General features: G+C 40.9%; 1 protein-coding gene across 1 annotated transcript; it reads right to left on the reverse strand.

Annotated features, from left to right (window-relative positions):
* Positions 1–3,653: 3,653 nt before the first annotated feature.
* Positions 3,654–36,847, reverse strand: fdx1b (ferredoxin 1b). Its single transcript, XM_072595262.1, has 4 exons — positions 36,630–36,847; positions 28,797–28,921; positions 27,411–27,540; positions 3,654–6,174 (listed from the first exon to the last, which is right to left on the reverse strand). Exons 1-4 carry the CDS (start codon positions 36,794–36,796, stop codon positions 6,072–6,074), a joined length of 525 nt encoding a protein of 174 aa, XP_072451363.1. The 5' UTR covers positions 36,797–36,847; the 3' UTR covers positions 3,654–6,071.
* Positions 36,848–54,214: the final 17,367 nt, after the last annotated feature.

The following is a 54,214-nucleotide window of genomic DNA, read 5'->3' on the forward strand; positions in this document are numbered from 1 at the left end:
ATTGTTTACTGTAGTGATTGGCTCAAATATATTGATTAAATGGTAGGAATTTGGAAACAATGATGGAAGTTTGAAATTTAGTATCCTGAGATGAAGAGTTATAGACTTACATCAGAGAAGAATTGTATGAAGTGACTGGTGTGTAAAGATGAAGAAATATCTGTATATGATTCTGAACATTGAAGAGGTTGAGTTTCCAGGAGATAAATAGGTTCACATTTAACGTTAATACAACACAGCACAGGAACAGGCCTTCTGGCCCACCAAGCCTGAGGCTATTCCTAAACCTTAATTAGAATCACTGTTTATTACCCATGCATGGTATCTATCAACTTGTTCACCTCATGTTCATGTATCTAACAAGATAAGCCACAACTTTTGCTAACGTGCCTGCTTCCATCACTTCTACTGGCAGTACATTCCAGGCACCCACCAGCCTCTGTGTGAAACATTTCCCTGCACTTCTCCCTTAAACTTTCCCCCTCTCACCTTGAACCTGTGGCCTCTTGTAGTTGACCTGTCCACCTTGGGAAAAAGCCTCTGTCTACCAAATCCACCCCATCTATGCCTCTCATAATTTTGTAGACCTCTATAAGGTTGCCCCTCAGCCTCCGTCTAATCAGTGAAAACAATCTGAATTTATCTAGCTTCTCCTCATAAATAAAACCCTCCAGACCAGGCAACATGCTGATAAACCTTCCTTCCACCCTCCCCAAAGGATTTACATCCTTCTGGTCATGTGGTGACCAGAACTGCATGCAATATTCCAAATGTGGTCGAACTAAAGTTTCACATTCTGCAAAATCCATTTTGAACAGGACAGTATATTGCTCAGTTTATAGAATAGAATGTACAATAAGTTGCAAATTAAAAGTTTTACTATTCATACAATGTAGTACATGGAAATCGGTTGCTTATTCACTGAAAAAGCGGCATTTAATTGTCCATCTTTGTTTATGTAAGTTCATAAACTCATCAAAGCTCCATCAATGGAGGAGATAAGTTTACGTTTACATGTATTAGACCATTTCTTACGTTTCTGTAAATTCTTCAGCAAAATCTTTGCTTTCCAGTTATTATCTGACCCTTAGCAGTTTTGTCTTCTTGGTGTTGTAGAACTTGCAAGACAAAACCAAACATTTGTAGTATTTCTGGAACTGCATGATGAGGCCTCGAAATAAAGTTAGTTGCCACCAAATGGGTGAGGGACGGCCAGTTCAGGAAGCTGATGGGACTGCATCTAAATCTGTAGTGACTAGGCAAAGAGCTGGTAAACAAGCAAAAGACAGGAAATGGCTGTCATGAGAGAGAGACTGATTTGAAAGATATATTTCCTTTGTTTGCTGAAAGCTGAGGTCACACAATAGTTGAACAAAGTTGCTTCTTCATAATTTGTCAAAGCTATCTTTCTAAGCCACAATCCTACCCACAAAGACCCACATTGTGTACCATCACTCAACCATCTGCCTCCACCTGTCCTCCCCATCCTCAGTTCACACCTCTCTGGTGTTGTAAAAAGTAACAATACCATGATAATCTTTCCTGAGCAGCTCTTGGCTACAGATAATGGTAATGCTGCTCCCTGCTGGTTACTCAGAATAAAAGAGTGTCTGTAATCCATAGATGCAGAGTACTAGCATAATTTGTATTACAGTGCTACAGATAATATTTCAGGCTTAAGATGTTTCCAAAGGTTAAAAAGTGATACATTTTGCATTTGTCTCAACTTCTGATGACTAACGGTTACATTATAAAGGATCAAAAAGTAAACCAGAACAGCAAACATCTGATTCTCACTCACTCTCACACACACACACACACACACACACACACAAAAGTTTGTGGGGTGAATGTTTACTTGCAGAATTACATTTTATTTTGCTCAAAAACTGCTTAGATCCATGTAAGATTCTGTAAATCTCTTTTTAAAATTAGAATCAGTCTGACCACTGGGGCACAAACACCCTCACACAGGACACCTCATACCTTCAATGCATTATCTGGGCCAACATGACACCTATTGTTAAAGTTCACTTGAGAAGGTAACGTTTAAAAAGTTCTGGGATTTATATATGAAAGAACTGAAACCAACATGGTCATCCTGAAAAATGAGAGACTTCAACAAATCAGGTCTTTTTTAATATATAACTTCAGTTACATCATACTGTAAACTTTTGCTATAAATTCTGTGTCCCACGATCTTATACTCCACAACCACCTGATGAAGGAGCAGTGCTCCAAAAGCTAGTGCTTCCAAATAAACCTGTTGGACTATGACCTGGTGTTGCGTGAATTTTAGCCTGATTCATTATATGCTTGCCCGACAAGGGTCTGACACTGGATTAACAAACTAAACTTCTGAGACCTTTGATACACTTGCCTTGGTTCAGTTATTTATTACATGTAAACAACTGTCACTAACTTCAATGCTGATGCACAACCAAAGCTCTGTCAATAATATTTAGAAGTGCTAAGTCTGAGGAAGGAGGGGTTTATGGATGGAGGAATCATTGGAAATTGGGGGCAGAAATTATCTAGGAAGACACCCCTTGCAGGGGAGGTTGGCACGTAAACTGGTGGCATTAACTTGATATTGCTGTATTTCGGTGACTGGAAGTCCAGCATCTTCCATCTGCCAACTGGCAAGATTATCAACTCAGTTCCAAATTCCAGACAGGTGAAGATATTAATTTGAGAGTGGGTGGCCTATGCTTATAGAAGTGCAACATAGGCATGCGACCCAAAGAGAAATGAACAGAATTGGAGATTTGAGGTGTAACCCAAGGCCTGAGAGAATTCAATGTTGAAAAATAAACAATTGATTTTCCCAAAGGGCTTCCATTCTCAGATTAATTTTCTGTGCACCCCTTCTTTTGGAATATTTGTACATATTCAAGCCTCAATACCTCAAAATAGTGTGCCAAGTGTAATTTCCAGGGTGGCCTTGGATTTGTAAGATAAAGAGAAAGGGGGAAGAGTTCCTGACAATCCATGTTTTTCCCAATATTTTAATTTCACTCCCATCCTCAGGCAAGGCACACAATATTTCTGTCTTTGTCCAATCCAGGTAATATGGGACCCATTGGGTTTCTATGTATTCAATAGATGTACAGGACAGTGGTGACATTTTTCATCTGCTATATCGGTAGAAGTAAATGCAGTTATAACCATGAGGAAATGGTTAGTGTGCCAAAACATTGTTACAGTATTATTAGGCAAATAAAGCAACAATTGATGAGTCATAGCCAAACCACAAAATTTGGATGATTAAAGCTGTGTAATTGTGATAGGGCTTGGCCAGCCTCAGGTCAATAATTTCTGATACCTAATTGTTTAGCTTGGAGTAGACTTTGGCTGCAGATGGACTCTTCTGGATACAGACACATTATCTTCATTTGCCACCCCAAATGAATCTGAACCCATCTTGACTGGAAAACCTGTGCCTGTGTGTCCGTATGAGGATTCAGACACTGTGAAGAAACAGACTGTTATTGTGTTGTAGGCACAACAGATGCAATAAAGAGGATACTGCTCAAAGTTTTGATTAAAGTTTTGATTTCATTCACCTTTTCACTGCTGACTACAAAATCCATGATTTGGAGATGCCGGTGTTGGACTGGGGTATACAAAGTTAAAAACCACACAACACCAGGTTAAAGTCCAACAGGTTTAATTGGAAGCACACTAGCTTTTGGAGCGTCGCTCCTTCATCAGATGGCAGTCAAAATCCAAGTCAGTGTATTTTACTGCTGTTATTTTTGGGATAGAATTTAGTCATGCCACCAGGAGAACTCCCCTCATTTTCTAATAGCATCAGAATTTTTTTTTAATGTTCAGTTGAGCAGGCAGACAAAGCCAGAGGTTAACATCTACATTTTCCAGTGCCAGATTATGTGGTAAATCTCTGGAGTGGCAGTGCACATGACTAGAAGTTGGCATGTTTATACAACTGTGCTAAAATAGGGACAATTTAAGTAACTGACTTTAGCATGTGTTCCAGGAGAATTCCTACATTAAACTTACATCTAAATGCAGACACATTTCAAAAGAAGGTTTTGCATTCCCATGCCCTTGCTAATAAAGGGAATAACATACAACCCAGAGGCTCTAGGGACAATTTCCAATCAATGTTAAGTTTTAGAGTCATAGAATCATACAGCACCGAAACAGACCCTTCCGTACAACTCATTTTCACCGATCAGACAACCCGATGTGACCTACTCCTATTTGCAAGCACTTGGCCCAAAACACTCTCAACTCTTCCTATTCACAACACATCCAGATGCCATTTAAATGTTGTAATTGTACCCGCCTCCACTACTTCCTCTGACAGCTTGTTCAATACACACACCATCCTCTGTGTGAAAAAGTTACCCTTCAGGTCCTTTTTAAATCTTACCCCTCTCACCTTAAATCTAATGCCCTCTAGTTTTGGACTCTCCCACCCTAGGAAAAGACCTTGGCTATTCACCTTATCCATGCCCCTCATGATTTTACAAACCTCTGTAAGATCACCCCTCAGTCTCCGATGTTCCAGAGAAAGAAGACCCAGCCTATTCAACATCTTTCCCATAACTCAAACCCTTCTGTCTCAGCAACATCTTTGTAAATCTTTTCTGCACCCTCTCAAGTTTAACAACATCCTTCCTCTAGAAGGGCAAACAGAATTGTATGCAGTATTCTAAAAGTGTCCTCACTAATGTCCTGTACAGCTGCAACATTACTTCCCAATTCCAATGTTCTGAGCAATGAAGACAAGCATGCAGTTAGCTGACTCTCTTGCATCCTAACTGAATGCCAGTATTATGGGTAAGATCAGTAAACCAGTGAGGAGAAAGGTCAGCTTTCCTGATGATCTCATGACCACTGATTATTTCACATAACTTCAAATAAAGGGCTTTTTTGTTTGATTTGGAGAGTGTCCAAATGTTTGTCCTACAACCTTGATGTCTGAGAACAAAATGTACTAAATCATAGGAGTGAGAAAGAACCAAAACATCATGAGTTTGAAATCACATCTTATGTAAGTGAGGGAAAGTGAGAAATGCAGAAACACAACAGTGGCTGTCACTAGAGACATGAATTATCAAACAATCTCCAATGACATTTATAACTGCCTCCAGTTGAATGACTCATGTCTATAAAGTACAGAGCTACAAAATGATAATATCTTCTCAGTGCTAATAACAGTGCAATGACTTAGACATTAACATTTCACCTCTGCGATCTGGACATGGTGACATTTGATGTTTCCCTTGAAACATGGCTGTAAAATGAGATTTGGCTATCTCAGACCAAATTATGGAATAGCTCCTAATTTGTCACTTATGTGACAACTTATTTTCCAAGAAGACAATGAAAGCGCTATGGGACAGAAGTGGGGATGGAGCTGCATAGTGAGTGGGAGGCAAGGGTTCAAGGTCATTTGGGACCAAATAACCTTCACTGTTGCATTGGGTGCCAAGCATATTGAAGGAAAGAACCCCAAGGGTTTTGTCAGCTTATTTATACATTAGGTATTACAGTTATGCATTTTCACAGTTGTACATGTATATATGTATATGATACCAGTTTTAGTGTATAGTATTCAGTATTATTGCCTGTTAAATTGTAAGAGCCCCAGATTGAATCTTGAGCCTGCAAAGCAAACATCCTTCCTGGTGGATTGCTGCATAGGATTTTTCTTCTTCAATTATGGCTCGGGTACTATTTAACTTCAGCTACATGACTTACAGATGATTGGTGTTACTTCTGGGTGAAGAAATGGATAATGATTCTTTCCCCAAATTACTTCCTGAGCACACAAACCTTTCAAAGAGGAATAGTAAATTTCTCCAACACCAGCAGGCACTTTGCTTATTGGGACTCTGCTTTGTTATAATGCTATTATCAAATCAGTGTAATGTTTATCCATTACAAGTCTCATTCATCAGAAACAGCTTCACTGGCAATACCATGTTGGACTTCACAAGATCTAGTTAAAATAAAAACTTAATATGTTGTGACGTAGTTTTGTCTCTTCTATGAGGGAGTTGTTTCCAAGTTGTGTTGACATTGTAAAATGTGTCATGTCACTGCCCCTTTGATTCTCTGACGTCGGACACTTCCTTTGGTATTTTCACAGTTATTCCATCCAAAGACTTCTTTAGACAAATCTGGCAACCCAGTCGTGACCTGAAAATGACAAATGGCATGACAGTGAGCATTTTATGTTTTTTCAAATTATTGTATTTTATTATTATTTTCCCTTTTCTGAAAGAAAAGAAATATTCATTTTCAAGGTTGACGAGGTTTGAAGAAATTTTATCACCAGCAAAGAATGCAAAAAAAAGATAATTTTACCTAATCCTTCCTTGCTTAGGAAAGTGGAATTGATGCTTGATGTACGGTTAAACTTTCAGTTGGGAAAATCTGGATTTGTTGAGTGTGTGGGCTGATACATGGTGGATGAAGTATAATGTGGATAAATGTGAGGTTATCAACTTTGGTAGCAAGAATCGGAAGATGGATTATTATCTGAACAATGATGCATTGGGAAAGGGGTAGGTGCTACAAGACCATGGTGTCCTTGTACACCAGTTGTTGAAAGTAAGCATGCAGACGAAGCTGTGGAGAAGACAAATGCTATGTTGGCTTTCATAGCGAGAGGAGTTGAGTACGGTAGCAGGGATGTCTTGCTGTAATTGTAGAGCACCTTGGTGAGACTGCACCTGGAGTTTTCTGTGCAGTTTTGGTCTCCTTATCTGTGGAAGGTTGATCTGGCTATGTAGAGAGTGCAACAAAGGTTTACTGACTGATTCAAAAGCAGAAATTGCTGGAGAAACTCAGCAGGTCTGGCAGCATCTGTGGGAAAGAACGCAAAATTAATGATTTAAGTCCAATGATTCTTCAGCACAACTCAGACTGATACTTAGGATGGTGAAACTGGTGTAGGGAGAAAGATGGGATCATTTAGGACTATATTCACTGGCGTTTAGAAGAACAAGGGTGAATCTCATAGAAACCTCTTAAAATTCTAACAGGATTAGACAGGGTAAACGCAGGAAGGATATTCTTGATGACTGGTGAGTCCAGAACCAGGGGTCACAGTCTCAGGATATGTGGTAGCTCATTTAGGACTGAGAGGATGAGAAAATTCTTCACCCAGATTGGTGAAACCTGTGGAATTCTCTGCTCCAGAAGGCTGTGGAGGCCAAGTCATTGGGTGCATTTTGGACACAGATGGATGGGTTCTTGATTAGGAAGGGAATCAAGTGTTACAGGAGGAAGACAGGAGAATGGGGCTGAGAAACATATCAGCCATGATTGAGTAGAGGAGCAGACTTCATGGTCTGAATGGTCTAATTCTGTTTCTACATCTTATGCTTTTCAGGAAGGAGTTAGATATAGTTCTTAGAGCTAAAGGGATAAAAGGGTATGGTGATAAGTCATGAACAAAGTACAACAGTGTTGAATCATCAGCCAAGATTATGGTGAACGGTGGAACAGGTTTGAAGGACCAAATGGCCTCCTCCTGCTCCAATTTTCTACATTTTCTCTATTTATCAGAAGCAAACTTGATCTCAAAATAAAACTAATTTAATCTGAACAATCTCTGGTCTAAAATGCTGAAGGCAACATCTTATTTAAAATAAAAACTTCTGATCTTTATTTGACTGAATGACTTACAAAGTAAATACTCTAGCTGGGCTTATTCTTGAGCTCTCAGAAGCACCCTACATTTTTGGCAGTATTCTCAAATCCAAATCCAACCATTCTTAGACAGCTCAATAATTCTAAGCTGGTTGAAGACAGATGTAGCTTAGAAAAATGAAAATCCAACAAACTCATGTCACATGACCTGTGTTCTGTCGCTTGATGCTTGCATTCTGTTCACTGCCACCAGATGGCAGTTATATTGAGTTTGGCTGTAATGTCCCAACAGTGGATTAACCTTCTAAAATTCACTATCAGGTTTTACATGAACCATTGCCACTTAAATAAAATATTGGCAGCCATCAAAGTGTTGAAACCTAAGCCTTCAGAAGGGAAACAAATGTAGAAAAAACTGATTAAGGTTGCAACAAATATCAAGCACTGTTCATACTTTATATTTGAGGTGAGGTGCTGCATCTTGGAAAGGCAAATCAAGGCAGGACTTATAGACTTAATGGTAAGGTCTTGGGGAGTGTTGCTGAATAAAGAGACCTTGGAGTGCAGGTTCATAGTTCCTTGAAAGTGGAGTCATAGGTAGATAGGATAGTGAAGGAGGTGTTTGGAATGCTTGCCTTTATTGGACAATGCATAGAGTATAGGAGTTGAGAGGTCATATTGCGGCTGTACAGGATATTGGTTAGGCCACTTTTGAAATATTACATGCAATTCTGGTCTCCCTCCTATAAGAAGGATGTTCTGAAACTTGAAAGGGTTCAGAAAAGATTTACGAGAATGTTGCCAGAGTTGGAGGATTTGAGCTATAGGGAGAGGCTGAATAGGCTGGAGCTGTTTACCTTGGAGCATTGGAGGCTGAGAGGTGACCATACAGGGGTTTATAAAATCATAAGGGGCATGGATAGGGTAAATAAGAAAGATCTTTTACCCAGGGTATGGGAGTCCAAACTAGAGGACATAGGTTTAAGGTGTGAGGGGAAAGATTTAAAAGGGCATTTTTTTTCACATGGACGATGGTGCGTGTATGGAATGAGCTGCCAGAGGAAGCGGTGGAGGCTGGTATCATTACAACATTTAAAAGGCATCTGGATGGTTGTGTGAATGGGAAGGTTTAGTGGGATATGGGCCAAATGCTGGTAAATGGGACACCGAAGGTCTGTTTCCATGCCATATATCCCTATGAGTTTATAACTGTAGTGGATGTACTTATTAAATAGGACATTGAGACTGTAACAGGGTTGCACTTTGTTCAACTCAGCTACGCACAAAGCTCATATCTCTGGTTTTTGTGATGCATGTAAATCAAATAGATCTGTTTATGTACAAGATTCTGGCATTTGCTGCTTGACTGAAAGGACATTTCCCAAATTAGTCAGACATTGGCGTTCCCAATGGTACAATGCTGCAGAGATAACTTCAAGGTTCCCTCAACAATCAGTTAAATTTGATAATACTTGACAAGACAAGGGTAAAGTTTGAATTACGAATGATTTTAATGCTGGAGAACTAAGACTTTATATTTCATTCAGTTAGTTACAGCAGTGAATACTCACAATTTTGTTTTAGTAGGAAATAAATATCCTGTTCTGCTTCATCTCAGCCTTGTAGGAGTCACAGACATTGGGGAATTTTAACCTGAAACATTGAGTTGTTTTGAGAGCAGGCATCTGGTTAAAATATCTGAAATGGATAGTCCTTTGAGAAATGTGAGGTGTTACGTTTTGGTGGGGAAAATCAGGACAGGGCTTGTACACTTAATTTTGTTTTAAAAATGGATTCACTTTGTGGGATGTGGGTGCCGCTGGCTGGCCAGCATTTATTGCTGGTCCCTAGTTGCCCTTGAGAAGATGGTGGTGAGCTGCCTTCTTAAACTGCTGCAGTCCACCTGCCCTAGGCTGACCCACAATGCCTTTAGGGAAGGAGTTCCAGGATTTTGACCCAGTGACAGTGAAGGAACGGTGATATATTTCCAAGTTAGGATGGTGAGTGGCTTGGAGGGGATCTTGAAGACAGTGGTGTTTCCATACATCTGCTGTCCTTGTCCTTCTAGATGGAAGTGGTTGTGGGTTTGGAAGGTGCCGTCTGAGGATCTTTGGTGAATTTCTGCTGTGCATCTTGTAGATAGTACACACTGCTGCTACTGAGCGCTGGTTGTAGAAGAGTGGATGCTTGTGGATACAGTGCCAATGAAATGGGCTGCTTCGTCCTGGATGGTGTCAAGTGTCAAGCTTCTTGAGTGTTGTTGGGGCTGCACTCATCTAGGCAAATGGGGAGTATTCGATCACACTCCTGACTTGTGTCTTGTAGGCTTTGAGAAGTCAGGAGGTGAGTTACTCACCACAGTATTCCTATCTTCTGACCTGCTCTTGTAGCCACTGTGTTTATGTGGTGAGTCCAGTTGAGTTTCTTAACGGTCAGGTCCTGGAAAGTGTTGCTGAAAAAAGAGACTTTGGAGTGCAGGTTCATGGTTCCTTGAAAGTGGAGTCACAGGTAGACAAGATAATGAAGATGTTTGGTACGCTTGCTGTTATTGGTCAGTGCATTGAGTATAAAAGTTGGGAGGTCATGTTATGGCTGTGCAGGACATTGGTTGGGCCACTTTTGGAATATTGCATTCAATTCTGGTCTCCCTGCTATAGGAAAGATGATGTTCAACCTGAAAGGATTCAGTAAAGATTTACAAGAATGGCCAGGATGGGAGGCTTTACACTCTAGGAAGAGGCTGAATAATTAAGGGCTGTTTTCCCTGGAGCATCAGAGGCTGAGGGGTGACCATACAGAAGTTTATAGAATCATGAGGGGCATGGATAGAGTGAATAGTCAAAGTCTTTTCCCCAGGGTAGGGGAATCCAAAACGAGAGAGCATAGGTTTAAGGTGAGAGGGGAAAGACTTAAAAGGGACCTAAGGGGCAACATTTTCATGCAGAGAGTGGTGTGCGTAGAAAATGAGCTTGACAGAGGAAGTGGTGGAGGCTGGTACAATTACATTTAAAAGGCATCTGAATGGGTATATGGATAGGAAGGTTTAGAGGGATATGGGCCAAGTGCTGGCAAATGGGACTAGATTAATTCAGGATATCTGATCAGCATGGATGAGTTAGACTGAAGGTCTGTGTCTGTGTTGTCCATCTCTATGACTCTAAGCCAACATCAGTGACCAACGTGTGCCTTTAGGTTCAAAATATTCATCTCTATGGCGGATACTCTATCAGGAGTTGTGGGTTATTGATTATAATATGAATAACAGCACTTCATAGCTGCTTTATATTGGACGTTTACACTAACTCTGAGCCTGCAGGCTTCCTGGGATTCTGGAATTCATCAGTGAGAGAAAGAAAAGTGAACACATGGAACTGAGGATGCTGCACAAAAGGCAAGATATGCAGCAGCAGTAGCACCAGCATAGGAGCATCAATAATCTTCTCACTTACCTGGTTGCTCCACGGGAGAAAGGGGATGAGCACAGAGGTACAGTTTGCAAGATGCAGTACATCCAATACAGATTTTACAAGCAAAGAATCAATTTCATTGAATCTATCTAAACAACATTGTCACAAGAGGCTCAACAGTGATCAGCAGCATTCTGGAGGAAGACGTCCAACCATGTCGACTGGGTAGGCATACAATGTCACACCACAGCTTTGCATTTCTTTGCCTATGGAATTGTGCGGAAGATATTTGCAAAATCTTGTATTCTGTTGTCCACACATTTATCTTAAAGGGGATGAATGCCGGAATATGTCTGCAATTTGTAAATGATAAGGCCAATCAGAATGTTTGGCTTTATGACACTTGCTCATTTCCTTCAGATTCTGGAAGTCATCAGTTGCATGTAAGGAACTCAGGGGACCCCCTAGATTACCTCAGGGGAGATGATGTTCAAGTGGTATTGCCCAGGGACCTAAGTAATATTCTTTTAAGAAACAACCAACCTTCCCTGGTCTGGCCTACATGGAATACAGCATTATGGCTGTCTCTTAACTTACCTTTGAAATAGCCCAGAAGTTTAGTCAGTTGTATCAATTCTAGAAAGTCTAAAAAAAATGAATTAAACCAGGTCAATCACCCAGTATAGATTAAAGACGCCTGTAATGATATCAGCAAATATAGACCTGTTGATCCTACAAAATGCTCCTTATCAACTTCTGAGGCTATTGCTAAAATGGAAGAGCAAGAGCTTGACATAGTCATACTCACAGGATGCCCAGACAGACAATATCTACTAGCAGCAATGGCCCAGCAGAGATAGCAGCACAGTGGTACACTGTGGGAGTTCTGAACAATGACTCTGGACCCCATGAAGCCTCATGACCTCAGGTCCAACATGGACAAGCAAACCTCCAGCTGAGTACCTCATAATGTAGTTCCTGCCTCAGCTGATGAATCAATATCCTTCCACATTGAACATCACCAGGGTGAAGCAGACTGTAGCAACAACACAGAATATACTCTGGGTGGTAGACATTGAAAAGTGATTCAGCAACACTGCCAAGCTGGTCAGTAATCAAAGTCCATTCCTACTAAACTGCCTGAAGGAAGTGGTGAGTGAAACAACAAAAGGGAAAAACATGCTTGACCTCATCCTTCTGCCAGCTGCAGATGCATTTGTCCATGATATTAGTATTGGTAAGAATGCCCACCACACAGTCTTGTGGAGACTATGTCCTGCCTTCAGATTGAAAATACTTTCTATCATGTTGTGTGGCACTATCACCGTACTAAGTGGGACAGACTTGCAACAGATCTGGTAACTCAACACTTGGTATCCATGAGGCACTGTGGGACATAAGCAGCAGCAGAATTGTACTCCAGCACAAACTGAAACCTCACGCATATTCCCCACTCAACCATTACCATCAAGCCAGGGGATCAACCCTGGTTCAATGGAGACTGCAGGAGTGCATGCCATAAGTAGCACCACACACACCTACAATGAATTGTCAATCTACTGAAGCTAAAACACAAGACTACCTGTATGCCAAATAGCATAAACAGCAAGTGATTGATAGAGCTAAACAACTCCACATCCTATAGTTTAATACCCAGCCATGATTAGTTATAGACAATAGGAGAGTGGGGGTATATCAGGGTCCAACAACCAGGACCCAGGGCTCTTGAGAACTCACTGAGCTCAATTTGGGTGTGGGACCACTGTAGTTAGGTCAAGAGCTGGGGACTGGACTGGGGTCCTGGGCCATGTGCAGTGTTTGGGGCCTGTGATTTCTATGCCTGTTTCTGGAGGAAGAAGGTGGAGACTACAGTAATTCTTCACAGGAGGAGGAAGAGGGAAGGTAACCTAAGGAGCAGGGGTGATATAGTAAGCATGCCCATAGTTCACATAGCTGCCTGAGATGGAGTAATCCTTTCATGGTTCAGTTGCACTAAACTGGTAAACTCTTCTGACAACAATACTGTAAACCCACGTCACATTCACCAACACCACCTAGCATCCATTGCCCCCAACATAAAGCAATCCTACAAAAAACCCAGTAACCCTGTGAAAAACACCCACCGGTTATCTTTAACTTTTGTCATACCATTCAACACAAGCGATGCTACTGCCAAAGATCAAATGGACATTGGGAAAATATGCAAACTTTAAAAAGTTAAGTCTAAATGCATAACTATTGCATCGTGTGTGAGGTGAGGATGGGGTTAAATAATTTAGACAGTTCACAAGAACAGGAGATGGGATCTGTGAGATGTCAGAATGAAGAGAGATGCAAAATGTGAATCCTGCAATGACAGGTTGAGGTGGACGTAAAGCCAGTGCCTTGTTGTGTCTCAGACAACACACTAACTTGGCAGACAATGTCTAACTTCTAGTACATTTTCATGCCATTAATAATCAAAGCATAAAACCTTTAAATAAGTTCTACTTTCAAAACCAAATCAGTGGTGCACGAGAATCTGGTGGTTCACATTTGTTTAAAGGTAGTGAGCACCGATCAGCTTTGTGCAGTTTTATATGAGATCTTTATATTGTCTGAGTTTTCTATACTAAGCTAGATGGCACAAGGGAGGGAAACAGGAGAATGGCAGCCTACATGGAGTCTCAGGATCAGCAAGGGTGAGTAGATAGTGAGGGAAAGTTAGAGGGGACATGTGCAATGGGTTTGGGGCATGACAGATTATGCCTTTTGTTATTTTTATGTAAGTTACATATCATAACCTCTGCTTCTGTTGAGTCAGAAATCTTGAAGTTTATTCACAACACTAACTATTTGCAAGGTTATAATATCACAGACTTTCACATACAGTCTGCGTTCTGTGCTGACTGATGTACTGGTCTATTATGCATATATAGGTAAAAACAATAACTGCAGATGCTGGAAACCAAATACTGGATTAGTGGTGCTGGAAGAGCACAGCAGTTCAGGCAGCATCCAATGAGCAGCGAAATCGACGGTTTGGGCAAAAGCCCTTCATCAGGAATAAAAGGTGCACTTCCAGCACCACTAATCCAGTATTATGCACATATAACCAATTGACTACACTGATGAAATGACACGCAGAGTGCGACTGAAAGCAAGCCAGGTATCGTTATGCCAGAACGGCACAGCTTGTGATATCATATCAACTGTCTTAAAATTACTAGCCTGTCTGGCCCGGAATCGATGCCATAATACAGCAGAGGTGTGGAAGACAGAGACAAGGGAGGGCAAAGGATACAGGGAGGAACGTGGAGCAGTGGAAGAATGATCCAGGGGATGACGGAAGGTCGTTGGGGGCATGGAGGAGTGAAGTAGGAAGGACCCGGTTCTTAGATGTGTTTGGATGCAGAGGTGGTGGGCATAGTCAATAAAAGAAAAGGACTCTAATAAGCTGTGTGTGAAACCTAAAAATGAATTCAACATGTGTTGGCTTACATAACTCTTACAGGACTTTGAGTTCACACTTAAGCGATCTCCTGAGAATGATCTTGCACACTGTCTTTTAAATTGTGTGGAAGGAAGGGCCAGCTGAGCTTACCAGTTCAGCCATGTTCTATATCAGGCAAGTACAACACTGGATAATTACCATGCAATAAAGTGTCAACAAGAAAACAAAATTTTGTTTCTTCTACAATAAGGAAATTGTCTCAGACCTCCTTGTAACCATCAATGTGTGCCAACCATGAAGAGGATCAGTACATTTATCTCCCTAAGTTAGCCCCAACAAATAATAGTGGCACACATATGAATAAACTAAAACCAATGTGATAAGAAATATTTATAGGCGAAATTCTTGAAAAACACCCAATGACCAGGAGTCCACCAATAGTTGTTGCATGGAGAGTGCTTTCTCTCCTCATGGCCTGTGCCAAAAAAAATCCTTCCGAAGATACAAATAAATGTATCATTTTCAGGTTGACAGACAGACTGTAGCTAGCAACACAGGATTGCTTGAGCCTTAGATGTTTACAATGTCTATCACTGAAGTTGATGAAGGAACTGAGTATCATGTATCCAAGTTTGCTGAAGATACAAAACTAGGCAGAAAGTAAGCTATGAGGAAAACCCAAAAAAAAATGCAGAGGAAAATTGTCAGGTTAAGTGAGTGGGCAGGACCATGACAGAATATAAAGTGGAAAGGTATCCAATCTGGAAGAAAAAATAAAAAGTCAGATAAAGGCAAGAGACTAGGAAATGATAGTGTTCATGTCCCTGAATTTCACTGCAAATGAGTTACTGGAAGGCAATGTGCAAGTACAGCAAGCCATTAGAAGGTCAAAAGGTATGTGAGCATTAATTGCATGAGTTTGGAGTGCAAGAATGAAAAATATCTTTCTGAAATTGTACAGTGTTGTGTTACCACATCGGAGTACAATGTATTATCTGCACCTCCCTACCTAGGGCAGGATCCAATTGTCTTGGAGGGAGCTTAACAAAGGGTCACTAGATTGATCCTTGAAATGAGTGGGAACTCTCCTTGTCTCTCCTGGTCTTTCCTTGCACAGCCATGCTGTTTTACCAATACCTCTCACCAAGTCTGCCTGACCCATACCCAATTTGCTTGGTTCTGAGGATATGCCTTTGTTGTATCCCTCCTCCTGACTCCTGTCCTGCATTTGGCACCATTCATGGGATCCCTGCACTAAATTCAGCACACTGTTTCCTGCTCATTAGCCAACTCTTAATCCTTGTAAATAATTTTTCTCTTATCCAATGAGCATTTCGTCTAATAATCTTTCTGTTACAGTTATCAAATTCTTTTTAAAAGAAAACTCAAATATATCACATATTTTACTATTCTCCTTATTGACCCTTCAGGATGGAATCAAAAAGATCATTATCAGATTTATCAAATACAACTTACATTTCATAAATCCACGCATGCTGAATTTGCCTAATCATATTATGATTCTCTAACCACTCTATTTCCATGTCCCCATCAAATTTTTTTACACTTTGCCTAGTAGTACAAGTAGAGAGAGAAAAGAACATGAGTGAAAGCAATGGAATGCATTGAGTGATTGGTTGGATAACATTTGTGGAAGGACACTGTGAGAACTGTATGTGACATTGCATTAAAATGAGGGTCAGTGTACATGATGGATAGTTAATTAGAAATCTCAAGGGGAATTTTGCAGAAGCAGATAGATATGTCAGCAAGTTACATTTATAGAATAGGATTGAGAAAAAGAGAGTGAAGAGTTTGAAGAACATCAAAACTTAGCCATGACACTCACTTTTCCTGATCTGATTAAGTTATTGAATCTCTTCTAATCTTTGGACCTTAATGTTCTAAACTCCAGAATTTGCACTTACTATCCTGTTCAACCTTATCCCATCAGACACCTTGACCATTCCAAGTATAAATCCAATAAGCCTTCTATAAACTGGTGCCAATGAGTGTATATCCTTCCTGAAATAAGGAGACCAATACTGTACACCAGATGTAGCCTCAGCAACTGAAGCACAACTTCTCTACTTATGTATTGAATACCACACACAGTAAATAATTTGCTTTCCAAATATATTGCTGTATTTGCATGCTAACCTTTTGTGATTCATGTACAATGAGTCCCAATCCTTTTGCACCTCAGAGCTCTGCAATTTCTCATTATTTAGATAATATGGTTCTTTTTTATCCTTCCAGCAAAATGGACATTTAACATTTTGCCACATAACGTTCCATTACGTGGTGCACTCTCTTAATTTATCTATATATTTTTGTAACCCCCTTACTGAAAGACTGAAGGTGTTGTATCTAAATGCACACAGTATTTGGAATAAGGTAAATGAGTTTGTGGTGCAGATTTTGGCAGGTATGACGTGGTGGGCATCACGGGGACGTGGCTGCAAGGGGATCAGAATTGGGAGCTGAATGTTCAAGGTTGTACATGTTATTGAAAAGATAGACAGGTGGGCAAAGGGGGCAGAGTTGCCTTATGAGGAGGAAATGAAATTAAATCAATAGTAAGAAACAAAGTAGCATCAGATGGTGTAGAATTTGTATGGGTAGAATTGAGGAACCGCAAAGGTTAAAAAAAAACACAGTTGAAGTTATGTACAGGCCTCCAAGTAGTAGTCAGGAGCTGGGGCATAAGGTACATGGAGACAGAAAAGATGCTTAAGAAAGGCCAAGTTACAGTGATCATCAGGATTTCAATATGCAGGTGGATTGGGAAGATCAGGTTGGTAGTGGATTGCAAGAAAAAGGAATTTGTGGAATGTCTGCTTTTGGGAGCAGCTTGTGGTGAAGCCCACCAGGGAACAGGCAATATGGGATTTAGTGATGTGCAATGACGCGGACTTGGTAAGGGAGCTGAAAGTAAAGGAATCCTTAGGAGGCAGTGACCATAATATGATTGAATTTACTCTGCAATTTGAGAGGGAGAACATCGAATCAGAGGTAACAGCACTTTAGCTGAATAAAGGCAACGACAGAGGCATGAGGGAGGAGCTGGGTAGACTTAACTGGGAGAGGAGCTAAGCAGGAAAGACAGTGGAACAGCAATGGCAGGAGTTTTTCGGAGTAATTCAGGAGACACAGCAGAGATTCAGCCCGAGGAAAAAGAAGCATGGTACAGGAAGGATGTTTCAACATGGCTGACTAGGGAAGTCAGGGATACCATAAAAACAAAAGGGAAAGCATATAATATGGTGAAGGGCACTGGAAAACCAGAGGATTGGGAAGCTTACAAAGACCAATAGGAGGGATCAAAAAAAGAAATAAGGAGGGAGAAGACTAAATATGAGTCTATAAGAGTTCCTTTGGATGTAAAAAAGGGCAAAAGAGAGGCAAAAGTGGACATTGGGTCACTGGAAAATGATGCCGGAAAGATAGTACTGGGGAACAAGGAAATGGCTGAGGAACTGAGTAATTACTTTGCATCAGTCTTCACGGTGGAAGACATGAGTAATTTCCCAAAACTTCAAGAGAGTGAGGAGGCAGAGCTGAGTATGGTGGCCATCACCAAGGAGAAGGTGCTAAAAAAATGAATGGCCTGAAGGTGGATAAATCACCTGGACCAGATGGACTACACCCCAAGGGAGATAGCTGCAGAGATAGTGGAGACGTTAGTGGTGATCTTTCAGGAATCGCTAGAATCAGCGAGGGTCCCAGAGGATTGGAAGATTGCTAACATGACACCCCTTTTTAAATAGGGAGTAAGGCAAAATATGAAAAATTACAGAGTGATTAGACTAACCTCTGTCAGGGGAATCCCGATCTGGATGAAGGGACTGGGGGCATTCTAGCGAAGTTTGCTGATGATACGAAGTTAGGTGGACAGGCAGGTAGTACTGAGGAAGTGGGGAGGCTGCAGAAGGATCTAGACAGTTTGGGAGAGTGGTCCAGGAAATGGCTGATAGAATTCAATGTGAGCAAATGCGAGGTCTTGCACTTTGGAAAAAAGAATATAAGCATGGACTACTTTCTAAATGGTGAGAAAATTCGTAAAGCCAAAGTACAAAGGGATCTGGGAGTTCTAGTCGAGGATTCTCTAAAGGTAAACATGCAGGTTGAGTCTGTGATTAAGAAAGCGAATGCAATGTTGTCATTTATCTCAAGAGGGTTGGAATATAAAAGCACCGTTGTGCTACTGAGACTTTATAAAGCTCTGGTTTGGCCTCATTTGGAGTACTGTGTCCAGTTTTGATCCCCACACCTCAGGAAGGACATACTGGCACTGGAGCGTGTCCAGAGGAGATACACACAGATGATCCCTGGAATGGTAGGTCTAACATACGAGGAACGGCTGACGATCCTGGGATTGTATTCATTGGAGTTTAGAAGATTAAGGGGAGATCTATTAAAAACTTACAAGATAATACATGGCTTGGAAAGGGTGGACGCTAGGAAATTGTTTCCATTAGGTGAGGAGACTAGGACCCGTGGACACAGCCTTAGAATTAGAGGGGGTAAATTCAGAACAGAAATGCGGAGACATTTCTTCAGCCAGAGAGTGGTGGGCCTGTGGAATTCATTGCCGCAGAGTGCAGTGGAGGCCGAGACACTAAATGTCTTCAAGGCCGAGATTGATAAATTCTTGATGTCACAAGGAATTAAGGGCTATGGGGAGAATGCGGGTAAGTGGAGTTGAAATGCCCATCAGCCATGATTGAATGGCGGAGTGGAATCGATGGGCCGAATGGCCTTACTTCCACTCCTATGTCTTATGATCTTATGGTCTTAATCCATTGTGAAGGATGAGGTTTCCAAATACTTGGAAATGTATGGTAAAATAGGGCAAAGTCGGCATGGTTTCATCAAGGGGTGGTCATGCCTGACAAATCTGCTAGAGTTCTTTAAGTAAGTAGTGAGGAGGTTAGACTAAGGACAGCCAATGGAGGTTATCTACCTGGACTTCAAGAAGGCCTTTGACAAAGTGCTGCATAGGAAGCTACTGAATAAGCTGAGTCTATTGTGTCAGAGGCAATGTGCTAGCATGGATAGAAGCTTGGCTGTCTGGCAGAAAGCAGAGAATGGGGATAAAAGGGTCCTTCTCAGTATGGCAGCCGGTGGCAAGTGGTGTTCCACAAGGCTCAGTGTTGGGACCACAACTTTTCACTTTATGTATTAATGATTTAGATGAAGGAACTGAGGGCATTTTGGCTATGTTTGCAGATGATACAAAGATAGATAGAGGGACAGGTAGCATTCAGGAGGCAGGAAGGAAGGATTTGAACAGGTTAGGAAAGTGGGTAAAAAAGTGGCAGATGGAGTACAACGTGGGCAAGTGTAAGGTCATGCATTTTGGCAGGAAGAATAGAAGCATGGACTATTTTCTAAATGGAGAAAAAATTCAGAAGTCTGAATTGCAAAGAGACTTGAGAGTTCTACTTCAGGATTCTCTCAAGGTAAACTTGCATGTTGAGTCAATAGTTAGGAAGCCAAATGCAGTGATGGCATTTATTTTGAGGGGACTTGAATATAAAAGCAGGGACGTAATTCTGAGGCTCTATAAGGTTCTGGTCAGACCACATTTGGGCGCAGTTTTGGGCCCCAGATCTCAGGAAGAGTGTATTGATCCTGGAGCGGGTTCACAGGAGGTTCATGAGAATAGTCCAAGGAATGACAAGCTAACATATGAGGAATGTTTGAGGACTCTAGGTTTATACTTGATGGAGTTTAGAAGGATGAGAGGGGAACTAATTGAAACATACAGAATACTGAATGGCCTGGATAGAGTAGATGTTGGAAAGATGTTTCAATTGGTAGGAGAGGCTAGGACCCAAGGGCATAGCCTTAGAGGAAAGGGAAGACCTTTTAGAATGGAGATAAGGAGAAACTTCTTCAGCCAGAAAGTGGTGAATTCTATTGAATTCATTGCCACAGAAGGCTGTGGAGGCCATGTCATTGAGTATATCTAAGATGGTGATAGATTGGTTCTAAGATGGTGATAGATAGAGTATGAAGGGGATCAAGGGTTACGCAGAGAAAGCAGGAGAATGGGGTTGAGAAGCATCAACCATGATTGAATGGCAGAGCAGACTCGATGGGCTGAATGGCCTAATTCCTGCTCCTATGTCTTATCGTCTTATGTCTTCTTTACAAGTACTTTCATGTCGTTAGCAATTTAATGAACCATTCCTCCATTCCTTCTTCCAAGGCAGTTATAAATGGTAAATTTGAGGCCATAGCACAGTCCCTGTGGCAGACACTTTGTCGCATCCTGCCAAATTGAAGAAGTCCTATTTATGCCTACACTCTGACTCTTATTAATCAGCTAACCTTATATCTGTGCCAAATCCCTTAACACCATGAGCTTTCTTTTCCCACAATATCTTGGATGTGGCATCTTATCAGGTGTCATCTGAAATCTAAGGAATGGCATATCCACTGGGGCCCCTTTATCCACAACACATGTTATTTCTTCAAAACATCTTTCGATGAGAGAAAGAGTATGCAAAGGTTAAGTGCGAGAATGAAAAATTTGGCAGATGGAAGATGAAGTGGGAAAATGTGACATTAAGCACTTTGGCAGGAAGAATAGGAGAGCTGAATATTACTGACATGAGGAAAGAGTGCAGAAAGCTACCACACACAGAGGGATTTGGGATCCTTGTGCATGATTAGCTTGAATTTTTCTGAATGACCTGCTATAATATCTAATAGTAGTTTAATAGTTTGTAACCTTTTCCCTTTTGCAGATGTTAAACTAATTGCCTAGTAGTTTTTGTTTTCTGTCTGTTTTTGAATAATAGAGTTATATTCATTATTTTCCACCCTAATGGATCCTCCCTGAATCTGAAGAATTTGGGAAAATTAAGATCAGGACATCAACTATTTCACTAGCCTCTTCTTTTAAGACACAGACACTTGTCACTTACAGCTCAAACAATTTGCTCAGTGTCACTTCTCTAATAGTTATAATTATCTGGAATTCTTCCCTCCATTCTATTTCCTAATTTATAACTATTTCTGGGATTTAACTTGTCTGCTCTAAAGTGAAGAGCGATGCAAACACCTATTCATCCACCATCAGTTTATTGACAATTATTAATTCCAAATTCACTTTCCAAAGTTTGTTAATTCTTTACTTTTTAAAATATTTATAGAATATCTTAAGATTGGTTTTCATATTTCTAAGATAGTCTTTCATACTTTTTAATCTTCTTGCCCCTTATTAATCTTTTAGCAATTCTTTACCTTTTATCATGTTCTGTGCAATCTTTTGACTTTCAATTTATCTTTGCACAATTATATGCTTTTTCTTTAATTTTAATAGCAGTTTTAAGTTTTTTTCTTAAACACATTCCTCCACCTGATTTTTTTCCTTTATAACTGAAATGTATCGATTCTGTGTATTCTAAAACAGTCTCTTTAATGTCTGTCACTGTGCCTGTGTTGGTCTATCTTCTCATTTATTTTGCCAATTCATTTTAACCTAGTTCAGCATTTATGCTCTCATAATTGCCTTTTATTCTTGGTCCCACTCTTCTCTCCCTTAAGCTGAGTGTAAAATTGAATCATATTATGATTGTTGCTGCTCAGAGGTACCTTCACTATGATATTATTTGTTAATCCTATCTCATTGCACAATACCAGCTCTAGTGCAGCTTGCTCTCTGGTCAGATGTGAACATGTTGCCCTAAGAAACTATTCTAAAAACATCCTATGAATTCTTCATATAAATTAAATTTACCCATCTGATTGTTATAATCTACACATAGATCAAGACCCCAATGACTATAACAGTACCTTTCCAAGACATTCCCATTAATTCTTCCTTTTTAAGCCATTCTACAATTTGGTTACTGCAATGGGGCTTGTACCCCACACTCACAAGTAACTTTCTGCCTTTATCATTTCGCAACTTTACTCAAGCCATGAAACCATCCTGGTTTCCTCAGCTTAGGTTGTTCCCTACTTAGTGCTAATGCCATAATTAATTAACAGAGTTAACCCTCCAACTTTGCCTAGCTCCTGCCCTTCCGAAATGTTATGAACACTTCCCAATCAATGTTACTCTGCAGGTGTGTGTCTATGCTGGCTATCACACTGTACATATTAATTTCTATTTGTGCTATCAGTTAATCTGCTTGTTTTAAACGTGCACTCATATATAGAGCCTTTAGTTTTGTCCTTTTACTATTTTGTTGCCACTGGCCTTATCTGTTGATTTACTCTTAGATTTATACTCTTTATCCCTTCCGATCACAAATTATTTATCATTTCCAACATTAATACTTTTCCCTCCTTCTCTCAAATCTTTTATTTGTTACATCTTCCCAAATTTGGTTCCTTGTCCTATTATTTAGTTTAAAACTCTCTCTACAGCTTTCACTCGGCCCACTAAGACAAATGCTCAGCACAGTGCAAGTGTAGCTTGTCCAAATAGTATAGCACCTATTTTCCACAGCACCTTTGACTCCAAGACTTAGGTTCTTACAGAGGCTGCCTCAGACCTAGAGGGATGTCAATGAAACATGGTGTTGCCTTGCAACATTGTGAGATCATTGGTGGAATAATTTTCCATGTTGAAATTGCTGAATGAGCCCTATAGCAGGGCTTCTTTAAATACCTTGAAATAGACTCATGCCCCTCATTATAATGCCGACTTTTTTTTTATACAATCCTTACAATGTGGAATCAGGCCCCAATAAGTAACACCAACCACCAAAGAGTGACCCACCCATACGCATTGCCCCTACCCTATATTTACCCCTGACTAATGCACCTAACCAACACATCCCTGAACGCTATGGGCAATTTAGCATAGCCAATTCATCTTACCCGCACCTCCTTGGACTGTGAGAGGAAACCCACGCAGGCATAGGGAGAATGTGCAAACTCCACACAGCCAATCTCCCAAGGATGGAATCGAACCCAGGTCCCTGGTGCTGTGAGGCAGCAGTACTTAACCACTGAGCCACTGTTTGGGAAACTAGGAAATCAGCAGATGTTTTGGTGACTCAATTGAGGTGAAAGTTTATGATATATAATTATCTGGAAACTTGGTTCTGAAATGAACAGATCATTAGTTTGATATGTATTTCTACATTGTCTGGGTTAAGAAGGGAGGGATCCAGTTTTTGCTTCAGTTTCATTTTAGATTAGTTCTACGAGTCCTGCCAGATTAGTCTAAAAATACATTTTGAAGCATATAAATTATGTTTAAAAACTATCCTTGAGATAACTAGTTCAGTGCTTTGGAAAACAAGGTGTCAAAAAGAATGATATACTCAATAACTGGCAGGAAGCTCAGAGGAACAAAGGGATGTTAGTGTTTTCAACCACAGATCCCTGAACAGGGCAGGTTAATAGGGTGGTTAGAAAGGTGAATGGGACACCTGTCTTTATCAGTCATGATATAGATTATAAGAACAAGGAGGTTATACTGGAGCCAAACAGAACTTTAGCTAGGCTGCAGCTGGAGTACTGTGCAGTCCTGGCCACTGCACTATAGGGTGTGACTACACTGGAGGGGGGTGCTGTGGGATGGAAAATTTCAATTACGAAGAGAGGCTGGAGAAGCTTGGGCTGTCTTCCTTGGAGCAGAGAAGGTTGAGGAGGGATCTGATAGAGATATATAACATTATGAGTGGCATGCACAGGTTGGATAGAAAGTAGCCGTTCGCTTTAGCTAAACGGTCAAGAACAAGGGTGCACACTTTTAACGTGAAAGGCAGAAGTCTTAGAGGGGATTTGAGGGAAATATCTTTCACCCAGAGGGTGGTAGGGTTCTGGAATGTACTGTTGGGAAGGTAGTAACCTCACAACCTTTAAAAAGTACTCGAATGAACACTTGTAGTGTCACAACATTCAAGGCTATGGGCCCAGTGTGGGCAAGTGCGACTAGTGTAGGTAATAGTCAATTTTCATGGTAAGGACTTAATGGACTGCTGGGATTCTTCTGCCCACTCTTTAAGGGTGAGAAGATTCTCTTTAGTTGTTATTTCCTTAAAAACCAGCTGCATAAAAACAATCAGGAGAAAGTGAGGACTACAGATGCTGGAGATCAGAGTCAAAGAGTGTGGTGCTGGGAAAGCACAGCCATCCAGGAAGCAATCTGAGGAGCAGGAGAATCAAGCAAGCTCAAAACTTCAACTCTCCTGCTCCTCAGATGCTGCCTGACCGGCTGTACTTTTGCAGCACCACACTCTTCGACGCATAAAAACAATCAATTGGGTTTTGTCGGTCATGTGTGTGGGTGCATTGAACTGCAGTGAGATGCATTCACAGTCCTCTAGATCCTGCTGTTGCAGTTGGAAAACATCTTTGAAGAAAAATTCCACTTTTCTTGTTACAAAGGAAGCAGCAAGTGTCATGTTCTGGATTGACATCATTGTTTTTTTCTTTGTTTTTAAGGTCTTTCAATAAAGCCTCAGTGGCTCAGTCATCGTACCTTTAGTTACTCTGCCATCTGTAAATGATTTCTTGTGTTTTGCCCACCAGAAAATGGCAAAAATGAAATGATGCTTCAGTGCTGGTCTTGTCTTTAATTGTTGGTTTAGAAAAGAAGTACTAATTGTGCTTTCTCAAATGCCCTCCAGTTCTTTTCCGAAGCATGTTGTTCAAGGAAAAACTCTCAACTGTACTTTGCACCGTCATTCCAAATCCCTCTTTTCACTTATCTGTATATTTTGGTGACACATAAGGCAAATACTAATCTTTTACAGCTGTGAACAGAAAATCATTGTCTCATTCTATATGAAAGTTGCCCATTTTGGTTTCTTTATCGATGGTTCTGGTTCAGCACTCGTTATGATTGCTTCACCTTGTAGTTTGTGACATCACTCTGATACTGGTCACACTGCAGGGATGCCTTTGGATCCATTCCTCTGGAATATCCAGAATATTGTTGGCTGCTTTCAAGTGTGGAGGTATAGGGGTGTCACTTCTGCGGTCATGATCTGTTTCCATACCCCTGGCCGGCTTGTATTTCTTGGATATTAGATGTGGATCACAACAGCATTCCCACCATTTTTCTTCATCTTGCATGGAGCTATTAGATAAGCAGCTGAAGTAAAGAAAACTGCAAGTTTACAGAAAACTGACAGTGCTTGCTTGCAGAGAGTCTACATGGACTTGATGGTATGAACAGTTTCTCTGTTTTTAGTTCTGGAATACGTTGGCTTCATATATCAGTTCCTAGTATATTTCTAATTCATTTGTTTGCATTGTCACCACAAAACCTGCTTGATCCTGCAATAATAGGCCATCTGGACCAAACTCAAGCATGATCTAACAAGCTGGCAAAGGGTGTTAAAATCATGCAGTTTTTTCTCGCACTGCGGCTTCTGGAAGCAGCAATGGCGTGATGATCAATCAATGCACACATGGCAAAGGAATGCAGGTGGGCAGTGAGATCAACTGTCAGATACTCTGTGATTGAACAGTCAATAATGATGTTATTGAATCAAGTCATAGTAGCTGAACCTCACCTATTGTAAAGGTGCCAAACCAGATTGATCACAATTATTGTGTATAGATTATCATATAATCAATGTGGTCACAAGGTGGTCTCATATCTGATTCTGTAATTGGAGGAATTTATTGTGATTATTTGACAAGCAGGGTTTTTGTAACGAAATTGACTTGTTAAGAGAATTTTGGCAAATTCAATGGACAAATAAAGCCAAAGAAATATCAACGATGAAATTTATCAACATAAAGTCATGCCTTTGGAAGGAAAGATTCTCCAGTATTTTTTCAACAACTAACTAACAAAGCCATCAAAGGATTTTAAAACTGTGTTACGTATATTTAAATTACTTGGTATGTTCAGTGAAATGTGGGAGGAAAATTTACGCCACTTGAAAGGATTGTCTGATAGTTATAAAAAGCCAATTTTGTCAAAAATATGACTAAAGGTGAACTAGTAAAAGCAAGAGTGACTTATTTGATCCATACTGTGGGACAATGCCAAATAGCACATAGAAAAATAAAAATATGGGGCAATCTCAGATTTTTCTGTGCCTAAGACAAAATAAGAGGCTTTGCATTATATTGGTATGTGTGGGTTCTTGGAAGTTTGTTCTGACTTCCATTGCTGTAATGGCTCCTTTGACAAACTTGTTAAAGAAAATTGAATGGATACCCAAATGCCAGAATAACTTTGAATACGCTGTACTGACTTCTACACTGGCTTTAGTAATTCCAAAGCCATTTAATTTTGGTTGCTAATTTTTTTTAAATTCATTCACAGATGAGGGCCAGGCCAGCATTTACTGCCTATCCCTAATTGCCCAGAAGAGTCAACCACGTTGATTTGGGTCTGGAGTCACATGTAGACCAGACCAGTAAGGACAGCAGTTTTTTTCCCAAAAGGGCATTAGTGAACCAGATAGGATTTTGCAACAATCAACAATGGATTTATGGTTATCATTAGACTCTTAATTCTAGATTTTATTAATTCCAAATTCAACCACCTGCCGTGGCAGGATTCAAACCTGGGTCCTCAGGATTTGGTCTCTGAATTAGTAGCCTCATGATAATACCATTAGGTTATCACCTCCCCTGATGCCAATGACGTTAGAGTGGATGCAGCATTTTACAGGAGGGTAAGATTGGGCTCAAAAGGCCAGCCACTTAGTTTTCTCACAAGTTAAATTTGCATCAGCAGAAATATTTAACTATGGTGAAAGAGACTTTGAATTAGGCTCAGCTGTGATCTCTGCATTATTGAATGATGTGCTGGATTCCTGGATTCACAATGAAGCAGCACTATCTGGTCAATGATACAAGGCAGCAAGCAAACCTCACAAGCCTGTCATTCAGTACCTTTGGTGGTGAAAGGGAAATTACAAAAATATCATTGTGTCTGAAAGTAATTTGCATACAATTGTCTATAATAGTTAAAAGTACACTTAGAATGCATTTCTTACGTGGAAGTGAGTCCAAAAGCTAAGTCCAACATATCCATTTCTTCATCTCTGATCTCATCCAAGTTCTCAAAAACCTCCTTGTCAAAGATTATGTGGCATGTTGAACAAGCCAGGGTTCCTTCACAAGCACCTGCAGTAAGAACACAAGTTAGGCTGCTTTTGCTTTCTTGCATACTTCTTACCTGAATGCTCTGGTCTTGTTAAGATCTAGTTCCACAGGCTTTTGCAGCTCTCCTGTATCTCATGTAGGTGGCCTTTTTTTTTCCTTTGTAAATCTGAACAACATTGGATCAAGGAAAACAACACAGTCATGACTGATTCTGCCTCACTTGACTTCCACACAAGGTGACTTTGTGACACTGAATGGTGATCAGAAAGTAGACCCTGGCTAATATCTTGTTGGCAACTGTTTAACTGTTGCAATTTAGTCATTTTCATTTAGAGTATAGAGTCATAGAGACCTACAGCATGGAAACAGATCCTTCAGTCCAACTCATCCATGCCAATGGATATCCCAACCCAATCTAGTCCTATTTGCCAGCACCCAGGCCATATCTCTCCAAACCCTTCCTATTCATCTACCCATCCAGATGTCTTTTAAATGTTGCAATTGTACCAGCCTCCACCACTTCCTCTGGCAGTTCATTCCATACACATCCCACCCTCTGCATGAAAAAATTGCCCCTTAGGTACCTTTTAAATCTTTCTCCTCTCACCTTAAACCTATGTCCTCTAGTTCTGGACTTCCCCTATTCACCCTATCCATGCCCCTCATGATTTTATAAATCTCTAAAAGGTCACCCCTCAGCCTCCAAAGTTCCAGGGAAAATAGCCCTAGCCTTTCAGTCTTTCCCTATATCTCAAACCCTCCAATCCCGGCATTCTGTACATCTGTTTCCATTTTTGGACCTGTTTCTTTGTTTGTATTCAAGCTTATCCTGTGATGAACCATCCAGGCACTAGAAAGGAGTTTGTCAGGTCACAAAAATTGAAAGGTGTTTCTCTGCCAAAGCAGGAATGGGGAGGAAAGACGTACATAGAATGATTAGAACTGAAATGGTGTTCCATGTAGAGTGGTAAAGTCATTCATGAGGCTGTTATGGGAGGTAAACTATATTGTGAGAAATATCTGCTTAATTTAAACTTCATTGTGTGATGTGCACTATTGCAGGTGAGATTTACTACTGCAGCTCAGGCAGGAAGAATGGCCACTACACAAAATGCGAGAGGGTGACTGGTGCCGAAGGAACTATGCTTAGAGAAAAATAAATGCTATCTGAGCAGGAGAAAATTATCTGAAGCACTACTTTGAAAACTATAACCACAGCGTAGCCATTGACTCTCTGAGATAGTAGTAGACTGACATTCTGCATCTTGGCCACTTACCAAATCCATCAATATCTAAATTATTCTTGATCACTACATCAAGCAGACTTTCACCCTCTTTTGCTGGAACAGTTAATTTTTCATTATCTCGATTGATGAAGTGCACCATCAGTTTTTCATCTGGCCTGTTGAAGAATTTAACAAGAAAACAATGAAATCTCCAGTTAGACCAAAGTTAAATAGCATACTCAGCAATTAACTTAAATTCTATAAATACCGGGAATGCAGAAAGCATAGTCACATCACTTGTAAGGTAAAGTCATAGATAGCTGTTTTCCAATCAAAGCAAGACAACCAATGCAGAGTTAACCCAAGGACCACCATGTCTCAGCAAGGGAAGACACTGAGAAGGAGATTACTACATGGGGCTGGAACTGAACCTAATCAGTATTGCAAACCAGCTGTCCATCCAGCTGAGCTAACCAGTCACATGATTTAGTCTAAATATTTTGCTTTGTCTCAACATCTCAGACAATACATTTAGACAGCCCATTCCCCCCACCTCCATCCTCACTTCCTCAGACCTGGACAATATCTTTACCCACCTAAACAGCATGAAGATAATATGTCAAGAATTTCTGTTTGTCAAATAGAACATCATTGTTACAACATTTTGACTTTTTAAAAAATTAATTCATGGTATATGGGTGTCACTGGCAAAGCCAGTATTTGTTGTTCATCTCTAATTAACTTTGAGAGACTAGTGGTTACATCATATACTCTTTCTTGACTTTAGGAGACCATTTCTTAGGCTATAGTCTGCTAGACAGAGTTACTAACCAGTAGATGGATAAGGGACCATTATAAATGGTACCCACTAAATTTACAGCAGATAGTGTTCTCAATATTACTCTTTGAAATGTAGGATCTGTTTTTCATTGTTTATCCTATCAAATTACTTTGGATAGAAATCTCAAATTAAAAATGATAGACAGAGAAATACTTCTCTACAATTAGATTTTAATTAGTTAAATTCAATTTAACAGTCATTCAAACACAGAAATAAATAAAATCCACAAGAAATTTAATTTTAAATTCAGTGCTTTTAGGTGCTTAGATGGATCATTCGACACAAGATGGGATGATTCTATCCAAATAAATTAGTTAATTTGTAGGGAAGAATCTGGTTTCTACCATTATGAAGAGAAATCACCAATGCAAATGAAAATATCTTCATCACAGTATTGATGTGCTTTGTACTAAGGTGAGGCTAGCCATTGCAAAATTAGCCTGGAATCTTCCGGCACAATGGGATATACACCCATCAGTGTGATTACCGGTAAATGTACTGAAGATGATGACGAGTTTTGCGTCATTAGAAAGCAAGGGCAGGCTATTCTCATCCAGAAAAAACTCCCGTTTCAAATGTTAGGTCAAATTAAGGATGAATGCGAGCAATTCATAATACTTAAAGCGATAATACATGGAGAGGAATATGGGATTCTGAATATATTTTGAATATATTTTTGAATAAATGTCTTCATCCTGAAGGTAAGGATTTTACCTTTTTTCCTAACCCACATAAGTACTATACCAGAATTGACATCTTTTTTGTTCTATTGACCTTTTTGAACTTGGTACTGTCTTGCAGAATAGGGAACATAGCCGTTTCTGATCATGCGGCAGTGTACATGGAGGTCAAGGCCGGAGATGGTGGGACGAGTTCCTGGCACTGTAGCATGGACCCTTTCCTCCTGAAAGATAGCAAGTTTATAGAGTATTTTTTACAGGAGTTTAAAATTTTTTGGGACATGAATTTGGGTACAGCCAGCAACCCATCGGTGCTGTGGGAGACTGCCAAGGCCTATGCATGGGGTTTAATTATTTCTTACTCTGCAACCTGAAAACGACAGAGGGGAAAACAGCAGCATTTGCTCGAGGCTCGCCTGAAGGCAGCTGAGTTGGCATACTTTGACAGGGCGTCTATAACTACATTGTAATGGATTACAACCCTCAGGGCTACTTTAAATGCTGCACTTACCCAAACAGCAAAGAGGGAAATCTTTTTTAAAACAGACATTATTTGAGTATGGTGATAAACCGGGTAGGTAGCTAGAGTACTTTGCCAGAAAGAAGAATGTCCTCCAAGCTATTACATCCATCAGAGAGAGTGCTGGTACTCTTACTTGTAATGCTAAAAAGATTAGAAAGTTTAGTTTTGAGCTGTATCAGTCGGAGGGCTATGAGGATAGAATGATGAAGATGGAGTCCATTTTTAAGATCTTGGATCTTTCGGGTGTAACCTCAGTGCAGACGTCCTTTTTGAGTGCCCCACTGACAATTCAGAAAGTACAGGAGGCGGTGAGGCTGCTCCAGAGTGGTAAATTGTCCACACCAAATGGATTTCAAAGTGAGTTTTTTTTTATAAGGAGTTTATAGACAAGCTTGGATATGTACAATTACTCATTCAGAGTCTTGATTAGAGTGGTGCTGAAAAAGCACAGCAGGTCAGGCAGCATCCGAGGAGCAGGAAAATCAACGTTTCGGGCAAAAGCCCTTCATCAGTCCCAGAAAAGCCCCAGAAGATTGTACTTCATACAGGCCCATGTCGTTACTGAAGGTAGATTTCAAAGTCCTGTCGAAAATGTTGGCGTTAAGGCTGGAGAGGGTATTGTCTTTTATTGTAAAGGAAGATCAGACAGGCTTTATTAAGGGTCGTAATTCTACCAACAATATTAGAAGAATATTAAACATGGTCCAAATATGTCAGCAAAGAGCAATCCCAGGTTTGGTAGTCTCCCTGAATGCAGAGAAAGCATTTGATCGGGAGGAGTGGCCAAACCTCTTTTATGTCATGGAATGGTTTGGTCTTGGAGAGGTTTTACCAAATGGGTGGCAGTGCTGTATAGTCATCCGAAAGCAGTGGTTCTTACTAATGGTATAAGGTCAGATAGTTTTAGTGTCGGCAGAAGCTGCCATCAAGGGTACCCTCTCTCACCAGTATTATTTACATTGGAGATTGATCCTCTGGCAGAAGCTTTCTGGATGGATCCTAATATAACTGCCCCAGAGGTAGGATCAGGCAGGCATAAAATCACCCTCCATGCCGATGACGTCCTTCTCTTTTTAATCCATCCAATGACACCTGTGCCCTGCTTAATACAAGTGATTAATCTATTTGTTTTCAGGGAATAAAACTAATTTCATGAAATCAGAGGCCATGCCCGTGGGGTTCTTACTCGTATATCCAACTTTGGGGATGGGACCCGTTTCCCCTTCCGATGGTCACAGGGAGGCTTCTGAATTTAGGCATTTTTATCACCCCGGTTTTTGATCAATTATATAAAGCCAATTATGGGCAGTTAATTACAAAGAAAATAAGGCAGGACCTTCGGCGCTGGGAGGATCTTCTGATATCTTGGTTGAGCAGAATAACTCTGGTTAAGATGAATGTTCTTCATTGTTTACTATATCCCATGAGTGTGTTCCCTTTGATACTGCCAAGGTAAGCACTGTGCAGCTTGTACAGCTGGCTTGGATCTTTTATTTGGCATATTAGGTGGCCTCTTATTAAGCTGGATAAATTGCAACTTCCGCAGGGATGGGGTGGGCTGGGGGTTCTAGATTTTCTGGATTTTAGGAAGTACCAATTCAGTTCTTCACTATCCTATGTGGCTGAATGGGCCTGTCACAATCCACAATCAATTTGGCTAGACATTGAGGCCTCCCAGACAAAATGCCCTCTCATTAATTTGTTGTTTATGGAAAAGCTGAGAACTGTTATGGATCATTGTAAAAACCCGATTGGCCTAAATACAGTCAAAGCATGGAGGATGAAGTGGCAGGGCGAGGGCAATTTACAAAAAAAAAACTTCCCCTTTCACTCCCGTAGTGGGAATGTTGGGATTCTGGCCGGATTCGATGGACTCTGGCTTTAAGCTCTGGGAGTCCAGAGGAATCTCCTGTTTGGGAGATCTATTTGACGGGGAGGTCATGATGTCCTTCGAACAGCTGAGTCAGAAGTTTGAGCTACCTAGGAAAGATCTCTTTCATTACTTCCAGGTTAGAGACTTTGGACAAAAAAAAAGACTACATTGAAGGTTAATCCCTACAAGTCAGACATGGAGAGGAAAGTGCTCCAGTCTATGGGTGCCCTCTCGGTTAGCACTCTCTATCACTTACTGGATTAATGGTGCTGGAAGAGCACAGCAGTTCAGGCAGCATCCAACGAGCAGCAAAATTGACGTTTCGGGCAAAAGCCCTTCATCAGGAATCATTCCTGATGAAGGGCTTTTGCCCGAAACGTCGATTTCGCTGCTCGTTGGATGCTGCCTGAACTGCTGTGCTCTTCCAGCACCACTAATCCAGTATTTGCTTTCCAGCATCTGCAGTCATTGTTTTTACTCTCTATCACTTGTTAGGTAGTAATGTCTCAAAGGACATTGAACGGCTATATAAAATATGGACTCAAGAATTAGGAGTGGAAATCCCTTTAGCGATGTGGGAGGCTATCCGGGAAAATGTAAAGAAGATCTCAATTTGTAATCGGACCCAGGCTATTCAACTGAAGGTACTTCACAGGGCTCACTTGGCACCGGAATAGCTTGCGAAACTTAAGTCAGAAGTGTCCCCAATGTGCCCCAAGTGTGAAATGGAGGGTGGTACTCTCACTCACTGCTTGTGGTCATGCCACTAGCTCTGCAGGTATTGGGATGATATAGCGAGTGTTTTGGCAAAGATTTTGGGAACTGAAGTTAAGTTGGATCCAATGTCCCTCCTTTTGGATCTTCCTAATCTTCTTTCCCTGGATAAGCATGGGAAGAAATTGTTTAATATTCTTTCTTTCTTTCTGCACGAGGAATAACATTCTAATGAGCTGGGTGTTGGAGAATCCTCCAGGACTCTTGAGTTGGCTTAGGATAGTCCTGGAACACATCCCCCTGGTCTTCCTTATGAGTATGGTGCACCAGAAAACGGAAATGTTTTACAGAACATGGGAACCCTTCTTGAATTATATTGATGTTGACATATCGGCTATATTATCCAGGGCCTTTGTGTAGCCGTGAGGACTGTGTCTGTCAGTCTGGGGGCCCCTGGGAGGAAGAATCCCAAACAAGTACAGATTTACTTACGATTGTTCACAGTGGTGGGGAGCTGCGATGAGATTGCGCTTAGTGCAGTAATTTAATTGAACATAATTTAAGTTACCTTGTTATAACTTGGTTTAATTTTATTTCATTTGTTTATTTATTTTTCTTCTTTCTCCTTGGTTATTTATTGAATTGTAGTTTTTACAGAGGTTTTCTTCGTGTTTTGACAGTTTGTGGCGTAGAGTATTAGTTTGTTTTCTATTATTGTTATTATATTACAAAGTTGTCATACTATTTTGTACTGGTTTTGTAACTTTGTAAAAAACCTAAAATCTTTATAAAATGAAGAAAGCAAGGGCAGGCATATTTGTGAGAAGGTTACAAATGAAGGTAAACTGCATAATCAGTGTACGGACAACTTGTATCTCTTTATCGAGGTGAAACATATGTTATATTTTGAAGTTTGTCCTTGTGTCTCAATAAGTTTCATATCAAAACCATGACTCCTGATTTTTAAAGCAATGCATTCAATATCAGCAAGGTCGCCTCTTAGATATATTAACAGTTCATGTCAAATTTGCCGTGAAATACATAGTCAAGGAAGTGTGCCATGGTCAGTATGACCTTGATACATAAATCAAAATCAAATACGTAAAAGTTGATGGGAATAAATTGTAAAGTTTAAAACATGTTTAAAAATAACTGATGTACACTGCAGTGTAGTTTTTATTGTGTTAGTTTCCTCCCCCACCGATTGTAAAGCCACCTTACTAAAGCATAATTGAGCGGGTGCTGGATGCTCAGCACTGGACACCCTCTAGTCAATCTATCAAAAGTATACAGTTGAGGGGGAGTTGCCCTTGGAGTCCTCAACATTGATTGTGAACATTATGAAATCTTATGGCATTAGGTCAAATATGGGCAAGGAAACTGATTATCCTGCTGATTATCTTTGTGACAAACGAAATGGAATTTTATTTTAAGATAACTCAGATTTTTCTTGTGTCTTAAGATGGCTGACTGTCTCCCCATGTATTAATGAGTGTTGCAGTGTAAAATTTACAGTCTGTCTCTGTTGCAGAGACAGACAGGCTTTCATTCCAAAGGAGTCACTGTTTTCCCGTGAGTACAGAAAGTGATTGTTGGCAGACAGAACTTGAGGAAATAATCTATGTTGAATTCAGTGCAGAGAAAGGGAATGATGCTATGTCAGAGGTGACAAGCTCTGAACGAAACTAAATTCCTAATTACAGATTCTGGTGCTTTAAGTGGACATTAAAAATCTCATGGTACTATTTGTAGATGGCCAGAGAGTTCCTCTGTTGTGCTTCAGCCAATGTCACTAGAAAAACAATTCATGCCATTGCTGCTGTGGAACTATAATAGAATCATAATGGGACAGAACAGCAACTCCATTTGATGGGTGACTACACATTCCTGTTAAACAAATGCAAAAGGGACAGAACAAAAGAAGCTGTGGATTTATGGATTTTCCCTGCCCACACAAGTGACTTGGAAAAGCATTGACACTTTATGACACATCTTACAAAACTGTACATTTACAGGATTTCATTTAAATTGTCATCTGAGGCACTGTACTTTAATGTAAGAAGACGTAGAGAAAGCTTTCTATTTTGTTCTTGTCTCATAACTTGTGAGAAGTGCTTACAAATACTTTACAAGATTTCACGTCCAGGATGAATAAAGTCAGATCTACATTCAATCAGCAGCTGTTGATGCCTCTGAGAAACGACTTTCTGTATGTTTGAATTTCTTTGTACAATGTAACTGCTGTGAATGAAACCACAGGCAGCAAGCAGAAAAGCAACAACTGTAGGACAAACCGCAACACTGCAGGACAGAACCTACCAAAGCATACAGTTGGGAAGGAGTTACCCTGGCAGTCTTCAACATTGACACTGAACATTATGAAATCTGATGGCATTAGATCAAATATGGTTAAGGAAACATCCCGCTGATTATCTTTATCTCAAACAAAGAGGAATTTTCTTTTAAAATAATGCAGATCCTTTTTTGTGCCTTAAGACGGCTGACTGTCTCTCCATCTGTCAACAAGTGTTACAATATAAAATTTAGAGTCTGTCTCTGTGGCAGAGAGTGATACATGCTTCCGTTGTTCCTTCTATATCCATGTACTGTAAACAATGTCGTACCAAGAAGACATTGGAGCACACATATCCCCACTGCCTAATGATTAAATTGTGGTCATAGGCAGCCCTTTATATAGCTGACAGCCCTGGCCAATATTTTTAGTTTATATGTTTTAAAACTGTGGGATCTTGTGGTGCAGTGGTAGTGTCCCTACCTCTGAGCCAAAAGATCTAGGTTGAAGTCCTACCTATTCCAGGGGTGCATGTAATAACATCTCTGGGCAGATTGATTAGAAAATATCTGTTTTAAAAATTGTTGAGAGGGTGCCTGCAAATGGAGCATCCTCTCTCCCATACCTGCACAGGATGCTGTAACACCTTATGTATTGCCCTCTAGCTTTGAGAACTATTGTTAATTGGATGGCAAGTGTGTCCTTGGGCCACTAATTGGCAAATCCAGACAAAATTCACATTGGTAACTTATCCTATCATGCTACAGGATTGGGACTTCCATTTGACCCAACCTTGGGGTTGCAACAAAATCAGAAAATCTGGCTCCCCCATATCCATATCAGTGTTTAATGAGAGGTCCAATTTGCTTACTCATTTCAGTGCTCAGTTTTATTTGGACTGGTATTCCCATTCTGATTTCTATTTAGGTTGTTTGAGAAACAGCTCAGACTTTTTCTCACCTGTTACCCCCAGATGCAGTTGACAAGCTGAAGTATCTCTTCTGTTGGTTCACAGCAGCCCGACAAACTGCAACGCTTTTAACTGTCGAAGCTCCGACAAACCATAATTTCCCACAAAGCACAGCAGGCAGGGACTGCAGCTTGAAAACACCACAAGACATCATCATACTGATAAGTATTGGAGAGTTTGCAGCTTCTGTACTTGACTGAGCATGAATCTTTCCACTTGTGACTTGCTATGGACAGAGATAAGCTTACATAATAACCACAGAAAAGAGGGCTGGGCCAGTTGGATTTGCCCCAAGGTTAGAAAATGTTGCAATTGAAACAGATTTTTTTCCCTCTTTATCATGCTGTCATTCTGTTCTGCTGCCAAAGTCAGATGAGTAAAAGTAAAAGAAAGTATCGGATGAAGTAAATTTGAACTGGATACAGAAAATGTTGGGTATCCACAACAAATCTGTCAGCATTTGAAAAGGAAAAAGAAAAATTAATGCTACAAATAGCAATCATGTACCTGGAAATATCTGATTCCTGATTAAGGGTCTGCATCCAAAACATCTTTGCTCTTTAAGACTTTGGCAGATTTATATTCCAGCATTATCTATTTGGATTTTAAATAAAATCTCTTATAGAAACCATCAAATTCCCAAATTATAGAATAACATTTAAATCTAAACAATTACACCTACTTTTTACACTGCCTTTGACTCCATATGTGAATGAAATGTTCAGCCTAAGTCATAATGAGTCATGTGTTCAGCATTCGTCCGAGTCAAAATCTTCCAAATGTAATGGTCAAGGACAAGTTTGCAGACAACACAAGGCATCAGGCCAACACCATCAGGTCAACTGGCTATGAAGAGAAACTGCAAACCTGACAGAATGTGAATGTTTGTTGAGAAATATGACAGTGTTACTCTGTTTAAAAGGAGCAAGTTTTCTGCAACAGTAAATTGAATAGTGTGGTGCAAGTAATTAGGAAATTTCAATCTTGGTATTTGATCAACTTGCACCTAAGCTATCTGGACTTGAATAACTATCCTAACATTGTACTGGTGTCCATTCACTATTGCTCATTTAGAAACTATACTAAGTGGATATTTTAAAATTGATTTGATTTGGAGACTATGAGGCAGTGTGCTGTATTTCCACTCACATTCAATACTGACTGAATAAAAGCTAAGGACATTGCAGTCATAAGAAAGATTTAATTTACTAGTTTCTTTACTGAAAGCAAAATCTCCTACAGTTCACTGAGTGCAGGCCACCACCTGAACTATTCATTCTTCTTGTATTGATCTATATTATCTACTATTTGACAATAGAAAGTATCTTAACCAAACACCACATCATGTGCACTTTAGAATAAGAATTACTGAATACTATTTGATAACGAATTTTAACTGGTTTCCCCAGTCTTAATATAGGCTGTCATTTTTCTGTTATTCATCAGTGCCATTGTTTCTCAGAAAGAAATGTATCTTATTGTCAAAAACAAAACCTGCTATTACAACATTCACCAAATGTGATTAATAAATTAGATGATGGTAAAAATTGAATGTTTAAGTGTTTCATGAAGTCAAAGAAAGTGTACTGATTGAAAGGTAGACTCTGACAACTGTGATTCTTGTGCATTTGTTTCAAAGAATATCTATTGTATCTTGCTTCTGCAGTGAGAGAAAATCAATAAAGACTGTGTACAGGATTGAGTTAGTATTAGAATTTAAGTTTAATGGAGCTTTTTCAGTATTTTAAAGATTTGTTTTCATCTATTTAATCTGGATGCTCCAATTTGGAGTTTGGTTATCTTATAGTTATAAAAGATGGAAACTGTGCAGAAAATATTTACTTTTTTTCACCAAGTGCAGTTCTTGAAAGAAAAACACATTTTATGAATGTTTAGCAGTTTAAAGTGCCCAATTCCTGGAAGTACATTCCGGTTATGTAATTACTGGCATATAGGGCAAACTTTGTGGACATAATTTTCATTACCTGGGTGACAATATGACATGACAGGTCATGAGCGGTTATAGAATCCAACAATCAATGGATTGAAGATCAGCCAAGTTTATAATAGGCAGGAAAACTGATCACTGGACTAGTTATTGCCCAGGTGATTAGATTACTTACAGTGTGGAAACAGGCCCTTCGGCCCAACAAGTCCACACCGCCCCGCCGAAGCGCAACCCACCCATACCCCTACATTTACACCTTACCTAACACTATGGACAATTTAGCATGGCCAATTCACCTGGCCTGCACATCTTTGGACTGTGGGAGGAAACTGGAACACCCGGAGGAAACCCACGCAGACACGGGGAGAATGTGCAAACTCCACACAGTCAGTCGTCTGAGGTGGGAATTGAACCCAGGTCTCTGGCGCTGTCAGGCAGCAGTGCTAACCACTGTGCCACCGTGCCACCCTTAACTGCCCTGAGCTCCTTTCCCTGTAAATTCTGGCATTACCAATGTTCTCTAGCACATAGGGTCTGATAGCAATGAGCCAAGGTGCCTGATACCTTAAGTAGTATCGGTGGCTTCACAGTTGCTGTGCTGACATTTGCAGATTTTGTTTTATTATTAAATGATTTGTTCTTAGGTCAGGATGTGGTGGACTCTATTCTTGAACCACTGCAGTCTGTCTTGTCTGGGAATACCCATAGTGCTTTAGGAAGGCAGTTCCAGGACTTGGACCAAGCAGAAGGAATAGTGATATATTTCCAGGTCAGGATGGTGAAAGTCAGGAGAACTTTTTAATCCAGTGCATAGAAAGCCCAACAAGGGTGGGGCAGTTCTGGACCCAATGTTTGAAAGAGAGCCTTGGCAGCTGGAAAGTGTATTTTGGAGACAGAGAGACTGTAACTTAAGATAATAATGAAGAATGATAAGGATGGGCTGAGAATTAAAGTTCTAAATGGAGGAAGGGGAATTTTATTGAGGTAAGATATAATGAGGCCCATATGAAATGGGAACAGCTATTTGGGGGTAAAATTGTGTTAGCGCAGTGGAAGGCATTCAAGGAAGAAGTTGCAAGAATCCCGAGCCAATATGTTCCTGTCAGGACAACAGGTGGGACCAGGTCTGAGAACCCTGAATGTCATAGGATATATCGGTTAGGATTAAGAGAAAAAGAGAAATTTGTGGTGGATTCTGAGGGTTCAAGACAGTAGAGTGCTTAGAAGAGTACAAAAACTGCAGGGGGCAACTTAAAAAGCAAACTAGGAAAGCTAAGAGTCAAGAGTGTGTTGCTGGGAAGGCACAGCAGGTCAGGCAGCATCCGAGGAGCAGGCGAATCAACGTTTCGGACATAAGCCCTTTATCAGGATACGGCTTGTTGAAGGGCTTATGCCTGAAATGTCAATTCTCCTGCTCCTCGGATGCTGCCTGACCTGCTGTGCTTTCCCAGCAACACTCTCTCGACTCTGATCTCTAGCATCTGCAGTCCTCACTTTCTCCTCGGAAAGCTAAGAGGTTGTATGTAAAAGCATTGATGGGTAGAATAAAGGAAAACCCAAAAGTGTTTCCTTTTTAAAAATATCAAGTGCAAGAGAATAACTAAGGAAAGACTAAAGCCCATTAGGGTCAACGGAGGTAATCTGTGCGTGGGCCCAGAAGATGTAGACATAGTCCTCCCAAAGGAAAGTCTGATACAGATACAGGCATTAGGATAGGGAACTGTGAAATATTAAAAGAAATTAACATAGAGAGGAAGTACTAGCAGGTTCAGCAACCTTCAAAGTGGAAATGTCTGCAGGCCTAATGAGCTACATCCCAGGATATTGAAGGAGGCAATGACGGAAATATCAAGGGCCCTGTAGTTGTCAAATTTTCTCTGGCTATTGGTGAGGTGCCAGAGGATCACTAATGTTATCCCATTATTTAAGAAAGAGAGGAAGAGATAGGACAGGAAATGGCAGGCCAGTGGTAGGGAAGATACCAGAAAGAATTCTGAGGGACAGAATATTTCCTGCACTTGGTGGGACAAGGATTAATCAGGTGTGTTCAAGATGGCGTTGTTAAGGGAAGGTCAAATTTGACAAACTTGATCAAATTTTTTGAGTGGGTAACCAGGCATGTGGATTATGATAATTGTGTTTGATGTGGTTTACATGGACCTTAGCAAAGGCTTTTTCTAAGGTTCCTCATGGCAGATGGTTCAGAAAAATAAGACCTCATAGGATCCAAGGTGAAGTGGCACATTGGATGATTAATTGGCTGAGAAGCAGGAAACAGAGGATGATCATCGAGGGATGTTTCAATGATTGGATGCCTGTTTCCAGTGGGGTTCCATCAGGCTTAGTTCTGAGGCCCTTGCTGTTTGTGGTGTGTCTTAATGATTGGACTTAAATGCAGGAGATACGATCAAGCCGTTTGTGAATGACACAAAATTTGGTTGGGGTTAAGTACTGAACAGCAGCAGGACATCAGCAGAATGGTCAGCTGGGAAGAGCAGTGGGAAATGGAATTTAACATGGGAAAGCATGAAGCTATGCACTATTAAGGCAAGGGATTACACTCTAATAAAAACAGAATAATATGGATACAAGAAATCTGAAACAAACACAGAGAATGCTGTAGAAACTCAGCAGGTCTGGCATTATCACTGGAGAGAGAAGCAGAATTAATGTTTCAAGTCTGGCATTGAGCATAGATGCTGAGATGTTGTTTTCCCTGGCTGGAAATTGAGAACATGCAACATAATCTCAGGATAAAGGAGTGATTGTCTTGTCACTCAGAAGTTTGTCATTCTTTGGACTTCTCTATCTTGAAGTGACAGAACACAGAACGTTACAGCACAGAATGGGCCATTCAGCCCTCGATGTTGTGCCGACTTTGGAACCAATCTGAAGCCCATCTAATCTAGACTATTCCATTCCCGTCCATATGTCTATCCAATGACCATTTAAATGCCCTTAACATTGGCGAGTCTACTAATGTTGCAGTGTGTTCCATACCCCTACTACTCTCTGAGTAAAGAAACAACCTCTGACATCTGTTCTATATCTATCACCCCTCAATTTAAAGCTATGTCCCCTTGTGCTAGCCATCGCCATCTAAGGAAAGAAACTCTCACTGTCCAACCTATCTAATCCTCTGATCATCTTGCATGTGTCAATTAAATTGCCTCTCAACCTTCTTTCTCTCAAACAAAAACAGCCTCAAGTCCCTGAGCCTTTCCTCATGAGACCTTCCCTTCATACCAGGCAACATCCTAATAAATCTCCTCTGAACTCTTTTCAAAGCCTCCACATTCTTCCGACCAGAACTGTACACAATACTCCAAATGTGGCCGCACGAGAGTTTTGTACAGCTGCAGCATGATCTCATGGTTCCGAAACTCAATCCCTCTATCAATAAAGGCTAACACACCATATGCCTTCTTAACAATCCTATCAACTTGGGTGGCAACTTTCAGGGATCTATGTACCTGGACACAGAGATCTTTCTGCTCATCTACACTACCAAGAATCTTACCAATAGCCCAGTACTCTTTACTCCTGTTGCTCCTTCCAAAGTAAATGACCTTATAATTTTCCACATTAAACACAATTTGCCACCTCTCAGCCCAGCTCTGCAGCTTATCTATGTCTCTCTGTAACCTACAACATCCTTGGTCACTATCCACAACTCTACCGACCTTACTGTCATCCTTCCATGCCCTCATCCAGGTAATTTGTATAAATGACAAACAACAGTGGACCCAAAACAGATCCTGCCAGTACCGCACTAGTAACTGAACTCCAGGATGAATATTTCCCATCAACCACGACCCTCTGTCTTCTTTTAACTAGCCAATTTCTGATCCAAACCTCTAAATCACCCTCAATCCCATGCCTCCGTATTTTGTGTAATAGCCTAGTATGGGGAACCTTATCAAGTACCTTATTAAAATCAACTGCTTTTACCCTCATCAGCTGTTTGGTCACTTTCTCAAAGAACTCAATAAGGTTTGTCAACACCCTTCACAAAAGCGTGTTGACTCTCCCTAATCAACTCATTCCTCTCCAGATGATTATAAATCCTATTTCTTACAACCCTTTCCAACGCTTTTCCCACATGTGAATACCTAGTCATTTAATACAGTCATGTCTGAATTGAATAGATATTTGGATTTTAGCTAAGTTAAAGCACCTGAAATTTGGGTAGCAAAGTGGATTGAGGCACTGTATGGACTACTTCTATTTTGTTTTATACAATTTTCCTGCTCAATTCCCATTTCCCTTGACCCTCTTGGTGCTCAAAAGTCGACTGCAAGTCTATACTGTAAGCAAGTTCTGTATACCTACCTCATACACTTAACTGTGGATTCTGACTGATCAGGATTCCATTTTACTTCCCCGATTGGCAGGGGAGTCCAATAGCATTATTCACAAGCCATGTGGTGCCATAAACCTCCTTTTCTTACTTAAAGGCAGGCTGTTCGCTCTTAAAGCAAAGTTATAATGAAGAAAATTGTTGCAATTTAGAACATAGAAAATTGAATATCAGAGTAGAGAAAAAGGGTAGGGTTTTAAGTTCTGGATCAGAACCTTGATATTTGGTCAAATGCAATTCCTAACTTGCAATTTGGTGGGAATAATCATCCCACATTGATTTTGCTTAACTGGCCAATGAGTGATCAATGGCATGCTTACCATCCAATAAGGAGATTCTTTTCCATTGAACAAACTATAGCCTATGATTTCAAAGGAAGGAAATAAAAAGCACAGAAGGGGGGCATTGTATTCATGCTGCACAACAAAGAGCTAACCAGCCTAATCTTACACAAAGCAAGACTGTTTCAAGATTTGAACCCTTGAAGATCTGTATTACACACATGTATGCTCTAAGCAAGAATCATAGTCTGAAACTACTGATCAGGTAAGGGAGTCACAAGGTCCCTCTGTTTTGAGGCATACTCAACAAATTTGTACTTAAAATTGATTGAGTGTAGAGGACTTTTGACTGAAATTATATAGGGCTTTGATAAAAACCACATCTGGAGTACATTTTTCTCTCATGATCTAAGAAAGGATATATTGCCTTGGGAGGGAGAGCAGTAAAGGTTTACACACACACAGAAATAGAAATTGCTGGAAAAATTCAACAAGTCTGGCAGCATCTGTAGAGAGAAATCAGAGTTACTGTTTCAGGTCCAGTGGCCAAAGAAGAGTTTGTTCTGAAGAAAGGTCACTGACCCAAAACCTTAACTCTGATTTCTCTCTACAGATGCTCACAGACCTGCTGAGCTGTTCCATCAAATTCTATCTCTGTTTCTGATTTCCAACATCTACAGTCCTTTTGGTCTTCAATAAAGATTTACCAAGGCTGAGAGGGTAATCCTGTGAGGAAAGTTTGAGTAAGGTTGAGTTGAACAATTTTCGAAGAGAAAGTTCTCCACAGGACATCATAGCTCCCACAGCTACCTGGACAACACTTCCTCCCACCCTGCCTCCTGTAAAAATGCTATCCCTTATTTCCAATTACTCCGTCTCCACCGCATCTGCTTCCAGGAGGACCAATTCTATCATAGAACATCCGAGATGGCCTCGTTCTACAAAGACTGGAAGTTCCCCTCCCATGTGGTCGACAATGCCCTCCAGAGCATCTTGTCCACTTCCTCCACCTCCACCCTTGAACCTCACCCCACCAATTGAAACAAGGATCGAATCCCCGGTCCTCACCTTCCACCCCATCAACCTTCGGATACACCACATCATCCTCCACCATTTCCATCACCCTCAAAAGACCCTACCACCAGAGATATATTTCCCACCCCACCCCTATCTGCATGTCAGAGAGACCATTCCCTCTGCGACTCCTTTGTCAGGTCCACACCTCTCACCAAGCCACTGACCCTTCCTGGCACCTTCCCCTGCCATTGCAAGAAGTGCAAAACCTGCACCCACACCTCCTCCCTCACCTCCATCCAAGGCCCCAAAGGATCTTTCCATATCTGACAGGCATTTACCTGTATTTCCACACACATCATTTACTGTGTCCGTTGCTCCCAATGTGGTCTCCTCTACATTGGGGAGACAGGATGCCAACTTGCGGATCATTTCAGGGAACATCGCTGGGACACCCACATTGTCCAACCCCACCATCCTGTGGTTGAACATTTTAACTCCCCCTCCCACTCCCCCAAGAACATGCAGGTTCTGGCCTCCTTCATCCCCAAACCCTAACCACCTGACCTTCCTGGAGGAAGAATGCCTCATCTTCTGCCTTGGGACCCTCCAACCACATGGGATCAATGTGGATTTCACCAGTTTCCCTATTTCCCATAGCTCCACCTTATCCCAGTCCCAACCTTCCAATTCAGCACCGTCCTCTTGAATGGTCCTACCTGTCCATCTTCCTTCCCAAGTATCTGCTCCACCCTCCTCTCTGACCTATCAATTTCACCTCCACCTTCATCTACTTATTGCATTCCCAGCTACCTTCCCTCCAAGCCCCACCCTAGTCCCATTTATTTCCCAGCCCCGTTGGCCCACAAGCATCATTCCTGATGAAGGGCTTATGCCTGAAACATCGATTCTCCTGCTCCTTAGTTGCTGCCTAACTGGCTGTGCTTTTCTCGCACCACACTCTTCAACCACAGGACATCAGGATGGCAACAATTGCCAGGTAGACAGAGAGGGAGAAAGTGTTTAAAATGCAACCAGTTGGCCTCTGATCTTTTGTCTTAATTTGCCTGTTATGTATGTCCAAATTGCAAAATGTTGTGATTGGGAAGGCATCCTATCACTGATCTGACTTTCCCTAAAATATCTCAGGATGACATGGAGCTGACAAACAAGCACCTTGACCATTGGTAGGAAAGTATGCACCCACCCACTGCCATCCCACCCTCTGTTCCCATCTCCATCAGGGAGGAAGTGAGCACTGCCAATGCTGGAGATCAGAGTCAAAGAGTATGGTGCTGGAAAAGCACTGTAGTCAAGGCAGCATCCGAGGAGCAGGATGAAGAGCTTATGCTTGAAACGTCGATTCTCCTCTTCCTTGGATGCTGCCTGACTGGCTATGCTTTTCCAGCACCACACTCTTTGATTCTCATCTCCATCAGCCCAGGAAACCATGCCCCCATTCTCGATGCAATGCTGGGGGCATTAATGTGCAGATGGAAAGGAAGATCGATGCATAATTCCTTGAGGGGGTAGTCGGTTCTAAAGAATCAACTGCAGAAATAATGGGGTGTGAGCAGTTAACAAGGGAGATTAAATCTAGCTACATTGATCTGGCAGTGGGACTGAGAGATCTAATGATCTCATGGCAGTGATCAAATCAGCTATGCCAGCCAGCAATCTGACATGCTGCTGAACGAAGCACACTTCATCCCTCGCCAACACTGGTCCCTGGCACTCAAGACTCACACCTAACATTAAAATATTACTCTCCCTCACCATCAATGATGCCCATTGAATATCTACCTCTTGCTTTCTTGACATATATCCAGCTATTCAGCATTAATACGCATCACTCAAACGAAATGCTACATGACCATGTACAGCCAATCCTCTCTCTCTCTCATTCTTTCTCTCTTGTGGGGGGCAAGGTGACACATAATTGGTGGAAGACAACAGGAACATTAGGGATCAAGGACACTTGTATAGCAGGTGGTGATGGTTGGAGAACACTGAGCAGGACAGCTGGAACAGTTGAACGGATTCCGTCTGGAAGAAAGGGTGTCTTTCAGGGAAGGTGGCCTCATAGAGAGAAGAATCAGGTACACAAACGGTTTATTCAAGCAGAGACAAACCACTGGCTTATTCAATGTATGTACCATGTATTCCTTGGAGTTCTTTGATGCATTTATGAGTGAGATCCAAACCACGTGCAGGGAGGGAGAACCAAGTGAGGTTTCATCTTTACCATTGATCTCAAAACCGGACTTCAGACAGTTTGAGCCGATTAATGAGGGCACCAGTAGACTGCACCATTACTGGGAGGTTCAACATTACCAACCCAGCACCAACTGACAAGGGAGTCTAAACAGTGACAGAAACTGTTGAGGTGCTGGAAAAGGACCAGGGAAGAGTGTGGTGTCCCATATCAGCTGACTTATGTCAACAGGAGAAAGGCAAAGTGACTCATCGTTCCCAACAGCCTCAAGTGTTATATATTGGAACAGTCACGATTAGGCAGCACACCAAATGACACAAAAGACAACCATCCTGACCAGAGGGTGGTGTTATTGGCCCGGGTTAGCTACTCATATTGATGATTGCATGGGCAGCACAAAGGCTCAGTGGTTAGAACTGCTGCCTCACTGCACCAGGGACCTCCAGAAACACCCCAGAGTGTATGGGAACACATTGTATTTGAAAACAAAATTAAAACTGACATTACCTGAAATTTGGGAACCTGTCTTTTTGAGAAGCACCATCTCAGGGTCCATCCTGCAACATCACTTTGGATCTTTGACGAGTAATAAACAAACGTGAACACATAGACAGCATGGACCCAATTTGGAATCCTGGTGTCACATCTGTCCAGCTGGGTTGTGTGATATCAGATTGTCCATTCCAAACCATATGTTTACAGAGAATTAAAGTTGTAAACTCAGAGGCAAACTGTTCCAGGAGGTCTTTTCAATGAATAGGATGACACCTTTAACTGACCTCTGATCTGTCATTTCCAAATGCATATATGATCAAAGCCACTAGTGCAGGTGAGGGGTATACTTATATGGGAATCCTTCATGTGACTCCAAACCCACAGCAGTGTGGCTAACTCTTAACTAGCCTCTGGGCAATTTGGGATGGGCAATCAACACTGGTCCAGCCAGTGACACCTCATCCCATGAATGAATAAAAGAAAATCACTGTTTTACTGTTGTAATGGGGTAGCCTGTTCAAATATTAGCACTTTATTGACATAGAAAGGCTGGGATTTTGTTTCAATTTCCAAGCTTATTAATCTGTGGCTGATGCTTAGAAGAGGTAAGGCCACAGTCCGCCACAAGATTGGAGCCCATTGCATCCCCGAAGGTCACCACTGAGTTATCCTCAATGTAATGAACGGCCATATTTGCTCAAAAAGATTACTTCACTGATGCCTGTTTAAGCCTTTCAACTTTGTGACACTTTAGGACATTCATAATTTTATGGGAATTTAGAAGGATATATAATATTGTTTAGTTTTGAAGTGATAAGACCATGGACAGTTCAGCAGTCAGCACTGCACATTACCCACCCACCCCCTGCCTGTCCCTCTGCCTGGGGATGACAGAGTCAATTAGATGCCAATCCATGCAACAGCAGAGGGCCAAGATATCTTGTTGCAAATGGAGAAGTGGAAACACACGTTGGGAATTAAGAGCTCATGCTCAGCACACATCTCTAGCAAGTGGAAGCTGGTACAAGTGCCAACCTTATTTTTACTTGATAACTCTTTGCCAGGTCTGGTGATCTGTACCACCTTGTGCATTGATGTCACCAGGAATGTCAGACCTTGGTACAATAGCATTCAAAAATATCATTGCCAGCTTCCTTTCAGCCTGCTTTGCCATAGCCACTCCAAAAGAATGTTGTGACCTGTACTAATTTGAGCTTCCTCAGGGGCATAAATTGGCTGAAAGTTACAATCTGGACATTGTACCTAACCAGATCCCTACCAATAACAGCAGCTCTTCTTTGAAGTCTGTTACCTGTGGCATTGTCCACTGGGAAAGTCACCCTGACTTTATTTTTGAGAATGACTTATGGTCATACTGATGGGATCCTCACCAGCTACAACCACTAGCCAGGGAGATGAAGTAGCCAATGTTTGGTGCAGCTTTCTCGCACCTTTCTCATATTAGGGAAATGAATAGTGTGGGTTTGAAAAGAGCCACTGTATCACTTGGGCTGCCAAATCGCCTTTTGCTTCTTTCCAATGAAAATCTATCCCCTGTGGCCTGAGCTATCACCATTACAGCTCCCAGTAAATCCACATCTGCTGCTACCTCATTTACCTACCCTCCCAGCACTTGTGATTGATGATGGATGGCAAATGGTAGAAAGATGGTATACATCACTTGTGTGAATTGGATTACACAAAAGGGTTATCGCTTGTCCTGACCCATCTTGGTCCAGTTTCTAAGGTGAATCTAGGCAGCCAGCAACAGATCTAGATGCAATGGGTGACCAGGATATTACTTGTGTTTTGTCAAGTCCAACATCTTCCACAACACTAGGCTGACCCACCTTAAAGATTATTGGACCCTGGACTGATCTCATCTGCATAGACTGCCCAATTAGTTTGCATATGCCTCAGTAGACAAATGCCACTGGCATAAAGAGGAGGAAACCTGATGGCCACTCTCACCTAATTTTGCTTACCACTAGTGATCCTTTGGGGCGTGGCTGCTGTTGTGTGCTAACTATTATTTGAAACCACAAGTGAAAGCTGGCAGAAGGTGAGGTTCAATACAGGAGAGCCACTTCAAAGAGTGCAACCAGTCAAATAACCAAACGAAAAATTGGTGAGGCCTCCTTAGAAAGCAAATGCAAGAAGCAGAAATCCTAAATCAGCAACTTGTTCAGAACTCAATTGCTTATGGTGTCCTGCCTTAATTGCAACATAATTTTCCAGATGCAGATGGGAGTCAGCAATCACCAACGTACTTTCTGCAAATTCTACCTTTTCCTATATCCAGAGTGTTATCATACACAACCAAATAAGCCGTAGTATGTTTCAGCCATTAAATCCTACAATCCTACCAAACACTTCAGCTTAAAAGATGACATGCAAGCAATGTGTGCCTTCAAAGTTAGTGAATTTGTTTGAAGCAATCTTCCACATGAATGGATCAGTCACTTGCTCAGTCTCTGCTTGCTGAGATCCAAAGATCTCAGAGAACTTGATCGGATTATCAATCTTGGTTACCAAAATGGGTTCATTACTGACTCACTTTCATTCATATTTCAATTTACAATCTAGTGTACTACATTCTTAATATGTTAATTGTTGCTAACAGTACAGTCTTGGTAACTCTGCAACTTACATACAGTCTGCAGAAGAAAAGGCCAATCAGTCCATCTGATCTTCATGGTCCATGGAAATCTCTTCTCATTTCATTTTAACTAACCTTAACAACATACACTTTCCATCCTCTCTGCTCCTGCACATCTTAAACATGCCTCTCTGCCCCCTTAAACATAAAACAGAACACCTCAGTCATTACTCATGGGAGCATAATTCATATTCTTACCCTTCTTGGATTGGTTTCTTCTTGAATTTCTAAAATAAATTAATTCTAATAAATCTATGATCTCTCGGTTTGAAAACTCCAATAAGTAGAAACATTTTCTTGTATCTATCCTACTCTTACCACCCTTCAAACCTCTTCTACAGTAAAGAGCCCTAGCAGATCTAGCTTTCCCTGCTAAGTATATATCCCCTTAGTTCTGTGAATCTTTCTTGCACCTTCTCCAGTGTTTTGTTTCATACTGTCAAGACTAAAGCTGCACAGATCTCTTCATATTGTATACCTAAGGCCCTATACAAATGTTATGTAAATATATAAATGAGACCGGCATTCCATTTAGTTGTGATGACCTTATTCTCCTGCGTAAAGGTTAAAAATCACAGAATAACAGGTTATAGTCCAACAGGATTATTTGGAAGCACTGCTCCCTCATCAGGTAGCTGTGGAACAGGATCATTATACACAGAATCTATAGCAAATTCTCTTGCATCATTGCTTTAGTGATTTATGTATCTGGTAGACCAGGTCTCTTTGCTTCCTTATCGAGGTGGCTTTGAAACCTTTTATGATTGGAGGACTCCTTTAAAATGAATTCCTAATCACAGATCCCTGATTATAGTACTCCCAATATAAAAATGCTGCAGATTGTATTTATAAGGCTTTGAAGAATACCAGTATCTAATCACAGCTTGAATCGAGACGGGACATGCCTGCCTCTCATTGACAGTATGTAGTACTTAAGGGTTTAAATATATGTTCCCTAGCACATGAGAGAGCACGCTTCTTAAACCCCGACAGCCTCAACAGCTATAGATGTTTCTGCCGATCTTTCCGCTGCTCTTCGCTCTTCCCGACTGTGCTCTCTCCGCTAGGAGGCAGCAGCCAGCCTACTCGGCGCTGAACATGTCGAAGCTGGATCCGCCTTCCAGTTCACACTAAATCCAGCCCGGGGTTGCGCTTGCTTAGTTTGAGGACCTCCTGGAAAATCTTTATGGGGGCCTGTGTGAGCAAGTGAGCCCCCTAGTATGAATCTGGTGCATTAGCACTGCATCTCAATCCCCCAATCCAACATATTATTTCCTAAAAAATAGGAGGTCCACCAGGGAAATGCAGTTTTCCAGACGACGTACGAACAGATGATTTATTTTAGCATTTGCAAAAACACGATTTTATTTTTTTTTAAACTGTTGCTGTGTACGTAAAAGAAATTAAATCAAGATAAAGGAGACATCGAAAACAAACTGTCGGCATTTCCGAGTATTCCCATTTGAATAAATAGTTAAAGCAATCAACAGATACCCAGCTTTTAAAAAGCCTCGCATTCACAATAAATTAAGACGCAGTAACACTATTCGAGAAAAACCACTGGCAAAAGACCTGTGGGAGGAATCGTTCTCAAATTACGATGATGGAGGTACTGGTCACACTCCACTCCTACCTTGTGAATCACGCCAAGCTTACTCCCACCCTTTGCACTATTATTTTACAGACTTCCTGAGAAAAGTTTTTGTTGCTTTAAAAAATAACTCCTGTGGGATGATATGGACGCCAGTTTCAGAACCTCTGCTCCATCCCACTCAAAGCCTCAAGGGGTTCATCTTAAATTTTCCAAAGACATTTAGGTGCCCAGGATGTTTGTGTACAGAAGTACATGGAAGCAGTTCCGTAGAGATATTAAATTCAATGTCGGTGCTATTTTGTTATTGTATTTCAGAACTAGGCCTGTAGAAAGCTCACATTGTACCACTTCCTGTTAAGTAGCCAGCTTAAAATTGGATTTAAAAGTCATACTTTCAATTTTCATGTTTCCGTTGTAGAAAAATGATTGTGTGAAAAATTGGAGGAAATGTCTGACAGAACAGTCTGTCTACTGCAGGAACAACTTGTGCACAGATTTTGTTTGCATTTTTTCCCCTAAAGGCATCTGCTGTCTCTCTTCTGCCTGCCTGCTAAGGCTAGCCAGGAGCATCAGCGGCTTGCATGAATTAGGATCAGAGCCAACTTGTGCTGTCATCGACTGGCCTTCACCTACTGGCAACAACTTGAGTGGCTTGGATAGCAGTCAGAATTGGGAATCCCAGTTGATAGTCTTTCTTAATTGAAAGCACTAAAGCCAACTACGCTTTCTCTGCTACTACACTAGTTAAGTCAACATAAACAATAGCCCTCAGAACTCAATACACAAGAACAGTAGAAATAAAATAGAACGTTCAGTCCCTTAAGCCTGTCCTGCTAATCAATTAGATCATGGTTGATCTGATCGTGACCTGAACTCCACTTTCTTGTCTGCACCATGGAATCCTCGATACCTTCTAGATCAAAATGTTATCTAACTCACCCTTGAATATATTCAGCAAACAAACCACAGCCTCCATGATCTCTATCTTATGCAGCAATTTGCGGCATCTTACTAAATACTTTTTGAATGTTCAAATATACATCTAGAATTGTAATAAATTTGTCAAGCATGATTTTCCATTCATGAGAACACGTGCACTATTCTATTATGTTTTTCTAAACATCCTGCTACTAACTCCTTGAAAGAGATTTTAGCAGTTTAAATTGACTGATGTCAGATGAACTAGCTTAATAAAGCAAAGAATTGCAGATGCTGGCGATTTGAAAACAAAAACAAAAGTTGCTGGAGAAATGCAGCAGGTCTGGCAGCTTCTGTGGAGAGCATTGTTAGTGCTTCGAGTCCAGTGGCCCTTCTTCAGAACTGATAGCAGCTTGAAGGAGCAAGCATTTACAGTGATGACAGAGATTTCCAGGGTGGGAAAAGTGAGCTTTACTCTCCCCTGGTTTGGACTCCAACTGTATGCTCACTCCTCCACCATCACCCTTCCACACCAGTGATCAGCATAAATATCAATTTTTCCTAGCTGTTACTGCAGCTGCTCTGAAGAATGTTCTGAAGAAAGGTCACTGAATTCAAAATATTTCTCCAAACACAGATGCTTCCAGAGAACTGCTAGATTTCTCCAGAAGTTTATTTTTGTAACTTAGTTTCCTGCTTTCTGGCTCCCTTCTTTCCTGAACAATGGTGTTAAAATTTGTGATTTTCCAATTTGCTGCAATCTGTCCAGAATCTAAAAATTTGGAGGATTACAAGCAATGCATCCATCATCATTGCGGCCACTACTCTTAAACTTTCTAGGATACAGGCTACAGGGTGCACGGGAACCTGTCAGCTTTTAAGTTCCATTAATGTTCTAAATCTTTGTCTTAAGTAATATTTTGAAATTCCACCTCCTTGCCCTTTCATTTATCATTCTCATGATGTTTTTATCTTCACAACAGCAGCCACAAGGCAAGAGCTTTTATTTTCAAAAAAAAGTGTTACAATTCCTCATTTTCCATTCATGTCTTAATCTCATCATCTAAGGGATCATGATTTGGAGAAGCCAGTGTTGGACTGGGGCAGATCAATATTTACTTTAGCCATTTCTTTCCTTTTTATGTACTTCTGTTCATACCATCCTTTACTTAAGGAACCAGTACTTTTCCTTTCTTCCCACCCTTGCGACATGCCAAATACTCTGATTGCTTTAGTATACAAGAACATAAATTGGAGGAATAGACCATCTGGCCCATAGCGACTGCGCCACCATTTAACAAGATAATGACTGATCTTCTCATGGACTCCATTCCACTTACTTGCCTGCTCACCATAACCTTAAATTCCTTTACTATTCAAAAATCTATCTTTGCCTTAAAAAACATCCAATGAAGTAACCTCAACAGGTCCACAGGGCAGGAAATTCCACAGATTCTTAACTCTTTGGATGAAGAAGTTCCTCCTCAACTCAATCCTGAATGTGATCTCCTTTAAGGCTATGTCTCCTAGTTCTAGTTTCACTTGCCAGTGGAAACAACCTCCCTACTTCTATCTATTCCCTTCATAATTTTCTGTTCCTTTAAAAAGTCCCTCCTCACTCTTAATTCCAATGAGTATAATCCCAGTCTACTCAATCTCCCCTCATAAACCAACCCTCTCAACTCCAGAATCAATTTAGTGAACACCTCTGCACCCCCTCGACTGCCAGTGCATCCTTTCTCAAGTAAGAGACCAAAACTGTAGACATTTTCCCCGCATGGCCCCACCAGCATCTTATACAGCTGCAGCATTACCTCCCTATTTTTAAACTCCATCCCTCTAACAATGAAGGACAATGTTCTATTTGCCACCTTAATTTCTTGCTGCACCTGCAAACCAACTTTGTGACTCCTGCAGAAAAACACCCAGGTCCCTCTGCACAGCAGCATGCTGCAATTTTTCACCATTTAAAAAACAGTTCGTATTACTGTTATTCCCATCACACCCATATATTTCTAATCATACTACCAATTCATCTACCCTTTGGTCAGATGTTTCCCTACTTAAGCATACCAGGAAACAGCATCTAAG

Source organism: Chiloscyllium punctatum, chromosome 25 (genome assembly GCF_047496795.1).
Source record: "Chiloscyllium punctatum isolate Juve2018m chromosome 25, sChiPun1.3, whole genome shotgun sequence".
NCBI classification, from domain to species: domain Eukaryota; kingdom Metazoa; phylum Chordata; class Chondrichthyes; order Orectolobiformes; family Hemiscylliidae; genus Chiloscyllium; species Chiloscyllium punctatum.

Coding starts and splice junctions, on each gene's coding strand:
- fdx1b (XM_072595262.1), bottom strand. CDS start 36,796: ATGATGATGTCTTGTGGTGTTTTCAAGCTGCAGTCCCTGCCTGCTGTG. Junction 28,922..36,629: donor ACTGCATCTGGGGGTAACAG/GTGAGAAAAAGT, acceptor ATTCTTCAACAG/GCCAGATGAAAAACTGATGG. Junction 27,541..28,796: donor TTTAGATATTGATGGATTTG/GTAAGTGGCCAA, acceptor TTCTTACTGCAG/GTGCTTGTGAAGGAACCCTG.